This window comes from Heterodontus francisci, chromosome 10, assembly GCF_036365525.1.
Source record: "Heterodontus francisci isolate sHetFra1 chromosome 10, sHetFra1.hap1, whole genome shotgun sequence".
NCBI lineage: Eukaryota > Metazoa > Chordata > Chondrichthyes > Heterodontiformes > Heterodontidae > Heterodontus > Heterodontus francisci.
The window spans coordinates 100,408,123-100,462,334 of NC_090380.1; the positions used below are offsets into that span (position 1 = coordinate 100,408,123).

A 54,212-nucleotide genomic window follows, 5' to 3' on the forward strand; every position below is an offset into this window, starting at 1 on the left:
ACCGAACTAAAACAAAGGACATCTTTCTATATCTTCTCTTCAAGAAGTAGCAAGTATTTAAGCCAAGTGTTTTTTGGTCTTTTTTCCCCCCCTATAGAGCTCTAAAACGCAAATCCCTTTGTTTTTCAGGTTAACTGGTGCGCGCGTGCATGTATGTGTGTGTGAGAGGCGCTTAGGTAAAAAGGGAATGTTAGTGTTTCAATCTGCGTGTTTATGCTTTACTGCATTACTGGCTAAGACTTGTTTTAGAATAAACTGATAACTTTGCTGTTTAATAAAGAAACCAGGTTGGTGCATTTTATTCTGGGATAAAAATAGAGTCTATGATTGACCACATTGGTAAGTGGGAAAAAAATTAAATATATGTTGTGACCCGTAGAGAAGTGGAACTTGAACAAACAGTGCAATCTTCCCGCCTCAGTTGTAACAGAACTTGGATCACATGGACAAGGAAAAGAATCATCTATGATTTTCAATCTGATTTGTGAAAGTAAAAATTAGGGGAAAAACCTCTTAAAATTGGTTAGAAAAGCTGTTCCAAAATACTGTACTACAAAACTGGTTCCTGTTCATAAACAGTCTGCATATCATCTATATAAATAACTACATGGCTCACCAAAATTTAAATAAGACTGTCAATTTACACTGCAATTTTACAGGCATGAATTCTGAATACTACGAGCATTCTGGTGATTTTATCATCTCAGCAATTCTATCTGCACTAGGGAAGGCAGCAGGCTAAAACCATCACTAGTACTTCAACACTGCCCCCAGAAACACATAAAAAAAGGCTCACATGCCTCTACTTTCATTACCATTAGATCAGTTAGCGCCTAGTCCTGTGATATTAACCGTTACGTGAAAAATATCATAGGTTTTTTTGTGTATTTTCATCTCCCTTTATGGCTCAGTGGGTAAAGGCACTTCTTTCTGCAAAGTTAAAAAATACAAATCAGGAGTTCTCAGGTTTCATTCCCATTATATGCTTGAGGTAGACAACCTCACTCATGGCAGCACTGGGTTGCTACAGTTCACCTCTCTGCCTTAGCTCAAGCAGTGGAAAAATATGCCAGTGTTCTTGCTTCCAACTGCTATCCAGAGACTCTTATTTGTATGCTTGATATTGTCTGAAGACCAGGAAGGGCACAGCTGTGATACTTTCCAAGGAAAAATATTCTGACAATACTTACTGTCTTAGGCATACGTATAAAGAACTGTTACTGGCATTTGATAAGTCTTGGGAGAGGAAAGAATTTGTAAAAACTTACCACGTTAATACAAAGATTATATAGCTTTTTCTGCTGGTAAAACAGTTATTACATTCTGTACATCATGCTGAAAGTATTATAAATGGACATTTCAGTTGCTTTAAATGGACAGCAGCATGAAATTGAAACTGAAAGAAATAATATATGGAGGGGTTAACCATTTGAAACTAAATGATCAACATCTTTTCTTCGCTATAATTTGCATGGTGATGCAATGAGAATATTAGTTGAATCCAGAGATGAAGTCTTTCATCACCAAGCAGATGCTCATCTGAGAACATCCTGAGAACAGGTCAGGCTCTCTTCACACGACAAGCACACTGTCCCAGAATGACGCCAGTGAATTAAAGTTATCGAAAAATGCTGACATCTGTATCTTTACATAGCGTTTTTCAAAAAACACACTTATACACAAAGGAAAGACACATTCGTGGGTACAAAAGAAGTGTAATTGTTGGGTGCAAAGGAATTCATAAGGCTTTAAAAATGATAATTTTTCTTGGTATCGAACAGGGCAAAATTGATGATTACAGCTTTCACACATGGGCAGTAAAGTGTATTTTGGCTACAAAAGCTGCTCATAGATTCATTAACTGTGAACTGATCATCCAGCCCTCTACCCCCTAAAGGAGCACAATTACATTTCATTTTGGAAAGCAGTAATACAACGTGGACAACTTGCTATACACAGAAAATGGTAGTGCGATTCAAGAAGGGCCATAAAGCCTAACCATGTTGAAAGTTCCTAAAAAAACACCGAAAGCAATCAAATTCTCAGTTATGGTTGTTTAAAGAATGTAGCCATAGCACTGGGTGTGTCACTTTCAATTTGATTTAAAACAAATGGTGGTTGCATTCCCATACATTTTAGAAGGTCCACAGGACATTATTTTGAAAATGGGATAACGAGCCATTTGTCCCAGAATCATGAAGCAAATCGAAGTGATAATGAGGTGTTGCACTTTAGACAGAACAGTAGTTGTTCCTGGTTTGCATTGTTATTTTTCAAGATCCTTTATAGTTGGAGGCTAAACTGATATAAAAGGCACATGAAGGAACACATTCTAACTTTCACTGCCAGGCAGCAAACTCAGTCTTGCGGATTTGCTACCTGTTATGCAACCGGCTTGATTACCTTTTCTAATAGACTTTGATGCAATGGACAAACAGGCAAGAGGCACACCGAGTAGCCAATTCACAATGCCATGTTTGTTGCCCAACAGGGAAAGATAAAATCTACCTCCGCAAATTCAAATACTATCCACAGTGATACTGCCACCTTTAAAACTAGACAAGGGGCACTTATAATGCACAGGTAACTAAATATCTGTGATTCAAATTTACACACCTATCCTCCTTTAAGATAATCTGACAAAAAAAACACTTTTGCTAAGATTACCAGGTGAGCCATTACCCTTTTAAGGTATGAGGTATGAATATTGTAACTGTATTCCAAAAAAAGGAGTCCTTCTCTCAAATAAGCAGATTGACATTCACAACTGCTGCATGAGGTTCACTGGAGTACTACACACAAAATGCCATTGATCAGAGAGAACAGCTTGGCTACGGGCTTCAAGATGGAGACAACATTTGATTGCTAGACCTGGAATAAACACTATCCAGACCTGTGGACTGACATTTCAACACTTAAAAAGAGATCAAACCTTTCCAGAGGATGGTGCAGTTTAACCTATTCTCTTCTGTTTAAATACTGATGGAATACCCAAATACTTTATTCAAATAAATCATTGAGGGGAAAAAAAAGATGAAACAAGATTTTTTTTTTTTTAAAAACTTCATTGCATCATTTATCAGTAATTACTCTCTCCAACATTCACAGCAACTGATTTTCAGTGAAGGGAACATTGGTAAAAAAAAAATAAGAGGAAACAGAGGCAATTTGGCATAATTCAGGAGATGACACAAAACTTTGCAAAAACTGACAGTTCTTTTTCCGGGAACAAGCTTTGATTTAAGGCTTAAATGGGCAGCTCCAAGGAGGAAAGTTTCAGGTACTAAAGCAGAGTTTAACCATGCCATAAAATTGGGAGCACTGAGATCAGCTTCCAAAAACCTAATTTTTCGCCTACAAAGTCCACTGAATCCAAGCATAACAGCAGCTAATCATCTATGAACAGACGGGAAAGATTGATTGCGGTTCAATATTTGCAAAAAAGGAGTGAATGTTTGAAGGCTGCTCCACTGTTGAAATCCATGCTTTTTGAACTGAAGAACTTCTTGGGCAGTGCCATGTTTACTGAGGTTACCATAGGTGGTGCAATGTTCTTGGGTCAAGTTCTTACACTTGCTGTTGCTTTGCAAGGGCTTCTGCTTCCTAAAAAAAAAGGGAGGGGAAAACAGAAAAAGTGTGCAATTAAACATCACTACTGAATCACAGAAATCAAATGTAGTTTCCCCTGAAGCCAACTTATTGTGCAGCAAGTCCTTCAATGCATTTGAAGTGTATTCTCCCATTCCAACTGGGATTTAGATTGATTCTAACAGAGAGCAGTTCTCAATTTGTGAGCAAATTCCTTTGATTGTTCTGCACAGCAAGCAATAGTTGTACTTTTTAGACTTCAGATTTAAATTAGATCCAAGCATGCAACCTAGTTGTGATTTTTATAAATGACTTGGATGAGGAAGTTGAAGGCTGGGTTAGTAAGTTTGCCGATGACACAAAGGTTGCTGGAGTTGTGGATAGCGTGGAGGGCTGTTGTAGGTTGCAACGGGACATTGACAGGATGCAGAGCTGGGCTGAGAAGTGGTAGATGGAGTTCAACCTGGAAAAGTGTGAATTTTAGAAGGTCGAATTTGAATGCAGAATACAGGCTTAAAGACAAGATTCTTGGCAGTGTGGAGGAACAGAGGGATCTTGCGGTCCACGTCCATAGATCCCTCAAAGTTGCCACCCAAGTTGATAGGGTTGTTAAGAAGGCGTATGGGGTGTTGGCTTTCATTAACAGGGGGATTGAGTTTAAGAGCCGCGAGGTTATGCTGCAGCTCTATAAAGCCCTGGTTAGACCACACTTGGAATATTATGTTCAGTTCTGGTCGCCTCATTATAGGAAGGATGTGGAAGCTTTAGAGAGGGTGCAGAGGAGATTTACCAGGATGCTGCCTGGACTGGAGGGCATGTCTTCCGAAGAAAGGTTGAGGGAGCTAGGGCTTTTCTCATTGGAGCGAAGAAGGATGAGAGGTAACTTGATAGAGGTGTACAAGATGATGAGAGGCATAGATAGAGTGGATAGCCAGAGACTTTTTCCCAGGGCGGTAAGGGCCATCACCAGGGGGCATAATTTTAAGGTGATTGGAGGAAGGTTTCGGGGAGATGTCAGAGGTAGGTTCTTTACACAGAGAGTGGTGGGTGCATGGAATGCACTGCCAGCGGTGGTAGTAGAAGTAGATACAATACGGACATTTAAGCGACTCTTGGATAGGTACATGGATGATAGTAGAATGAAGGGTATGTAGGTAGTTTGATCTTAGAATAGGTTAAAGGGTCGGCACAACATCGTGGGACTAAGGGCATGTACTGTGCTGTACTGTTCTATGTTCTAGTAGACTTGGGTCTCAGCATGGTCGGAAGGGTAGAAAGCCAACATCCTCTGACCAGATATTGCAATCCAAGTGTCAGATCACAGTATTACAAGGCCACAGAATTTCTACAGTCTTAAAAGTACCAATTAATATAGAAACTACACTGGAAGTAAAAAGAACATTTCATGAGGTACTGCATTTCATGTAAGGAAAACTTAGAAGAAAGTGTTATATTATCCATTTTAATTTTTTTGAGATGACAGTGAGAGTTTAAATACTAACTTTTCACAGTAAAGGGTAACCGGAGAGCTTTGCTTATCGTGACATTCAATAATTATACCTAAAAGGCAGAATATTTTTGCCAGAAGTCAATAGTCATAGCTTCAAGAAATGATTAAAATATGGTCATTAGACAGACAAGGTGGCTGAAGAATGAAGTTATTCAGTACTAACTACCTAAAGCATACTCTACTGAAATCTTGGAAATAAAACTGAGAAAAGTACAAAACATTTTTCAAACTGATGCACAAAATTCAAATCAATAGAGAACAATAATATACAAGCGCAACACACTGTGCAAGGCCTAATTTAATGCTTTACACAATAAGAGTTCCTTCAAAAGATTAAAGTGATTATACAAGAAGAAAAATAGATAGATAGTCTGACAGCCACATGCAATTAACAATACTCTATTCCAGCAGCAGACCAGCCCTCGTGATATGATACAACTTAAAGTAAATAGCTTATCTGGAGTACCACCTTCAGATACAAACAGAACTCTTCAAATGCAGGACATGTGGGGAAATTAGTCAATAATATTTAACAGACAAGATATAATCAGATCACTGGTCATGTTATTGTCAACGAGAAACACCACCCACTGAAGCTAGTTACGTCTCAAGCCCAAAAAGCAGCAATGTCAACAGGCACATCAGTTGTTTTCCATGCTTAGTCTCAATGTCTGAACTAGGTGGTCAGATGAGCAGCTCTCGTTACCTTAAACCCTTGCAGATGAAATCATATAAAAGCAAAAACTTTTTTTTTTAAGATTCATCCACTTCATCCTCATCCTAATCAACAAGAAATAGAGAAAGAAAAATAAGCACAAGCAAATAGACCATAAAATTAGTGGAATGCAAAACAGAGAGCTGAGTCACAAACACCATCCATTCATATCATTTGCACCACTTAGATGTTTTGACAAAAGTTGTACAATTTTTTTAAACTAATAAGCATTTTAAACCACAAAGAAACGGAGGGATCTTTCTGAATGATAACTTTAGATGGGATTCAGTTACAAACAATTTTCGAAGCTACTGGAATTTCCATTTGTCATAAACTAATAATTCAACTTGCATTGTGGAATTTTTAAGTGAATAATCAAGTTACACAAAGGTTGAGCGCATTGGATTAGTTTGTTTAGGGACATTTACAACTGGTCAATGTTAAGTATGGGTGACAAAGAGACTGCTCATATATAAAAGTACCTCAGTCACTGGTTCTTCTTCATCCTCCTCCTAAATATATCAAATGAGTGGGTGTGGAGTGGGGCAGGGGGGTGGGCAGGAAGGGGGAGGATAGATAGACAGACAGATACACAAGAGAGAGAGAGAGAGAGAGAGAGAGAGAGAAAGAAAAGGGACATTAATGAAAAAGGAAAAAAAAAATGTAGAAAACATCCCACAACAAAACCATGGAAGAATTTAATACATGAAGAATGGTGAGAAGGTAATGGATGAAACTGTAGTAAAAGGAAATAATGCATGTGGTTAGAGTATTTGGAGGATAATGAGGATATTCCAAATATTCATTAGGAACAGACTGATACCTATAACACCCACTTTCACCTTTTTTTTTTAAAAAAAAGTGTTCAATCTTTCCACACTGAAAACAGGGAAGGGTGGAGTATGGACTATTGTTTAATAGTTAAAACTACTTTTTTCACAGACTGAATGGATTATTGGCTATGACTCATGATGTTGAAAAGCATTATGCAGGGACATTAAGAATTCAGTCATGCGATCAACTCGTTAAAACTATACACTGACATGAATGTTCAGCACCATTCATGACTCCTCAGATACTGAAGCAGCCCCTGTAGAAATGCAGCAAGACTTGGACAATATCCAGGCTTGGGCTGATAAGTGGCAAGTTATATTTATGCCACACAAGTGCCAGGCAATGACCATCTCCAACAAGAGAGAATCTAACCATCTCCCTTTGACATTCAATGGCATTACCATCGCTGAATCCCCCATGATCAACATGCTGGGGGTTATCATTGACCAGAAACTTAACTGGAGTAGCCATATAAATACCGTGGTTACAAGAGCAGGTCAGAGGCTAGGAATCCTGCGGCGAGTAACTCACCTCCCGACACCCCAAAGCCTGTCCACCATCTACAAGGCACAAGTGAGGAATGTGATGGAATACTCTCCACTTGAACAAACAGTGCAGCACAGGAACAGGCCATTCGGCCCTCCAAGCCTGCACCGATCTTGATGCCTGCCTAAACTAAAACCTTCTGCACTTCCGGGGTCCGTATCCCTCTATTCCCATCCTATTCATTTATTTGTCAAGATGCCTCTTAAACATTTCTATGGTACCTGCTTCCACCACCTCCCCCGGCAACAAGTTCCAGGCACTCACCACCCTCTGTGTCAAGAACTTGCCTCGCACATCCCCTCTAAACTTTGCCCCTCTCACCTTAAACCTATGTCCCCTAGTAACTGACTCTTCCAACCTGGGAAAAAGCTTCTGACTATCCACTCTGTCCATGCCGCTCATAACTTTGTAAACCTCTATCATGTCGCCCCTCCACCTCCGTCGTTCCAGTGAAAACAATCCGAGTCTATCCAACCTCTCCTCATAGCTAATGCCCTCCAGACCAGGCAACATCCTGGTAAACCTCTTCTGTACCCTCTCCAAAGCCTCCACGTCCTTCTGGCAGTGTGGCGACCAGAATTGCACACAATATTCTAAGTGTGGCCTAACTAAAGTTCTGTACAGCTGCAGCATGACTTGCCAATTTTTATACTCTATGCCCCGACCGATGAAGGCAAGCATGCCGTATGCCTTCTCGACTGCCTTATCCACCTGCGTTGCCACTTTCAGTGACCTGTGGACCTGTACGCCCAGATCTCTCTGCCTGTCAATACTCCTAAGGGTTCTGGCATTTACTGTATACTTCCCACCTGCATTAGACCTTCCAAAATGCATTACCACACATTTGTCCAGATTAAACTCCATCTGCCATTTCTCTGCCCAAGTCTCCAACCGATCTATATCCTGCTGTATCCTCTGACAATCCTCATCACTGTCTGCAACTCCACCAACCTTTGTGTCGTCCGCAAACTTACTAATCAGACCAGCTACATTTTCCTCCAATTCATTTATATATACGACAAACAGCAAAGGTCCCAGCACTGATCCCTGCGGAACACCACTAGTCACATTCCTCCATTCAGAAAAGCACTCTTCCACTGCTACCCTCTGTCTTCTGTGACTGAGCCAGTTCTGTATCCATCTTGCCAGCTCCCCTCTGATCCCGTGTGACTTCACCTTTTGTACCAGTCTGCCATGAGGGACCTTGTCAAAGGCTTTACTGAAGTCCATATAGATAACATCCACTGCCCTTCCTTCATCAATCATCTTTGTCACTTCCTCAAAAAACTCAATCAAATTAGTGAGACACGACCTCCCCTTCACAAAACCATGCTGCCTCTTGCTAATAAGTCCATTTGTTTCCAAATGGGAGTAAATCCTGTTCCAAAGAATCCTCTCTAATATTTCCCGACCACTGACATAAGGCTCACCAGCCTATAATTTCCTGGATTATCCCTGCTACCCTTTCTAAACAAAGGAACAACATTGGCTATTCTCCAGTTCTTTGGGACCTCACCTGTAGCCAATGAGAATACAAAGATTTCTGTCAAGGTCCCAGCAACTTCTTCCCTTGCCTCCCTCAGTATCCTGGGGTAGATCCCATCAGGCCCTGGGGACTAATCTACCTTAATGCTTTGCAAGACACCAAACACCTCCTCCTTTTTAATAATGAGATGACTGAGACTATCTACACTCCCTTCCCTAGGCTCATCATCCACCAAGTCCTTCTCTTTGGTGAATACTGATGCAAAGTACTCATTTAGTATCTCGCCCATTTCCTCTGGCTCCACACATAGATTCCCTTCTCTGTCCTTGAGCGGGCCAACCCTTTCCCTAATTACCCTCTTGCTCTTTATATATGTATAAAAAGCCTTGAGATTTTCCTTAATCCTGTTTGCCAATAACTTCTCATAACCCCTTTTAGCCTCCTGACTCCTTACTTAAGTTCCTTCCTACTGTCTTTATATTCCTCAAGGGATTCGTCTGTTCCGAGCCTTCCAGCCCTTACGAATGCTTCCTTTTTCTTTTTGACGAGGCTCACAATATCCCGCGTTATCCAAGGTTCCCGAAACTTGCCAAACTTATCCTTCTTCCTCACAAGAACATGCTGGTCCTGGATTCTAATCAACTGACGTTTGATAGACTCCCACATGTCAGATGTTGATTTACCCTCAAATAGCCGCCCCCAATCTAAATTCTTCAGTTCCTGCCTAATATTGTTATAATTAGCCTTCCCCCAAGAGGACTACTCTTATCCTCATCCACAAGTACCTTAAAACTTATGGAATTATGGTCACTGTTCCCGAAATGCTCCCCTGCTGAAACTTCGACCACCTGGCCGGGCTCATTCCCCAATACCAGGTCCAGTACGGCCCCATCCCTAGTTGGACTATCTACGTATTGTTTCAAGAAGCCCTCCTGGATGCTCTTTACAAATTCTGCCCCATCCAAGCCCCTACCACTAAGTGAGTCCCAGTCAATATAGGGGAAGTTAAAATCACCCACCACTACAACCCTGTTACCTTTACATCTTTCCAAAATCTGTCTACATATCTGCTCCTCTACCTCCCGCTGGCTGTTGGGAGGCCTGTAGAAAACCCCCAACATAGTGACTGCACCTTTCCTATTCCTGAGCTCCACCCATATTGCCTCGCTGCATGACCCCTCTGAGGTGTCCTCCCGCAGTACAGCTGTGATATTCTCCTTAACCAGTAATGCAACTCCCCACCCCTTTTACATCCCCCTCTATCCCGCCTGAAGCTTCTAAATCCTGGAACATTTAGCTGCCAATCCTGTCCTTCCCTCAACCAAGTCTCTGTAATAGCAACATCATAGTTCCAAGTACTAATCCAAGCTTTAAGTTCATCTGCCTTACCTGTTATACTTCTCGCATTGAAACAAATGCACTTCAGACCACCAGTCCCGCTGTGCTCCGCAACATCTCTCTGCCTGCTCTTCCTTTTAGTCTTACTGGCCTTATTTTACTAGTTCCCCCTCATTTATTTCACTTGCTGTCCTACTGCTCTGGTTCCCACCCCACTGCCACACTAGTTTAAACCCTCCCGAGTGACACTAGCAAACCTCGCAGCCAGGATATTTGTGCCCCTCCAGTTTAGATGCAACCCGTCCTTCTTGTACAGGTCTCATCTGTCCCTGAAGAGATCCCAATGGTCCAGATATCTGAAACCCTCCCTTCTACACCAGCTGTTCAGCCACGTGTTTAGCTGCACTATTTTCCTATTTCTAGCCTCACTGGCATGTGGCACTGGGAGTAATCCCGAGATTACAACCCTCGAGGTCCTGTCCTTTAACATTCTACCTAACTCCCTAAACTCCCCCTGCAGGATCTCATCACTCATCCTGCCTATGTCGTTGGTACCGATGTGTACCACAACCTCTGGTTGTTCACCCTCCCCTTTCAGAATGCCCCCTGTCCGTTCAGAGACATCCTTGACCCTGGCACCAGGGAGGCAACATACCATCCTGGAATCTTATTCACGTCCACAGAAGCGCCTATCTGTGCCCCTGACTATAGAGACCCCTATAACTATTGCTCTTCTGCGCTTTGTCCCTCCCTGAACAACAGTGCCAGCCATGGTGCCACTGCTCTGGCTGCTGCTATTTTCCCCTGATAGGCCATCCCCCCCAACAGTATCCAAAACGGTATACTTGTTAGAGAGGGGGATAGCCACAGGGGATTCCTGCACTGACTGCCTGCCCCTTTTAGTGGTCACCCAACTATCTGCCTGCACCTTGGGTGTAACCACGTCTCTAAAACTCCTGTCTATGACACTTTCTGCCACCTGCATGCTCCTAAGTGCATCCAGTTGCCGCTCCAACCAATCCATGCGGTCTGTGAGGAGCTGCAACTGGGTACACTTCCCGCAGATGTAGTCGTCCGGAATGCTGGAAGCATCACGGACCTCCCACATCTCACAGGTGAAGCACTTCACCCCTCTAACTGACATTTCTAGCACTATTTAATAAATACTTATTAAATCCTGACTAAATTGTTGTCATTAACGATATGGTCCCTAGCGCTAGATTCCTACTATAAATATTAAATGCTGACTAAATACAGTAATCTCCTCCCTCTGGTTTAGTTACTCTGCTTATTAATTAGTTAATTAGGGTTTTAATCAATTTTTTTATCAATGTTTTATTTTCAAATTCAGTACAAATTCCCTACCAGCCAATCAGGTTACAGCTTTCGTGTGACGTCACTTTTCAGGTTTTTTTTTAACCAGAGGTAGGTTTTTTATACTTACAGGTCTGGAACTCCACCCTCCGAGTCTTCTCCGTGAATGCTTGGATGGGTGCCGTGCCAACAACACTCAAGAAGCTCGCCACCATCAAGGACAAAGCAGCCTGCTTGATTGGCACCCCCTCCACCACTGACGCACATTGGCAGCAGTGTGTACCATCCATGAGATGCACTGCAGCAATGCACCAAGGCTACACCTTCCAAACCCACGACCTCTACTGCCTAGAAAGACAAGGGCAGCAGACACGTGGGACCATCACCATCTGCAAGTTCCCCTCCAAGCCACACACCATCCTGACCTGGAAATATATTGCCTTTCCTTCACTTTCATTGGGTCAAAATCCTAGAACTCCTTTCCTAACAGCACTGTGGGTGTACCTACCCCACATGGAATGCAGCAGTTCAAGAAGGCAGCTCACCACCACCTTCTCAAGGACAATTAGGGATGAATAATAAATGCTGGCCTGGCCAGCGACGCCCACAACCCATGAAACAAATAGAGAAAAAAAAAATGGGGAAAAAAGTTACATAATAATCAAAAGCAGGCAATCTCCAGCTTCCAGATCTGTAAACCCAATCATTTCTATCTTTAACTACATTTATACCATTTTTTGTGCGGTGGTGATGGTTGTCTGGGGTTGGGAGGAGACCAGGAAAGATGCGAGGGGAGGTTTCATTATTGCAATAGAAAAGTTCAAGGTATCTGTGCTCTAAAGGTTTTTAAATATCTTTTCCTCAGCTATTTTCTCCCTCTCTCAAATGGTGCAAACTGTTTGCTTAGGTATGGTTCCACATCAACTAGCATATTTTCCTTTGTGGCCACATGCAACTCTTGCCAAATGGGTGTTAACACATTATTCAACTTAGATAGAACTTCGAGCAGAGTCTGAATTGGCTCTTTGTTGATATGTACTTTCAGCAGGGTTTATTGGTTAGCAATCAGGAGAAGGAGCCTTATATGGTTTTTTCCCTTATCAGGATTGCTGAGCTCAACTCCACCACCACAATGGCCAACTACCTGAGATCAGCTATCACAACTCAGACTAGAAATCAATCCTGAATCCTTCCTAGTCTATATGGATTAGCAATTAAATGTAAAAGGTTGTGGAACTATCAGGGGATCTTAACTTAAATTTCTATTCCCATTCTCTATTGTAGGGTCCTGGGCTCCAGCTGAGGCAAGAGGAGTTGGTAATGGACATTTTCAAAGGATTTTCCTTTGTAATCAATGAGCGGGTACTTTACTCCTTGTTGACATATTCAATGACCACCTCAAATTGAAAATTTAGGTTGGCAAAAATGAAGGATTAGGAATAAACATCCTTCCTACTAAAATATAAATAGGTAAAACAAAAACAAGATGTACTGTTCCTCCTCTGCGCATCCTCACAGTGTTGAAGTGAAGACTCATTATATTGTCTACTCCAACTCATTCTTTCCCAGTGGCTTCAGCTTTTCCTCCTGATGCAACTTAAAATCCAATTTTGTCATCTGCTATCTACTCCCTGATTGACCTCATTTTCTCACCTTTTACCAACCTTAGCAACATCCTGCACCATGAGCCCTGGAGCTTCATATAGGTTTCTCATAAAACTCAACACAAAAATTAAAGCTAATTATCAAGTTAACAGTCTGTGCAAAAAGCATTTTCAAAAGTCTACATCAAAATGAATCTATGGAAGAATTTGACTATCAAACCACTAATTTGAAATACTCTTTCCCATCAAAAGTAAGCAAACGTAATTTTGTTTATATCCAAGACTTAGAACAACCATTTATACACTTAGTGCAAAGCCCTTAAATACACCAAATTGCTTGACAGCCTAGATGTTATCTGGCAACAGTCTATCCCAGTTTAAAAGATCAGTAACTGATTGTCATATTATGAATTCAATGAAATGGAAACACTACTAAAGAGAATGATTAATTAGTACACGATGACAAAAACTGATGAAACACTCAACACATTATCTACCTCAGTTACAGGCTGCTCTTCTTCATCCTAAACAAGGAAATTATAAAAACGAAAAGAGCTGGGTAATAATAAAAACAGTCTGAAATACATGGGTTAGTTATAATGAGTGCAAAAAGAGATGTAATTTGTCCAAATCTATTGAGAACACCTTCAAACAGTTTGTATCTGAAATGCACATTTAAAAAAAAAAGTCAGGATCAGCACATGCATGAAAACTAGAACTGTTACACAAAATAGTCTGTTAATTATTTTCTAAACCACCAATGGTTTTTAGACACTCCACTCAGAATTTATTGATCGAACCTCTGTAACTGGCTCCGCTTCTTTGTCCTAGTAAAATGATAAATAACACAAACAAAAACAAAAATATCATGGTGGGCAAGTGCAAAAGCACACAACTGCACAAGGACTGTCACCTGGTCTAACTCTCCCACCATGACTCAGCATCTACTCCATCTATCTACTTATTCTTTACCCTCTGTCAATGCCTTGAAGCATTTTCCATGTTAATGTTTATGTACATAAAGGAAAGGCCATTAAGGCCAAATTCAGGCGTCTTATTTTTTTGTTAAAGGCGCGCTACAAATACAAGTTGGTGTTGAAACAGAGTTCATGCAAATGCAGTTGGGAGTAGGGAGGGAGGAGGAGATAACAGTAATTTTAAAATGTAGAGCAGGGAAAGAAGTGGGAGGAGAATGCAATCTAGGTCAAGAAAAGTTTGGAGGGAAGATGCAAAAAAAAAAAAAATCCCCCTAACCCCATTCAATGAATAGTCTGCATTGGAAATATTTCTCCCTTATATTTTCCTTTTATCAAATGTAATATAGCATAAATATAAAGCATTTCGATAAATCCCTCTGAAAAAAATGCATACTATTGGCCCAACCTCTGTTTCTGGCTGCTCCTCTTCCTTTGCCTGGTAAAGTCATGAAAACAAATAGATGAGAGTGTGGAAGATAAGGGGACAGGCAAAGCTCTGCACACATGTAATTAAACCACTGCTTGAAGAACTAATTGCTCACTTCAGAGAGTCATGGTTATTTCCATTGAATGGAGAGAACTTAATTCCCATGACATTGTTCAAAGGTATTCTGGGATCTGGAACATGCTTATAGTATTTAACTACTAGCATGACCCATTCCTGTAAGGCTCCAGCTCAGGTATTCCCTGTGGGGAATTGGTCAAAGTCTTGGACCCACTGGAACTCACTCCCTGACTTTTCCCCCCTCCGCCCACCCCACCTGGTCACTTCTCTCTTCACCTTTAAGAGCTTTATTAATGCCCATCTTTTCAAAGAACTTTGTGGCCACTTTTCCCAACTCTCTCACCATAACCCAATGGCTGTTCCTTTTTACTTTTCTCTGTAAAGCACTTGAAAATGTTCTTCTATATAAATAGAACTTGTTTCACAAATGCTGCAGTACAAATAGTACGCACTAAGTACCTCTTTTTCTCCACATTCGCCTTCAGGACTAGTCTGTTTAGTGGAAGGAATAGAAAAAGGACAAAAGTAAGAAACTAAAATGGAAAACATTAATAAAATCTCAATAACAAGAGGTTCCAAAATGCGCCAGAAATTTAGAAGCATATTTGTTGAGTAGAAAGATGGAAGTTAGATGAACACTTTAAAGGTTAACATGTTAGGTAATGGATAATGTGTTACTCATGTGCCCAAAATGGTATTCATTCCACACCATCTGAAAAAGGTAAGAGTTAATACAAGCACTCTGTAAATAATGCAATATTGCAGACACTGCAAGTCTTTGATACTGAAAACCTATACACAACCTGCCACGATAAATGACCCAGTTTTACACTACATACTGTGATTGTGATTGGAAAGAATCATGGCTTGATCTTAGTCTTCCGTTAAACATTTTAATTTGCTTAAAGATTAACACTTAGTACTTTTGTTGGAGAGAGATCTTCCTTCATGTTCGCTCATCGACAGTGTGATGAAGCTGGTATTTTCTGGGGGTATTAAGGGAAGCAAAACAAGGACGAACAAATCACTATAACCAATAGTGTTTCAGCACGCTAAATCTGGGTCTGAAAGAGGAAAGCCGTAAAATAATTTACTTTTTACCTCTTCCTGTTATCTCAGGAGCAAGAAAGTAAAGCTGGCAAGCTATAACAATTACAATACTCTTAGAGGAATGGCCCCAAATTATCCAGGCATTTTGGGCAATATGGGTCAAACGGCACCAACTACAGATGGAAGAAATCAAAAAAACAGCAAATTTACCATTTCACTGCTTAATGGCCAGAGCTAGTACTCAACCATGGTATACACCCTGGCAAGTCTTTTCAGTGAGGAATCTACATAGGGAGCTTGGCAAGTTCAATACTTTTGCTAATAAACCAGGTGTCAAAAATATTATGCACCAGAAGTACAACTTAAATACTATTTTCTCCTGATTGGAGAAAGGACTATATTCTAAAATGCTACGTCTCCCAACCACCTCACCCAAATCCTATTTCAACTTTAAAATTAAAAAGCATCATAAATGTTCCTGCTCCCCACCTAATCCTATGTAAAGTGCCTAGTTTGATAACTGGCTAGATGTAATTTAAACAATTACTGGGCTGAACATTAGATGGTTACTATGTGCATCGAGGATTATTAGTTTGCCTGGTTAATTGAATTGCTTTAAAGAGTGAACATTGAGAATGAAATGGTTAAGCAACTCAAAATGAAAAAAAAAGGACTGTTTACAGGTTTGAGAGATTCGCCTGCAGCCTCTTCTGGTTCAATTGTTTGGTGAGCAGATTCCACATTCTTCTCAGCTTCATTCTCACCAATGTTTTCCTGCACACACCAGTATCAATATTAAAACGGAAAGCAAAGTGCATAAGATAAAATCTACCAGATTTTGGAAGATTGACAAAAACAGAAAAACTGCAGAAGCTGGAAATTTGAAACAGAACAGAAAACACTAAACACTGAGCATCGACTATGGGGAAAAACAGACATGCTGATGTTTCAGGTGCAGACCTTTCATCAGAATTGGAAGATATTACCAATGAACATCATTCAAAAAGAAACTAAATAAAAAAGGATGAAAAATAACACACACACACACAAATAGAATTGCATGTAAAGTGGTTGAGTGGGAAAACAGGAGATGGTCAAACAGAAGTGATATTAGCATAAGTAAATGTTATCTCTTCCTTTGATGTAAGGAGCAAGTAAATCTCATCCTATTACATCTATTATCTAATTTCTTTACCACAAAAAAGAAAAGTGATGTTGGATCAATTGTTAACTTTACATCTGAAATTGATAGATCTTTGTTCACCAAACGGTACTGTGTGTGTCTGTCTACCGTCAACTTCTCTGTTCTCTTCAGAGATGTGGAACACTCTAGTATTCCAGCATTTCTCAGGTTTTCTTTCTAGTAGTTATGAAGCAGTTTGACAAAAGCTTAAATACTAACAGTGTTGATATTCATGAGTGGTTATCAAAGTCATTTTATCAAAAGGTTTCATTATCATGAGTTTCAAGTTAAAAGTACGTGATTTAACACTATTATCTGAACTCCCAAATTAAGGTTATTGCCTTGAAGTTACTGCATTTGCCATGATTGCATACTTAACTTCTCTTTCAATTGACATAAAGCAGAAGTGACAGAAATGGTATAACCCAGCAGCAGAAGTCAAATATCTTCAATAAAGGTTATGGTCCATATTTGGCACTTTGCACCAAAGATTTGCAAATAAAGTTCTATTAGAAGGCTCTTTGATGGTGGTCATAAAGTATTTAAGAGTCACAAAACATCAGAGGTAATTCAGGCTCTGTAAAATACCACCTACACTAATGTTTTGTGGGTCACAAAACAAATGAGAATTTTATTAACAGTCCAGTGTAATACTTAAATGTTGATCTGAGTTAATACAGAACTAATTTGACAACCCTTTACTTCATCTACTATTGCACCCAAGGAGCTTTCTCTTTACAATAGTTAATGAAAGGACTTTAAAATATGTTGTTTGTCTATTAGACATCTGTTGTGGCTCAAGTCTCCTTACATCAAAAAGTCAAATTTAAATTTTTATTTTAAATTCATATTGAGCCAGGACTGTGCTTGTACAACTTAATCACTTCCACCCACACAAAATTATGGAGAGAAGTTAAAGAATTAAATAGTAAAAAAACACACACCACATGCCACGCCCACACAAAAAGCAACGCAAGCAAATACATAATTACATTTATATCTGTCGACTGTTCAAAATGATTATGCAACATTTCAATGTTTTCTTCAAGCTGATCTTCTGTAGCTATATGCAAGTTCTGCTCATTGCCCTAGCAAAGTGAAAAATTGAGATGAACAAAAACAGTTGTGCCATGCGAAGATGCTGCAGATAAGAAAAATAATCAAAACAGAAAAGAATATTGTTGAAAGAAACTATTCTTTTCTGTTAACCAAGGTAAAAATGATTAGCAGCATCCTGGCCTTTTCATCATTCCAGTTTTTACAAATGCTTATAATTAGGATAATTAAAATTAGGTTTTTCGCAATTTCCACTGATGAATCCACTTTTTTGTGACATGATGATTTGGTTAAAGCCAGTTCCCTTCCCAATTTGAAACACACATCCCTCCAATATCCTCGCACTTTCTGACCAAATATTAGGTCCAGAAATTACAACCTGGAAACAAGCCATTCGGCCCGACTTACTCATGTTGGTATTTATCCTCCATTTAAGAAATAGCCCTAATCCCATGTGCCTGCTCCGTTTCCAACTTCCTTCCCTTCCATCACTTATCTAACCCAAGTAATTCTCCTTCAGCTACCTATATTAAATGTTGACATAGTCTCTTCTCTTGTAGTGCATCCACAACCTCATAAACCACTGTGTAAAAAAGATTTTGCTTGCTCTCTGTCCTGAATCTTCTACATTAAATCTTGTAGCTCTTGCATGCATTCCCATTTTAGACTCCTTAATCACTGTAAACAATCCATTTCTATCTATTCTATCATACCTCAATTTTAAACACCTGCATTAAATCATCCTTCAATCACCTCGGTTCTAAGATAAAAAGTATTGATAGCTCAGAAGGAGGCCATTGGGCTCACTGTGCCTATGTCACCCCTTTGAAAGGGCTATCCAATTAGCGCCATTCCCCCATTCTTTCCCCACAGACCTTAAAGGCCGGCTACCCAACCCGGACCCGACGACGTGTGTCGGGTTCAGGTCAGGTCGCACTTCTGGGTCCGGCATTCGGGCCAGGTCGGACACACTCGATCACCACCTCCGCTAAGTGGCTCCAATGTGAATGTACTTTTTGGACTTGAAAGGTGGTTTCACCAGGATGTTGCCTGGGATGTAACATTTAAGCTATGAAGAGAGGTTGGATAGTTGGTTGGGTTGTTTTCACTGGAGCAGAGAAGACTGAGGGGTGACCTGATCGAGGTGTACAAGATTATGAGGGGCAGGGACAGGGTGGATAGGGAGCAGCTGTTCCCCTTAGTTGAAGGGTCAGTTACGAGGGGTCACAAGTTTAAGGTGAGGGGTGGGAGGTTTAAGGGGGACTTGAGGAAGAACTTTTTTACCCAGAGGGTGGCGACGGTCTGGAATGCCCTGCCTGGGAGGATGGTAGATGCAGGTTGCCTCACATCCTTTAAAAAGTACCTGGATGAGCATTTGGCACGTCATAACATTCAAGGCTATGGGCCAAGTGCTGGCAAATGGGATTAGGTAGACAGGTCAGGTGTTTTAATGCATCGGTGCAGGCTCGATGGGCCGAAGGGCCTCCTCTGCACTGTATTATTCTGTGATTCTGTTAGTTATTTTAAGCTTGTGCAGAAGTGAAAAATAGAATTTAGGTTAATCGATGGTCGGGTCGGGTGTCGGAAAAAATGAAAAGGACTTGGGCCGGGTTGGGTTTCAGACCCGAACCAGCCTTTAACAGACTTGCAAGTTTTCCCCTGTTGAGGTATACATCCAATTCCCTTCTGAAAGTTACTACTGAATTTGTTTCCAGTAACCTTTTAAGTAGTGCATTCCAGATCATCATAACCTACTGTGTTAAAAAAAATCCTATTTCCCCTCTACTACTTTTGCCAATTATCTTCAATTGGTATCCTTTAGTTATCAGCCCACTTGCTATTGGAAGCGATTTCTTCTTCATAATTTTGAACACCTCCATTAAATTTTCCCTTAAGCTTCTTTGCTCCAAGAATAATCCCAGCTTCTATAGTCTCTCCACATAACTGAAGTCCCTCATCGTTGGTAATATTCTGGTATATCTCTGCTGCACCCTTTGCAAATTCTTAATATCGTTCCTAAAAATTAAATTGGACATAATACTAGTTGAGGCTCAGTGATTTATAAAAGTTTAACATAACTTCCTTACTTTTGTTCCCATACTTTTTATAAAGCCAAAGATCAACAATCAGAGTCATTTATGGCCATTTGGCCCATCAAGTCCATGCCAGCTCTCCACAGAGCTATTCAGTCAGTCCCACTCCCCTGCTTGATCCCTGCAGCCCTCCAAGCCTATTTCCTAGAAGTGCACATCCAATTTCCTTTTGAAGTCATTGATTGTCTCCGCTTCCATCACCCTTGTGGGCAGCAAGTTCCAGGTCATTACCACCCGCTGTGTAAAAGAGCTCTTTCTTACATTCCTCCTGCATCACTTGCCCAAATCCTATAATCTGTGTCCCCTAATTCTTGTACCATTAGTTAATGGGAACAGTTTTGCTTTGTCTAACTTATCTAAGCCTGTCATAATCTTCTACATTTCTATTAAATCTCCCCTCAATCTCCTTTGCTCGGAGAACAATTCCAGCTTTTCCAACCTAACGTTGTAACTAAAATCCTCCATCCCTGGAATCATTCTGGTAAATCTCCTCTACACCCTCTCAAGGACCCTCACATCCTTCCTAAAGTGTGGTAACCAGAATTGGATAAAATACTCCAGTTGCGGCCTAGCCAGAGCTTTATAAAAGGTTCAGCATAACTTCCCTGCTTTAGTGCTTGATACCTCTGTTTATGAAGTCCTTTTGCTTTATTAACCACGCTCTCAATATGTCCTGCCACCTTCAAAGATTGATGCACATGCACTCCCAGGTCCCTCTGCTAATGGCACAGTTCTAAAGAGTGCAGGAAGTTTACATTGCCTCTCCCCATCCCTTCTGCCAGTATTCACCCCTGGGGAACACCACAGTCTACCATCCTCCAGTCTGAAAAACAACTATTTACTACAAATCTAAAATAAAAGTAAAATACTGTAGATGCTGGAAATCTGAAATAAAGAGAGTGCTGGAAATACTCAACAGCTCTGGCAGCATCTGTGGAGAGAGAAGCAGAGTTAATGTTTCAGGTCAGTGACCTTTCATCAGAACTGGCAAAGGTTGGAAATTAATTAGGTTTTAAAGCAAGTAAAGGTTTGGGGGGGGGGGGGGGGGGGGAAAGAGAACAAAAGGGAAGGTGTGAGATAGGCAAGAGAGATTAAACTAAGATGTCATGGGACAAAAGGCAAAGAGAGTGTTAATGGTTGTGATTAAAGACAAAGCATTAGTCCAGAGAGTGTGTTAATGGCAGAATAATGAGCAGCTCTGTCCAAAAGCACATGAAAAGCAGGCACATGGTTAAAACAAAATTAAAATAAAACTGAAGTTGTTATGCTCTGAAATTGTTGAACTCAAATGTTCAATCCGCAAGGTTGTAGAGTTCCTAATCGAAAGATGAGGTGATGCTCCTAGAGCTTGCAGAGGCTGAGAGCCAACTCTCCGACACTTCTTCCTACCTCCCCCTGGACCATGAACCCAACACGAACATCAAGCCACTGTCTCCAGGACTGTCACTTACATCATCTCCTTTGGAGATCTTTCCTCTACAGCTTCCAACCTCATAGCCCCACAAGCCCAGACAGCCCGCTTCAACCTCCTACCCAAAATCCACAAATAGGACTGTTCCTGTAGACCCATTGTTTCAGCCTGTTTCTGCCCCACTGAACTTATTTCTTCCCATCGGTTCTCCCCTAGTCCAGTCTTTTCCCAGCTACATCCGTGACTCTTCTGCCGCCCAACATCATTTCGACAATTTCCAGTTTCCTGGTCATCACCGCCTCCTCTTCACTATGGGCGTCCAATCTCTACACCTCCATCCCACACCAGATGGTTTAAGGGCTCTCTACTTCTTCCTTGAACAGAGGCCCAACCAGTCCCCATCCACCACCACCCTCCTCCACCTGTAAGAACATGTTCAGCCATTGAACAACTTCTCCTTCAACTTCACACACTTCCTTCAAATAAAAGGTGTTGCTATGGGTACCCACATGGGTCCTAGTTACGCCAGTCTTTTTGTGGGGTATGTCGAACATTCCTTGTTCCAGTCCTACTCAGGCCCCCGCCCCCAACTCTTTTCCTGGTACATTGATGATTGTATTGGTGCCACTTCCTGCTCTCGCCCCAAACTGGAAAACTTCATCAACTTTGCTGCCAATTTCCACCCTTCTCTCAACTTTAAGTGGCTTATCTCCGACACTTCACTTCCTCAACTTCTGTCTCCATCTCTGGGGATAGGCTGTCCACTGTTATTCATTATAAGTCCACAGACTCCTACGGCTATCTTGACGACACTTCCTCACACCGTTTCCTGCAAGGACTTCATCCCATTCTCTCCGTTTCTCTGTCACTGACGCATCTGTTCTGATGATGCAACCTTCCACAACAGCGTTTCTGACATGTCTTCCTTTTTCCTCAACCGAGGATTCCCCCCACTGTGGTTGACAGGGCCTTGAACAGTGTCTGACCCATTTCCCACACTTCTGCCCTTGCCCCTTCCCCTCCCTCCCAGAACTGCACAGGGTTCCCCTCGTCCTTATTTTCCACCTCACCAGCCTATACATTAAAAGGATCATCCTCCATCATTTCCACCACCTCCAGTGTGATGCCGCTACCAAACACGCCTTCCCTTCCCCTCGCCTGTCAACATTCCTAAGATATCGCTCCCTCCACAGCACCCTGGTTCACTCCTCCATTACCCCAACACCTCGCCCCCTTCCCACACAATCGCAGGTGTACTACCTGCCCTTTTACCTCCTCTCCCCTCACCATTGAAGGCCCCAAACGCTCCTTCCAGATGAAGCAGCGATTTAGATGTACTTCCTTCAATTTAGTTTACGGTATTCGCTGCTCACAATGCCTCTACATTGGGGGAGATCAAACTTAGATTTGGTGACCACTTTGTGCAACCTCTCTGCTCAGTCTGCGGTTGCTTGCAATTTCAACACCCCGCCCCTGCTGTCATGCCAACATTTCTGTCATTGGCCTGCTGCAGTGTTCCAGCAAACATCAACGCAAACATGATTGGCCTTATTTTATTTTTTACTTTTTATTTTAAAATTATTTTATTACCATGTGCCTTTATTCATGTTGTGCTTTTGGACAGGGACATTATTCTGCCATTAACACTGATCTAATGCTTTATCTTTCACCACAAGCATTAACACTATTTGCCTTTATCCCATGATATCTTTGTTATTTAAATCGCTCCTGCCCTCTGCATTATACACCTTGCCTTTTGTTCTCTTCCCCACCACTTCCTCCCCCCGCCCCTTCACTTGCCAAAAATCTAATACTTTTCTAACCTTTGCCAGTTTTGATGAAAAGTCACTGACCTGAAACGTTAACTCGGCTTCTCTCTCCACAAGTGCTGTCTGACCTGCTAAGCATTTCCAGCACTTTGTTTTTATTCCATTTACTACTACTCGCTGTTTTGTCCTTAAGCCAATTTTCATCCAATTAGACACCAATCCTAAACCATGAGCCTCAATTTTGTTAACCAGCTTTTTATGTGGTACCTTATGAAATGCTTTTCTTAAAATTCTTTTTTTCTTTTGGGCCTCCTTATCTCGAGAGACAATGGATACGCGCCTGGAGGTGGTCAGTGGTTTGTGAAGCAGCGCCTGGAGTGGCTATAAAGGCCAATTCTGGAGTAACAGGCTCTTCCACAGGTGCTGCAGAGAAATTTGTTTGTTGGGGCTGTTGCACAGTTGGCTCTCCCCTTGCGCCTCTGTCTTTTTTCCTGCCAACTACTAAGTCTCTTCGACTCTTCTTAAAATACACAAAGGAAATCCACCACATTCTTTTCATCAACCTTCTCTGTTACTTCAAAAAATTCAATTAGATTAGTCAAGCATGATCTGCCTTTTACAAACCAGTGAGGCTATCCTTAACTAACTCGGACCTCTCCAAGTGTGTGCTAATTTTTTTCCCGAATAATTGTTTCTAAAACCTTAACCACCACTGATGTTAAACTAACCGGCCTGTAGTTGCTAGGACTGTCCTTACACCTTTTCTTGAATAAGGGAGTCACATTTGCCACTCTCCAATCCTCTGGCACCTCCCCCGTATCCAGGGAAGATTGGCAAACTCTTCTACTATCTCCAACCCAACTTCTTTTAGCAACCTGGGATGCAAGCCATCCAAACCAGCTGACTTATCTACCTGAAGCACAGCCAGCCTTTTTAGTATAAAATAAAAACAAGAAATGCTGGAAATACACAGCAGGTCTGGCAGCATCTGTGGAAAGAGAAGCAGAGTTAACTCTGCTTCTCTTTCCACAGATGCTGCCAGACCTGCTGAATATTTCCAGCATTTCTTGTTTTTATTTCAGATTTCCAGCATCCGCAGTATTTTGCTTTTATTTCAGCCTTTTTAGTTCTTCTCCCTCAATTTTTACCCTACCCATTGCCTCTTTTCTCTCTGCTTCTACTGATATTTTGTCAGATTCCACTTCCTTGTGAACACTGATCGTATTCAATTAAGTATATTAGCTTTGCCCTACCCTCTTCGTCCCTAAAATGTCCCACTCCACCTCTTACTACCTGCTTACTATTTACATGAAGGGCAAAGATTTTTGGCTTCCCTTTTATGTTAACTGCCATTCTATTCTCATTCTCTCTTTGCCAGTCTAATTTTCCTCTTCACCTCCCCCCTCAACTTATTGTATGTGGCCTGGTTCTCACTTGAAGAATTTAGCTGACATGCATCATAAACCGTCTTTTTTTATTTCATCATAATCTCCATTTCCCTCGTCATCCAAGGAGCCCTTTTATTGGTTTCCTTACGTTTTGCCCTCGGTAGAATGTACCTAGCCTGTAGCTGAAGTATTTCTTCCTTAAAGATAACCCATTGTTCCACTGCAGCTCTTCCTGTCAGTTTTTGGTTCTATTCTACTCTGGCTAGATCCCTCTGATTGCAGTGAAATTAGCCCTCTTCCAATCTAGATGTTCTCCTTTGTTTTGTTCCTTGCTTTTCTGCATTTCCTATACCATATGATACAATAGTCACTCTTACCCAAGTGCTCCTTGACAGACACTTGGCCCAACTCATTTTCCCAGCACCAGACCTAGCAATGCCTCTTTTCTAGTTGGGCTAACATACTGATCAAGGAAATGCTCCTGAACACATTTCAGAAATTCTGATGAAAGGTCACAAACATTAACTCTGCTTCTCTCTCCACATATGTGCCTGACCTGCTGCGTATTTCCAGCACTTTGTTTTTATTTCAGAAATTCATCCCTCTCCTTACCCTTTACTCTAGAATTATCCCAATCCATATTTGGGTAATCCAAGTGCCCAAATATCGCCACCCTATAGTTCTTGCACATCTGTGACTTCCCTGCAGATTTGCTTCTCTATCTGTCTCACATCAGTTAAGTGATGGAAGGTGTTGTCGACAGTGCTATTAAGCAGCACTCGCTCAGCAATAACTTGCTCAGTGATGCTCAGTTTGGGTTCTGCCAGGGCCACTCAGCTCCCGACCTCATTACAGCCTTGGTCCAAACATGGACAAAAGAGCTCTCGACATCAACGCAGCATTTGACCGAGTGTGGCATTAAGGAGCCCTTGCAAAACTGAGTCAATGGGAATCAGGGGGAAAACTCTCCACTGGTTGGAGTCATACCTAGCACAAAGGAAGATGGTTGTGGTTGCTGCAGGTCAATCATTTCAGTCCCAAGAAATCACTGTAGGAATTCCTCAGGGTAGTGCCCTTGGCCCAACCATCTTCAGCTGCTTCATCAATGACCTTCCCTCCATAAAGGTCAGAAGTGGAAACGTTGGCTGATGATTGCACAACGTTCAGTACCGTTCGTGAGTCTTCAGATATTGAAGCAGCCAGTGTCCAAATACAGCAAGACCTGGACAACATCCAGACTTGGGCTGATGTGTGGCGCGAATGTTATTTGCCACTTAAGTGTCAGACAATAACTATCTCAAACAAGAGAGAATCTAACCATCTACCCTTGGACATTCAATGGCATTACCATTGCTGAAACCCCCACAAACATCCTGGGGGTTACCATTGACCAGGAACGGAATTGGACCAGCCACATAAATGCTGTGGCTACAACAGCAGGTCAGAGGCTTGGAATTCTGCAGCAAGTAACTCACCTCTCGTCTCTCCAATGCCGGTGCACCATCTACAAGGCACAAGTCAGAAGTGTGATGGAATACTCTCCACTGCCTAGATGGGTGCAGCTCCAACAACACTCAAGAAGCTCGACACCATATAGGACAAAGAAGTCTGCTTGATTGGCACCCCATCCACCAACGACGCACAGTGGCAGCAGTGCGTACCATATACAAGATGCACTGCAGCAACCCACCAAGTCTCCTTCGAAGCATCTTCCAAACTTGCAACCTCTACCATTTAGAAGGACAAAGGCAGCAGATGCACGGGAACGCCATCACCTGCAAGTTTCCCTGCAAGCCACACACCATCCTGACTTGGAACTATATCGCCGTTCCTTCACTGTTGCTGGGTCAAAATCCTGGATCTCCCTTCCTAACACTGTGGCTGTACCTACACCCCAAGCACTGCAGCAGGTCAAGAAGGCAGCTCACCATCACCTTCTCAAGGGCAATTAGTGATGGGCAGTAAATGCTGGCCTAGTCAGCAAAGATCACATCCCGTGAACGAGTCCTGTTGAGGTGCAACCCGTCCTTTATGAATAGGTGCCTTCTGCCCAGAACTGGTCCCAATGCCCCAAGAATCTGAAGCCTTCCCTCCTGCACCATGCTTCAAGTCACACATTCATCCTATCGTTCTATTTCTACTCGCGCTAGCACGTGGCACTGGGAGTAATCCAGAGATTGCTCTAACTTCCTGCCAAGCTCCTGAAAACAGTGATCAACTGTTTATCACTGCTGCTGAAAGCTAACATGCAAGTACAGCAAGCAATTAAGAAGGCAAATGGTATGTTGGCCTTCATTACTCCTCTAGTCAAATCCTCTTGTAAAGGTGTTTTACCGCAATTATATAGTGCCTTGGTGAGACCGTACCTGGAGTATTGTGCGCAGTTTTGGTCTCCTTACCAAAGGAAAGATATACTTGCCATTGAGGGAGTGCAATGAAGATTCACCAAACTAATTCCTGGGATGAAGGGATTGTCCTATGAGGAAAGATTAAATAGACTGGGCCTTTATTCTCTGGAGTTTAGATGAATGAGAAGTGATCTCATTCAAACAAAGAAAATTCATACAGGGCTCGACAGGGTTGACGCAGGAAGGATGTTTCCCCTGGCTGGGGAGTCCAGAACCAGGGGACACAGTCTCAGAATAAGGGGCAGGCCATTTAGGACTGAAAAGAGGAGGAATTTTTTCACTGAGGGTGGTGAATTTTTGAAAGTCTCTTCCCCAGAGGGCAGTGGAGGCTCAGTCGTTAAGTATGTTCAAGACTGAGATCGATAGATTTCTACATAATTAAAATCATCAAGGGATATGGGGATAGTGCAGGAAAATAGTATTGAAGTAGATCAGCCATGATCTCATTGAATGGCGGAACGGGATTGAAGAGCTGAATGGTCTACTCATGCCCTTATTTCTTATGTTCTCATCAAAGACCTCATACTTTTTGTAAAGCAGCTTTTTCAACTTGCCGTGCCACCTTCAAAAGATGTGTACATGAACCTCCAGATCTCTGTTCCTACGCCCTCCTTTAAATTTGTACTACTTAGTTTGTAGCGCCTCTCCTCATTCTTCCAACCAAATGCATCATTTCCCACTTCTCTGCATTAAATTTCATCTGCCTTGTGCCTGTCCATTTCACCAGTCCATCTTATGTCCTCCTGAAGTTGGTTACGGTCCTCCTCACTATTTGCTATATTTGGATTAAACAAAGCCACTTTCTTGTGGCCGGCGGTGGGGGTGCGGGGCAGCATCTGACAGAAAAATGTTAACACTTGTTTAGTACTATTCCAATTGCATTGGCATTCTACTCAACAGCCCTGAACTAGTAGACCTCACCAGACCTGATCAGTTTCAATGTAACAGGAGTCATTCCAAAATGCATTAGATTCTTTTGTGCCTTTTTTCAAAGCCAGCTTTCCAATATGGATAACAGCATGGCTATAAACATGATCAAGGTGAGAAAGTCATTACTTGTGAAAACTGGAAACTCTCGGGCTGCAACACTGCTTTGTTGGATTAGTTCACAGTTCACAAATACATCACAAAGCCTCAATTTTGCTCCATCAACCTGTCCCATATAGTTACCAGTTGTACAACATACCCTGAACAGATTCTGTTCTATTAATAAGTGTCAACCAAGAAGCAATTATGCAGCTCCTGAACAGAGCTCTAACTAGACATTCATCTGCAGTGCATGCTTCAAATGCAAAGAAACCACATTGAACAAGTGTTAGTTCAAATGAGGAAGTGGAGCAAGACAGAAAACAAAAAAAGAAATTAATTCAAGGTTTAATTACAAAGTCGGCTTTATCGCTTTCTGGAACTTCACCGTTCTGGATGATTGCAGCCTGATGTGCTTCCTGTATCAGAATAAAAGCAAACAAAGGAAACCCAGAATTGTATATAAATTAATTGGCAAGCCAAGAGGAAAACATCAGTGAATTCCCACCCCAGATCCAATGTACTAAAAATGATAGAAATAATGTTTACTAAGTTTACATCACTTGCCCAGTGAGAGTGTTGGTCCTCATCTGTTAAGAATTTAAGCATCCATTGTCAAAAACCAAATGTTGAAGTTGCCCAAGTTTTAAACTAGTGTGCTTTTAGCCCAATGGAGAACCACTTATCTTAACTAATTGTCACACTCACGTAAGGAACAGTTATGAACTAAAGTGAACAGGAACATTTATGAACTGTTCTTCTGTACTGCAAATAGACAGTGACTGTTGGAGAATAAATCCATCACCACATCTGCACTAGTCCTGGGGAAGGCACATTAAAATGCTCAATAGTGCATTTAATGCTAAGTGGCTCCTATCTTCAAGAATTGGGTTGACAAAGGCCTTCGCAGACAGGGAAACTCCAGATTCAAAGCCAACATAATAGGTGGGGCATAACACCACCTTATCAAGATATTCATTCAAACCCCATTGTGTAACAATGGCCACCCGCTCAAAAGCATTGTATGAACACAGTAGGGGAGAGCATCTATGGTCACTTGACTGAAACCAAGCATGAGGAGATTTCCTTTTCCTTAAAAAAAAGTTTGCTGGGAGACAGTGACTGAAAAGCCAGCCAGGAAGCTGAGAGATCCATTCCAGCCAAGAGGAGGACCCTGCCTGTAATATCTTTATACCACAGAGGCAGAGACTGCAAGGTGACCTTGAAATTTCTCAGGTGGGAAGTTTTCAACAGGATTCTCACCACTGAATCTTAACCAGAGGCGTCTGCGATACTTCAGTGAACCAAAAAAAAAGGAACACCAGGCCTGGACGACTTAAAAAAAAATTATTCCTGAAAAACCAAGATGATTTCAAAGCAAAATAAAAACGTAGTGCTGGAAATACACAGCATGTCAGGCAGCATCTGTGAAGAGAGAAGCAGAGTTAACATTTTAAGTCTGTGACCTTTCATCAGAACTGGCAAATGTTAGAAATGTATTAGATTTTAAGTAAAGGGGGGAGGGGGGTAGGTGGGGAAGAGAACAAAAAGTGTGAGATCGGGCAGAGGGCTTAAAACCTTTGCAGTTCTGATGAAAAGCAACAGATCTGAAATGTTAACTCTGCTTCTCTCTCCACCGATGCAGCCTGACCTCCTGAGTATTTCTAGCATTTTCTGTTTTTATTTCAGATGCCAGCATCTGCAGTATTTTGCTTTTATTTTAAGGTTTCAAAGTTAAATGTTTACAACAATTGGACTTAAACGCATGCTATCCTCTAATCTCTACCTCCTTTTGCATGATTGCATGTGTGAGTGGGTCAAGTTGCAAATATTTTTCGGGTATTATTTAATAAATAATTTATCTTTCTCTTAAACCTACGAGAAAACCTGTCGTTTGTTTATTTGACCACTAAAACTCTCGGACGAAAACATATATTTTTTTAAAAACACTGTCTAGGGTCAGTTGAGAGGTGAAAAGTGGAAGTCATCTACACCATCTCCCCGTAACAATGTATAGATTTCGTACAACAGTACATTGTGCCTGAAATTTAATTATAATGAGCAAGGCAAACATGAAAACAAAAGAAAAATTGTAGAAGCCATTTATGTATCATATAAATACTGCAAACATGGCATTCTGACATACACTGTGATCAATATGCAAAGCTTGCAACATGTCATCCAACAACATTTTGACCTGAATTAATTTCTAAAAATTTCTCTGAAGTTGTTACACGCAAAAAAATTGATTAAAATAGCATACGAGGGAAATCTGCGTTATTTGGAGATAGTACACTGCTCACAGCTGGAACTTCAGCTCAAATGCAGTTCAGACAAATATGAGATAAAAGTGTCGTCTTTCTCCTGGTACCAAGTGAACTCTATCAGGCGATTCTCAAATTAACTCATGGTTGTGGGCCCCACAATGTATAAACTGGCAATCTCACTTAGGCAGGTCGTATAAATGACTAGTATTCTAAATAAGAATTATACTGGTGCAGAAGAGGGTTCTCTGAGGCAGGAGTTAAGGTAGAGATTTAAAAAAAGCTTATTTCTGCATCCACCTATCCTGTACCCAACTGGAAGTAACTGATGCTGGTACGAAGTTCCCAAAATAAAATAGTGTTGCTTCTCCTAGCCCTCACACCTCACAATGCACACAAAAAGCAATCCTGGACAGAGAAGGTAATTCAATTGGCGTCCCTACAATTGGATTCAATATTCACCCATCCCTCCATCACTGGCACACTTTGGCTGCAACATATACAATCTAGAAGATGCAATGCAGCAACTAGCCAAGCCTACCTTTATCATGGGAAGGATATTAGTAGCAGTGTTCTGAGAACACTGTCACCTCCAAGCTCCCTTCCAGGTAACCACACCAATCTAATCTGGACACAAGTTGTGCCATTCACCATAGCTGCATCAAATTCCTAGAGTTTTCTGCATAAAAATTATGGGAGGAATTGTGTATCATGCACTAATTCAAGTAAAAGGCCCAGCACCTCCAAGGCAACTGAGTATCACCAATAAACATAGCCTTACCAGCATTTTCCACATCTGGAGAGCACAGTAAAAAGCCAGCCCTGAACTCAGATTGAGACTGCTAGTTAGTACCCAGTTATGCAAAACAAAATGCTGCAGACTTGAACACACTAAGTACTTAGCAGAATGCTCAAACTGAATTTACAATAGGACTCTTGGAGCTTGCAGAGACTAAAATTTCAACCCAATCTTTTTAGATCTAAACTCAAGTCTCAGAGGTGCAAGGAGATGTACTAACCCACTATTCTCCCCAATCCCTTCAAGACAGATTGATTTAATATTTAAGTGGAATTTTATTTTTTTTATTAAAAAGGCAATTTATAAATTCATATCTGGATAAAATAATTTTATGATGTTGACATCAGATAAACATTGCAGTTTAAAAAAAATCTTAAACTGTACACAAGTGAAATGCAAGGGTATACCTTTGAACCAGGAGGAGGTGCCAGACCGAGAAATGCATACACTCCATTATCTTCCTTGGCATTGAAGAAAGCATCAAAGTCCTACAGTGTCAAGAAGATTAATGCCATAAAAATCTGGAAGGCCTTTGCATTGCACCAACAAGGAAGCTTTTAAAATAACACTGGAAATGCCAATACAAGGTCATTACAATAAGATCTGATATGCAAGTCCCAGGAGTAGTTATAATTAGAAAACCAGAAAATCATCCTGCTCTTCATTTGTTTGATTTTTATATAATGTTCTGTTCATATTTTTAACATCTAGTTTGATGGACCCAAATGAAAACTTTATCTCCTGTAATAACATCAAACAATATAAAATCTCCATAAACATTAAAGTATGCCTAGATTTAGAGGTTTCAGAGCTAACCTTCTGGAATGCTACCGGAGGAGGCAGGAAGCATGCTCAAAATGGCTTGGTTCCATTACACAAGGATTTTTTTCTCTTAAATTGCGTGGTCAAAAAGGTAGAACTTTTGTTTTATTGGTAATCAAGGAGGCTTCAACACAAAAGGCTCAACGTGCACTAAGTAGCCTTGTATCAATTGGATGAATTTGCCCAGCAGAGTGTAGCAGTAATTTAGTATCAGAGACATGCTCTGCACAAAATGAGAGGGCATGCTGTAGTGATAAAGTCATACTGCTATTACTTTTCCAATACAAGTATAACCAGAACCAACACCACCACTCTCATTTAGGGTTAAGGAGTTAACAATAATCAGAGGATGTGATATGGCATATAACAGACATGGACACATCCCAGCATATGACTAGGGCAAAAGCACTAGAAAGGTATTACAAGCTATCCTCTCAATTATCGAGGAAGCTATGAAGCATGAGAAGCCTCAGAGGCAGAAATCCAACAGTGGCTTATTTGATGTCACCAATTTGCCCCTTATGAGTGAGATATTCTACAAAATGAAAAAATATGTGATTCAGTAAAGATACAAGCAGGATAATTTAGTAACTCATGCTCAAGAGATCATTGTTAACAGAAATGCAATCACATACAAGAGATGGGGGTGGAAGAATATAAATTCTAAAGAATTTGAACAGAGGCAGTAAAGAAAATATCAGTTTAAAAAAAAATCTTACCCCGCAATACAGTTCATCATTAAAGATCTGCGGAGGGAGAGGAATGCCATTCTGTGGGCGCTTTTCTCCAGGAACATTTTCCCGCATCCACTTTCTGTTGTCTTCATTTGCTGCTATATCCATTTCTTTAAAGTCAATTTTATTGGCTTCTAGGAAACCCAGTACATCTTGTTGTTTCTTCTTGATCTGTGAATAAGATCACTGTTGAGTTGTGCACCATGGAAATAAACCAAATGAGGTAGCAAATAAAGCAAAGGAGGAACAGGTCACACAGTCCTATTGGCATTTCACTTATTAATCCCTCCAAGTACTTACAACAGAAACACAAGAGTGCAATGAGCGGTTTATTACTAGGCAGGCACTCCTTCCACCAGCACAATTAAGAGTTGTTGGTTAAATGCATAGTACATATAGATGGTAAATGAGGCAATATCAGTTAAAGGGGAGTAGATGCATGCTGCAAGTTACTAAAACCACCAGCTCAACTGAGGCAATGATTGTTATCATGTAAACATAGGCCATTAGCAGTAACAGGACTGTAATGCAACCCAAAATCTGTTATCAAATACTGGATTTTATTTACAGCAAGCCCCCGACACTGACAAGCAGGTTTGGTGAGGGGATTGCGTTGGAGCGGGGGGTGGGGAGTCGCTGCAGGGTCCCTGCCTGGTAGCCAGCCTGATTAACAGGCTTGGCTTCCAGTCAGGCAGAGAGTACTCCGAGGCAAACCGCAAGAAGCCTGCTGCGGCTGTTAGTGGGAGTGACGCAAAGGATGAAAATAAGCAGATTAATAGTGAGGCTACCAGCATCAATATTTAAATGGCCAATATGCCTCCTGGGAATAGGCTGGCTGCTGCCCAATCCCACCTCAGTCAAACCTAGAAGTGAGTAGGTCGGATCGGGTTTCAGACTTTAAAAAGTTTTACATCTCACCTGTTCTCAATCCAACTCTTGTGGGGGTTACAATTCTCTCCAAAAAAATGTGTCCAAATGGTGATTTTATTTCTTGAATGCCTACTACCATCTACAATAGCCCACATAAATCTCCAAACTCTGGAGCAAACTTTAAATTAACACATTTCAAAATAATTTCTACCCCCACTATTGAATTTCAAAATTATGCTGATCAAAACTAGGTATCTCACACTCCACAACATAAGTCCCTTGACAAAATCTGACCTAAATAAAATGCTCGTGATAGCTAGATCAGGTGGTGAGAATTATCAATGACTTCCAATTTTTGGAATGAAGATTAAGGAAGACACTACCAGAAATTTAGTGTGATGGCAAGTTGGGTAGTAAAGAGAGGATGAAAATTAAATTTTAAAAGAAAGCACACACAAAAGAGAGCAAGCGAGAAAGAGTGAGAAAATGTACAATATGAACATAAAATATAAAACAGGTAAGAAATATCAAGTCCATAACAGACAGCATTGAGTATGAAAATTTCAAAATTGTTCATATAAACACAAATGGCCACTACTAAATTATACAATAGGACTTGAAGAAAATTTTACAAGTTCCATTCAGAAAGTATGGAAAAAGAACCAGGGAAGGGAAAAAATAAGTTATCCTAGTCAGATGAATAATAAATAAGTCAGCAAAGTCAGAACAACAATTTTAGCCTCAGTTGTACATTCTGGGAAAGGGACCATCATGGGCACAAACAGAAAACCTTTAATGATTACCTCTTGCTTTTTGAAAACTGTAAACTTTCAGTTTTAATAGTTATTTAAGACACCTGCTCAAAGCTTTAGCTAAAAAAAACTTCCAGCCTTGAGTGGATTCGACATCATGTAACTCTATTTGTAGGGCCATTGTTTTATATAGGATTACATAGAATATACGGCACAGAAACAGGCCAATCGGCCCAACCAGTCCGTGCCAGCCTTTATGCTCCACTCAAGCCTCCCCCCATTTTTCCTGTTCTGAATTTATTGTAACCCTCTATTCCCTTCTCCCTCATATGGTTGTCTAGCTTCCCTTAAATGAATCCATATTATTCACTTCAACCACTCCCTGTGGTAGAGTGTTCCACATTCTCACCACTCTTTGGGTAAAGTAGTATTTTCTGAATTCCCTATTGGGTTTCTTGGTGACTATCTTGTATTGATGGCCTCTAGTTATGCTCTTCCCAACAAGAGGAAACAATCTCTGTATCCACTCTATTAAAACCTTTCATAATTTTAAAGACCTCTATTATATCACCCCTCAGCATTTCCCCCACACCCCCACACCCAAGGGAAGAGACACCCAGCCTGTTCATCCTTTGTTGATATGTAAACCCATGCAGTCCTGGTATCATCCTTGTAAATCATCTCTGAACCCTCTCCAGTGCCTCTATATCCTTTTTATAATATGGTGAGCAGAACTCCACTCAGTACTCTCAAGTGTGTGGTCTAACCAAGGTTTGATACAGGTGAGCATTACTTCCCCATTTTTAATTTCTATTCCTCTAGAAAAAAGCCAAGTACTTGGTTTGCTTTTTTAAAAAAAAAAGGTCTTGCTAACATGTGGCGCAACTTTGAGCGATTGGTGTACTTGTATTCCGAGATTCCTTTGTTCCTCTACTGCACCTAGACTTGCACCTTTGGGGTAATAAGTGACCTCCCTATTCTTCCTACTAAAATGTGCTACCTCACATTTATCTGTGTTGAACTTCATTTGCCCATTCTGTGAGCTTATTAATGTCCTCCTGTAATTTGATACAGTCCTCCCCAGTATTGATATCCCAACCAATTTCAGGTCATCAACAAATTTAGAAATCGTGTTTTTGATTCCAAAGTACAAATCGTTAATGTAAATTGTGAACAGCAGTGGTCCCAGCTTTGATCTTTGTGGAACACAACTTCCCACTTTTTGCCATTCTGAATAACTACCCTTTACCCCACTCTCCGCTTTCTGTCTTGAAGCCAACTAGCAATCCATTCTATCACTTGCTCCTGACTCCGCATTCTCTGACTTTATTCATTAGTATATTTATGGGTACCTTTTGAAAAATCCAGATAAATTACATCTACTGCATTACCATTGTTTACTCTCTTACCTCCTCAAACAATTCAATAAGGTTGGTCAAACAAGATTTCCCTTTTGAACTTCATGCTGACCATTCATTACATTTTTCTTTTCTAGATGTTCTTCTATTCTCTACTTTAGTAGGGATTCCATTATTTTCAATGTTAAGCTAACTGGTCTATAATTACCTGGGCATATTTTGCCCCCCTTCTTAAATATAGGAATTGCGTTAGCTATCTGCCAATCCTCTGGCACTGCACCTTTTTCTAACAAATTAAATTTATGCAGTAATGCCACTGCTATCTCTTCCCTAGAATCCTTTAAAATGCATGGATGCAATCCATCTGGACCAGGGGCTTTGATCTTTTGAGTTTGACTAGTTTATTTGATACATATACTTTTTCAAAAAAATTTAAATGCACTTATCTCATTACTCATCTCATCAACCAATATCATGTCCACCTGTTCTATCTCCCTGGTAAATACCAAAACCAAAATAATGATTTAATATTTGTCATCTCTCCATCGTTAACTGTGGTATTACCTCGTCTATCCCTGAATAGCCCTAGTCCAATCCCAGCCTTTTTTTTTTTAAAAACTGATGTGCATGTAAAATATATTTTGTTTTATGTTCTGGTAATTTTTTTTTATAGCTCCTCTTTGCCTAACTTTTTTTTGACTTCCCTCCTAATCTCTATGTATCCTCTCTCATCATGCATTCCTCTGCTTTCTATGTACGTAATGTTGCCTCTTTCCTAACCCCCAATATTCCCTTATTTCTTTATTCATCCAAGGAGTCTCACTAGTGTTTAGTTTGTTCTTTCCTTTGGGGAAAATATTTTTCCTGCACTCTGTTGAACATAGTTTTAAATGTTTCCGTTCGACATTGCTGTTTGCCAATTTTGTTGCCCATTTTATTTTCCCAAGTTCTATTCTCAGCCCCGGTGACTGAACAAGCCAAATTCAGTTTCTACTACAAGGGATTCTAGTTTTACTAGCATTTTGGGATCAAGATCTGAGATTTATAGCTAAGCCCATTTGTTTATATTGACTAAGTGAGATTCCTTTTTGAAAAAAAATAGAATTTTTGCCACTGGTTTGTGAACCTATTGCTTAATTTTCATTTCATTCTCCATAGAAAATGCTATCAGCTGTTTTGGTCACTTGTGGCACCAATATTATTATGAAGTCTTAATGTGTAAGGTCTACAATTCTCTATAGTGCTGGCGTGACCCAGCTGATTAGGTTCAGGTATTAACTGATAATTTAGATAAAACTGAGCATGTGCAATACTGTTGCAGTTGCCAATATGTGAACAAGATACTGAGGGCCAGTTACCTGTTTTGGTCGACATGGGGCAATTAAAGATCCCATGGCACTATCCAAAGAGAAGCAGAGCGCGTTCACCATTTCCAAGTCAGTATTCCCCTTTTAACCAACAAAAACAGATCATCTGGTCGTTCATCTCAGTGCTGTTTGCACAATCTTGCAGTATGCAAAACAGTTGCTGCATTTGCCATGACTACAATCACTACATTTAAAATTATTTTATTACATGATCAACTTGATGGAGGTTACCGACAGATGTAATAAGGCACTGTAAAATTCAACTTTTCCTTTTTTATTGCTAAGAGTCTCTGATAATTCCACTGTAATAAATTTACTTACAATACTCACTAGCACTCGTTTTAGGATTGAACCTCAAGAGACTGTAGTCTACTGAATTGCAGTTTCTGTAATACCACTGATAACTATTCTTTGCTACACAACCAATATCATAATTAACCAATTGACAACTTCATCCTGATGTTCCCAACATGGTATTGGCATTTTAGGTTTATTACTCAAGGTATTTCATCCCACCCATTCTCAAAATAGTCAAAGATCTGACTGTTGTTTTTATACAATGTGGGTGAATACACAAACTCAAGTGCTCAAAGAACAGAACAACAAACTGCACTAAACTGGGAGGGTAGAGCAATTTAACTTGGCACTTTATTACACTGGTAATATGGATTTACTAGATTTAATAAGGCCATGCGAAAAAATATCTAATTACTTGCTCTTGGACTTGCTGATGGTAATTTGCTCTATATTTGCTATCCAGTAGATCTCAATAAACCTTTCACTATTTACATATTATTCCCATTATTTTATTTCCAGGAAAATTCAGTTTGTATATTGCAACTATGAAAAAAAGTCAAGCTGCAAATAGAAGCCTATGTTATTTTAATTTGCTGCACAATTCAGAAAAGCATTTAGCAACATACCAGCCGTATCTGTGACATAAGAATGCAAGTCAGCTCCTCTCCCTGTCAAGATGGAACACATCCACAGCAGAGGAATCTGTTATGGACCATCACGTGACATTCTCCCCTGCAGCACTTACTGAAATATAAGCTACTGTATGAGAAATGGCATTCCAATCCACTGGCCTGTACTTCAAATGAAGTACTTATGTGCAGCATATATAGGATATTATATCAGCAAAGAATTACTGAAATAATTTCGCAAGCATCAAAGCATCTACATTGTTAGCCCCGTTTGCACTGTCAACCACATTACAGGTTACCATTGAGGTATTGTGATTATGCTAACAAAGATACACACAGATTTGAGAATTTTATTTTACTGAAGTAATGTTCTTGCACAAAATGCACCAGCTTTAACAAATGAGCTTCTTGCATTATGAAATACAATAACAAGGGTAATGGTTGATTAGTTGTCCAATCTTCTAAATTTAAAAAGTCAATTGATCCTACAATGGTATTAAAAATACTTCTGCAGTTTTAAATCATGAAATATTAGTGACCATAAACTAAATACAGTAGTCTCTATGTAGCATTGATAGTTATATTCCTGGTCACTCTAAGTTGGAGTGGATTGAAAACACAACACTCTACCTTTCCCAGTTGCACAAAGGAAGCAGATACTACTTTTATCTGAACAAACCCCATTCTAGTGGTGTCAGCTTCTCACAGGCAGGTCTTAAAGCCACTGCAACGCAAGAAGGCAAACTTGATGGGGCTTGGTAAAGTCAAAGATAAAGCAGACAGTTAAAAAGTAGCTATTTTCATTCATGTTACAGGCAGGTGCACAAGGCCCATTCATTGGGAGCCACCGCTACTAGCACAGATCTTACCACAATATAAAAGGCACAATATTGTGAGGGATAGCCATTGTTGCTTTAGGCTCAAAGAAAAAGCACAAAAGCTTTTCAACACCAAGTCAGATGGGGTAACTGTTTATGCCAATCATTAATATTTCAAAACTTAGATATAGGCTTATGCTACAAATTAGCATGTAGAAAAAGTCATCAACACTGAATTGCTGAAACTTTTTTTGGACCAGGAATATAACTATCAATGCTGCATAGAGACTACTGTATTTAGTTTATGGTCACTAATATTTCAAGTATTAAAACATGCGGAAGTATTTAATACCATTTTAGGATCAACTGACGGTTTTAAATTTAGAAAACTGGACAACTAGTTACTCGTAATTCACAAGAAATATTCTCCATCAAAACACTGTGAAACTATCAGTTTAGTTCAGTGGTAGTCTTTCACCTCTTAAACCAGAAGATTGTGACTTCAAGCCCACATCAGTATTTGAGCACATAATCTAAGTTGATACTTCCGCACTGTACTGAGGAAGTGCTGCAGCGTCAGAGGTGGCGTCTTTCAGATGACATATTACTCAAAAGATCCTGCCCATCCTATTCAAATGGAAATGCCACTATGTAAAGAACAGCAGGGCACTCTTAATGATATGAATTGTTGGTTTCCTAAAGAAACTGGTACTACACTTTGTTAAAAAAAAAGGCAAAATATCTGTTCTAGTGTCAGAAAAGGTCTAGAAAAGGTATTTCCTGAACTTTGCATCGAGGTATTTTACAAATTATAAATGGGATGTTTCCAGTGCGAGTTAGAGACAACATTCTAATACATGAAGGTACTTGAACGAGATAGTAAAGCAAGTCATTAAGTACCAAAGCAGGAGGGAACAGCATCTTTGGGGATTATGAATCTACCAAAGGGCCACACAGACAAAGAACTTTAAGCAAGGAAGTTCACACTGACAGGAAGCCTCAAGATCAGGAAGTGGCTGTAGCAAGATAGAAAACAGAACATAACCTTGCACAATACAAATCAATATATTACTTGCAAATCTGTCTGCTTTTTTTCTTGCTTAAACTTATGCTGTGACACAAAAAGAATGGATAAAGGATACTGCAAGATTTCCATTTAAGAACCACAAAACACCGAAACAGGTCTCTTCCGTATTATAAAATCACCACGTCCTTCATCTGGGGCACTGGTTTCAAACTCCATGTTTAAAGCACAACCAAAGGTCGAACAGACTTACAATCTCTGCCAGAAAAAAATTCAGAGAACTTTTCAAAGTTACAACACAATGCGTGTTTTTACCTTGCTACCACAGGGAGTGGTTGAAGCAAATAGTATAGATGCATTTAAGGGGAGGTTCGGCAAACATAAGGGAGAAGGGAACAGAGGGTTATGCTGATCGAGTTCGATGAGGAAAGATAGGAGGAGGCTTGAGTGGCGTATAAACGCTGGCATAGACTGGCTGGGCCAAATGGCCTGTCTCTGTGCCACATATCCTATATAATTTTACTTTACAGCAAGACAACTACAAAATACTCCAATAATGAACAGTAAAGCTGCAAGAGTAGATTGGAAGACTGGATGTGAAAAGGTTCCATACCTTAAAAGCCTCAGTCTGTACAAAGCACTACAAATACAGCCACGCCCGACACTGCCAATACTAGTCTGAAGGGATGCTTCAGAGTTGTATGGGAAAGGTAGGAGAAGGAGCATTTTGTCCCATAGTTAAACCAATATTAATTTGTTTTTTGTTAAATTCTCACTAAAAGTAGTAGAAGACCATGAATTTCAGTAGTGACCAGTTGAATGTTGAAATGTAATACCATCAACAAGATTTCCACATGACAAAATACACAAAATAAAAACTATTCACGTCTTCTAGAAAACACATTCTTATAGCCTCTGTTTTTGCAGGGTCACAGTTATAACATTGACACGCATAGGCACAAACATAATTTTTGAATCTGATGGAGATCCCACTACTAAGTAAAGGGATAAAATTCTAGAATAAAGCAGATAAAGTTCTTCCAGCTTGAAAACCTTTTCTCACAGCTGTTACCAGACATGTTAAACTGAATCTTCCAGCTTCAACCTAACTATGGTGTCATCCCCATAATTTTCCTTCAGTCTCATCCCAACTGTACAAAACACATTTTTGAAAGTGTAACAAATTAGAAAGCTGGTTAAAAAGTTACAAACCAATCTAGTCCCAAGAAAAATAGAAGCAGCCTGACCCAGCCCATGTAGCACAGGCTTTCAAGAAAGACATCCCAAAATGTTTCACACTCAATAAAATTGACTGAAGTGTCATCACTATTAGAGCATGGGTCGCACTTCCAGGTCCAGCATTCAGGCTTGGGTCGGGCCGGGCCAGGCCGGACACACTCTCACCACCTCTGGTAAGTGGCTCCAATGTTATAGAGTCATAGAGCACTGAAACAGCCCTTTGGCCCACCGAGTCTGTGCCGACCATCAACCACCCTTTTAGACTAATCCTACATTAATCCCATATTCCCTACCACATCCCCACCTTCCCACAACACTAGGGGCAATTTACCTATCAACCTGCTAGTCTTTGGCTGTGGGAGGAAACCAGAGCACCCGGCCAAAACCCACACGGCCACAGGGAGAACTTGCAAACTCCGCACAGGCCGTACCCAGAATCGAACCTGGGTTGCTGGAGTTGTGAGGCTGCGGTACTGACCACTGTGCCACTGTGTTAATATACTTTTGGGACTAGAAAGGTTGTTTAGTTAGTTTTTTAAGCTTGTGCAGTTAAGTAATAAAGTGCAAAACAGAAGGTACGTTAACTGATGGTTGGGTTGGGTCAGGCCCGGGAAAAAAAATGAAAGGACACAGGCCGGGTCGGGCTTGGGGTCGGATGTGGTTCCATCGGGCTCGGGTCAGGTTTCATTTGCAGACCCGAGCCGGCCTTTAATCACTATTATGTAGACAAATCTGCACAAACAATAAACGAGTTGAATGACCGGTTAAATCTATTTTTCAAGGTGTTGATTGAGGGGAATATTGAACAAGACACCAAGAAACCACTCCCTGTTCTTCAAATAATGTCATATGATGGTTCACATCCATCTATACCAGAAGATGGAGCCTCAGTTTAAGAGCTCATCCAAAAGACAGCACATCCAACAATGCAGCACTCCCTTAGCACTGCACCAAAATATTAATCTAGATTATGTGCTTAATTAATGTGTCAGCCAAGGCTCAGTTGGCAGCATTCTCGCCACTACATCAGAAGATTGTGCGTTCAAGTCCCACACCAAACACATAAAAAGTCCAGACTCAATCCAGTGTAGTACTCAGGGTTGAAACGTTAAACCAAGGCCCCACCTGCTCTCTCAGATGGACGCAAAAGACCCATGGCATGATTTTGAAGAGGGGGAAGAGTTATTCCCCTGCATCCTGGCCAATATTCGTTCTTCAATCAACATCAGTAAACCAGACTATAGTGAGATATGGGAGCTGGCTGTATGCAAATTAAACTGCCACATTTCGTACATTACAACAGTGACTACACTGCTGTAAAGCACTTTGTAGCAACCCAAGGTCATTAAAGGCCCTATATAAATGCAAGTCTTTTTCCTTTGTTAAGGAGTGAAGATTGAATCCAGTCTAATTTGAGAACTAGAATGCTACCAACTGAATAAAACTAGCATTTTTGAACTTGGTTCCCTGGGCATTAGGAATCTGCAAGTGGATTTACAAAGTCATCAGATTTCTGCATTGTTCGATATTTGCTAGCTTACTACCATGTGACTTTTATTGCTAAATGCAAATATAAAGCAGTGAGAGATCTGTCTGCCCTGATAGTATTGTTTGCATTTGGATAGCTGGCATTCTCTTTTGCTAGTTAATGGTAAAATGTGTCCTGGAGTGCGTTAACATTTACATGCTGTTCCCAGGAGTACGCTAATACTGGAGTGATGTAGTCATGTGGAGATCAGATGTCAAAATGGCAACCCAGCTAATTGTATGGAGGGAGGAGCTCAGTAAAATCTATTTAAAGAACAACTCTGGGAGACTTTTCATGACTGTTGTTGCAGAAGGAAGCTTTCTGGTGGAATCATGAAATGTTACACAAGCTCACAAGCTCATTTGGGCCCGTGTCAGTGTCTTCTTCCACAAGATTGCTATTTCAAAATCCCAGTCTCCTGCTTGCTCCAGACACCCTTTTATATTTTTCCTCTTTACGCAACTGCTCAATTCCTTTTTAACATGTGTACCTATGATGCTGCTGTTAGATTAAGGACACCTATTCCTCCAGATGTAGACATCGTCATATGGATTTGCAATCTGTTTCCATAGTAGACAGTGAGGATCATCAGGTCCACAAAGACCAGCATCCAACAGTCTGCAGTGGTTCAGCAGATAGTAGAAGTGAACGGAGCATTGTCAAAGATAACTCCTCTTGCTCATAAGCAGGGAGCTCCTTCGTGACACTTCAGCCTACAACAGTAGATTAAGATAGAATCAAAGCTGAAGCCGGATCCCGATTGCATAAACAGTCTGCTCCCACCAGCACCAATACCAACACAGCAATGGTAAGGCAACATCCACCTTCAGACCTGACCTCAGAAATGCAGAGCAATTATCACAAAGCCAGGAAAATGCTAGTGCTCTTTGCCAGCTGCTGCAATGGTTCGACCTAGTATTCCGGCATGCTGGAGTGCACATAGTGAAGCTGAAGTATTTGACTAAGACAATTACATAGAATTCACAACACAAACACATTATTCTGCCCAACAAATCCATGCCATTGTTTATCAGGCAGAGTCAACATGGTTTTCACAGAATCGTTACAGCACAGAAGGTGGTCATTCGGCCCATCGTGCCTGCACTGATTCTCCAAAGGAGCAATTTGTCTTGTGCCACTCCCCCACCTTCTCCCTGCAGCCCTGCACATTCTTCCTTTTCAGATAACATCCAATTCCCTCTTGAATGCCTCGACTGAACATGCCTCCACCTCACTCTCAGGATGAGCCTCCTCCCACATTACTTCTAACCCTATCTGTGTATCCTTCTAGTACTTTCCCCTCATATTTGTCTAGCTGCCCCTTAAGGACCTCTATGCCATTCACCTCAAACACTCCATGTGGTATCAAATTCCACATTATAAATCATTCTCTGGGTAAGGAAGTTATTTGCAATTGGGAAGTTTTTGTATCTCATGTTTGTGAATGTAATTTGCACTATTCAAATGTTTTTTTTTAAGAGGAGTTGGTCAAACTGTGCATATCTTTTTGTTTCTTAAATGACATGTTGTGACAAAAACTCTACACAAAAAGCTTTTCTTCCTGGTCGAGGATGAACTTCACCCTGTGCATCCTCAGCATTACCCGCTTCCATGAAGATGGAGGACAACGAATGTCTGAAGTTGCTCGAGTCAATGTTCAGACAAAAGGGTTGCAAAGTCCTCAAGGAAAGATGAGCTACTGTTCCTGAAGTGTGCCTTGAGCTTGGTGGGATTACTGTGGGAAGTCAAAATACCGAAAGGTTGTCAAGAAATGAGAGGTAAAGTGGGGTTTCAGGTTTAGGCTTATTGTCAGAACATAGTTGGCATGCCTTTTCCTTTCTTGGGTGCCGAAAGACCAGTTATAAACTTGCAGTAACAGCACTCATACCTAATGTGGTAACTATATTTGCAATAAAATAAGAAAATCCCACTTAATTATAGCAATTTGCAAGAAGATCTGAGGTAATAATCTCTGACCAGATTGGTGACAAGTATAACACGTCAAGACGTTCTTCTGTCCGAATCAAAACATTGTGGCAACAATAGCAATGTGGAATGGAGAAGAAAAATGCCATCATTCATGCTGCTATTGTTAACTGCTTTACTTAGTGTTTCTTCTAGTTACAAAAGATCTGCAAAGCAGTTGATCTGCTATTTAGAAGGAATGTTTTTACTTATATTTTTCCCCTCAACTATTAACCACTAATAGTCTCTACCTCTTTTCGTAAATCAGTTCAATATATCATGTACACTAGTGTAAAAGTCGACCAGTAACTTTAGGCCAAAAAAATATTGAATTTTTCCTTTATCTCGTAAAAGTCGACCTTAACTTTCCAGAACGCAGACAAAACATTCTAATCATGTAAGCGGCTGCAATTAGATGATAAAGTTGCATAATGGGTCAGTGAACATCACCAAAATGGATACATTGCTTCCCGCACATCCATCCAACTCTGCTGTGTCTCCATGGTGACTATTATTTTGTTAATAAAAGTTCAAAAATATGACAGGTAAAAGTCAAACCCCCAGATTTCAGCCTCAAATGGTCTCAAAATTCAACGATTACATGCGTATATATGGTAATTAGCAACCTTAATACTTCTGTGTAATCAGTGAGCACTGATGACACCATTTATCACGGAATGGTTGAGGATATGAAGAGAAACTCTTCTGTAGTATGGAGTCAGAGAAAGTGAATTAGTATCAGGAGTATAAACTTTGCAGTATTTCAGCACTCTTACAAAGTCAGACTTAGAAACTAATGTCAAGCCATATTGTTCAGCTGTTAATCAGTATAAACAAAGCTATTCAGAAACAAAGTCAAAGCTATTGGGTTTAAAGTATAAAAATGGAATGGTTCCAGGCAATTAAACTAGCGTTGTAGCAACTGCCAAGAAAAGCTCAAGAAACGTCTTCCTGTTTCTCCAACCAAATTGGATGCAAGTTTAATAAGTCTCTCAACATCACTAGCTCCAACATATTAATTAGAGCAACAAGTTCTGAGAGATGGGGTTGATAAAAAAAAAACTGTTGATATAATTTTCCCTTACTTCCTTGCTATTCATTGAAACAGCCATGGCCTTTTGCACCCAAAAGCTCCCACTATTTATTTTACCAATTTTTTGTGCCCATCTCTAGAGATTGACTTTAGTACATCAACCTGCTGCTTTCACTTTGGCTGTTGGTTGTCAGCCTACTCAAGACATGTTAGACTCTACAGTGTCGCACTGGACTGGCAATATGAATATAATTGGCTGCACGCTAATATAAATAACCTCCACTCTGCAGGAAGGCACAAGAACTGTAAACAATGATAAAAACAAACGATCTTGTAGTTTGATTATAGCATAAAATGCATTCAATTTTTTCACAAACAAATTTATATAGCACCTCATCACATCTCAGAAGCATCTCAAAATGTCTCATGATTGACAAACTATTCTGAAGATCAGTAACCATTATCTAGGCAAAGTGGGCAATGACCTTGTTCAATGAGATAAATGACTAGTTCATTTTTTTGATGGTATTGCATAGAAACATCATGATCATCTTCACCGTGCCACTGAATCTAATTAAATCGGAACAAATTTGACCATAGTTACCCCAAAGGGTGCCACCTCCAGAATTGCCACTGGTGTGTTAGCCAAGATTATGTGCTCAAGTTCTGCAGCTTGACCCCACAAACTTCCAACTCAAAAGGAAGAGTGCCACCAATAAGGCAAGGTGATACAATTGAGATCTGAGAAATGGCCACTCAGTCCATCTTGTTTACAATCTTCAATCTATACATACCAAATCTCCCCCTTTGTCATCTCATGTAAAATAGAAGTAATAGTTCTTTAAGAGAAAACATACATGGGGCACTGAGGTTACATTAGCAGTACTTCACTGCATAATGACAAATATATCCAGGAACTTTAATGTATAGCCACTAACAGTGTTATGTTTTAAATTGCTGTTTGATTCTCTACAGCTACGAAAATACAGACAGAACTATCTGATTGTAGAAATGGGTTACCATTAAATAGCAAATGACTTTTTTGGGGGCGAGAGGGTGCTCCCTTCTATTTTAACTCACTAGACACAGGAAAAATGTCTGTCTGGCAGCTTGCCCAGGTAGCTAACGAGGCCAAACGGCTGATTCTTTAGGCTTGTCTTAAGCCCAGCCCAGGCAATAAATGCAGTGTTGCAGACAGCACTTCATTTTCTTTATTTGGAAACTAACAACCTTCTAATATTTTTCAACTGAGTCAGCCTCAAGTGCTTTGTGACAAGATACATGTAAATCAAACTATGCTGAGACAGTAATAACTTGAACAGAAGGAGCAAAGACTGTGGCAGGATTTGTAAACCAGGAAAAGTAACCTGAACTCAATAGATTAGGGAATAGTGAATTAATGAAGCTTGGCCATGTGAGCCGCATGGAAGATGGCAGGATCCCCAAAGACACATTGTACAGCGAGCTCGCCACTGGTATCAGACCCACCGGCCGTCCATGTCTCCGCTATAAAGACGTCTGCAAACGCGACATGAAATCGTGTGACATTGATCACAAGTCGTGGGAGTCAGTTGCCAGCATTCGCCAGAGCTGGCGGGCAGCCATAAAGACAGGGCTAAATTGTGGCGAGTCGAAGAGACTTAGTAGTTGGCAGGAAAAAAGACAGAGGCGCAAGGGGAGAGCCAACTGTGCAACAGCCCCGACAAACAAATTTCTCTGCAGCACCTGTGGAAGAGCCTGTCACTCCAGAATTGGCCTTTATAGCCAATCCAGGCACTGCTTCACAAACCACTGACCACCTCCAGGCGCGTATCCATTGTCTCTCGAGATAAGGAGGCCCAAAAGAAGAAGAAGAAAGAAGAAAGAAAGCATGAACAGCAGTAATGAGAGAGAGCATTTGAACTCAGGTTGTAGAGTTTTGGATTAACTGAAGTTTGTAAAGAAAGCCGGTTGGAGGCTGATTAGAAGGACAGTCAAGAAGTCAATCTTCAATTGATGAAGGCATAGATTGGGCTTTCTATGGTAGAGGGGGAGGAATGTAAACAAGCAATTTTGCCAAGGTAGAAAAATGCTACTTTAGAAAAAGCGATATGGAGTGCAAAAGTCAGCTCATGAAGAAACTGCATCACTGTGCAAACACTAATATTTGCATCTCCACCCTCTCCTTTTCTCTGGTACTGCCACTCCTTTTGCAAAACCACCACCACCAAGTTTTCACCAACATAGTTTAGAATGGACATGGCCTATTTGATCTCATCACCCCAAAATACCATTTTCTCAGAACTGCTTAACATCTACCGGAACAGACAGAACCTTGATATTACAGCATTCCCCACCCTGCACCCACCCCCCCAAAAAGACAATGGGCCAGAATTTGCTGCCAAATTAATGCATACACAAGTATTGTGTAAATCATCCCGCAACTTGGAGAGAAAGAGATACACCTTGAATTGCGAACGGCCACAAGCTGCTGGATGATTGGCACCGTTCCACCATTAGCCTTGCAAAAAAAAACGGCAGCTCGCCCTCCCCAGAAGTTTCAGGAATTTGCTGCACTTGCATATTAATTGCCAATTGAATTCTCTGCAGAAAGTCAGGACTGGTGCTCAACAGCACAAGATTTATGTTCCTGCAATGCCACCAACCACTCCAACCCAGAAAGGGAACAAATGAAACTGTGGAGACTCATTCCTGCAGGTAGTAAATTGTTGTTTAGAGATTTTTTCAAGTGTTAAATTATCATTTTTTCCTTACTTTTCCATTTTTGCTCTCAATGCGAGTATTCTCTTCCTCAATATTTCTTTTTCTGTATCTGATTTGTGCTGTAAATTCACCTCATTTACTTCTCAATCATTCTTTGGTTTCTTTCATAATCCTTAAAATCCTTTTAGTTAAGGAGATAAACTGTTGGTCCGCTTGATCACCAAGGTTCCGGGTGCTCCATTTATCAGCTCACACTTCCAGCATATTTTAAGCTGAAGGGTGAGTGGAAATGTCTAAGGGCATGCCAGAAGATCTCCCAATCCAGCAAATTCTGGGCCAATAGTTCCAACAATGCAGCATTTCCTCAGTGCTGTACTGGAACAGATAAAATATGGGTTCATATGCTGTGCCTGGAGTCTGAACAACCCTGAATGCTACCAACCTGCTATAGGTATACAGACCACTCATTTTTCTCCATTGCAGGTTCACCTTCATGAAACCACACTATCCTAATTTGATTCCTTTGTTTCCTAGTGAAATCAATTCAGCCTGAATGATTTTGTCTCTGACACATGAACAATCACCCGTTCAAAAAGGAGGACTCCACCTTCCATCCCCTATTTATCATCTGTACATAACCACTTGGTAACATTATCTGTAAACATAGGATCAGGTTTCATGGGTATGCTAATGGCACCCACCCAACGTCCTTGCCTTCACCATTGACTTTAAGGCTGAATTAATTTATCTGACTGTCTAACATCAAGGCCCGAATGAGGCTCAATTTCCTGCAGCTCAAGTGTTGGCAAAAGTGAAGTCGTCCCTTTTAGTTTCTGTCAGCATCCATGACCCTCTGGCACCTCTTCTATAAAATTTCTCAACTGCTCACTCAGGCTGGATCAGATGGTCTACAACGTTACAATGTCCCCATCCGGTTTAAACCTGAGCCAACTTTTATAACCCTCCAACAACATTTTTCTACCTCAGCATTATCTCCCATTTACATTCCTTACTCTGCCATTGAAACTCTAATCTGTGCCTTCATCGCTGAAAGGGTAACTTCTTGAATATCGTAACTGGCCTCATTTTATCTAAACTTTACAAAGTTCAATTGATTCAAAAACCTGCAACCAATGACTTCAAGTTGCATGCCCCTGTTTAAAAATCTCAACCACAGCACTGAATCTTATATTCAAGCATCCTTTGACTCTGGGTCACTGCATTCAAGATTTTTAGTCAATAAAGTCCCAATTCAATTCCACCTCTCGCTAACCAATACTAACAGATAAAGGTATCCATTTGCCAGACTTGCACAGCTAAAGCCGATCCTGCTTTCACTCAATACACGTGTGCATTTTCCAACAGAGGCTACTGAACAGGAATCAGGCGTAGGTACTCTGGCTGATTAAATTACTGCTCCCTGGCTCAGGGTGCTAAGGTTATATTTTAGCACAACAAACTCCTGCCCCTGTAGTGAATCAAGCCTGGGACTTTCTGGTCTATATGACATAGGGCTCGGTAGGACATGTGATGCTTTTAACCAATAACTCATTGAGGGAAACAAATTTTTTATGAACTGGTTATAATTGAAATTTGAAATAAATCCACTTTTGTCTGTTGTCTCTGGGTACCATGTCAAAACTCCACAATGAACCAAATGGACGATAGTTTGAATAAAAAGCTACTAACCGACAACCAACCACAAAAAACAAACAGCCTTTATTGTTTAGTTATCTTTCAGTTGCCCTCCAAAAATGTTCTTAAGAAAAAAATCATTCTTGGGATATGGGTGCCACTAGCAAGAGTTACATTTATTGCCCAACATTAGCTAGCTATGAGCCACCTTCTTTAACCATGACTACCCGTTTTTATTCAGGTTATCTTTACCCAAGAGAAAATATGGAGTCTCAAGACTGAAAAATAAAACGTAAGAAAGCCAGAGGATGTACTTTTAAACACGTAAGCAGATCCCATCATTCTGTAGCAGTCAAGCCTCTTCAACTGCAGTTTGTAAAATAGATACAGATGAGGGAGGCCATCACGTGAAAACTAAAGTTGAAATGCCTCACATTTGTAAATCGATTTCCCAGTACACAAGCCAGAGGTTACGCAAACTTCAGGTGTCAATATTTATTCCTCAATCAGCATCACAATGACCAGATAATCTGTATTTTATCACATTAATGTTTGTGGGAGCTTGCTATGCACAAATTTGCTGTATGTTTTATCGTTACAATAGTGACGGAACTTCAAAAAGTACTTCATTGGCTGTAAACCACTTTGGGACATCCTGTGGTTGTGATATATATAAATGGATTTCTTTATGTCTTCGAGTTAATAATTTCTCCTGAATGCTCAAACTGTAGCAGGACAGAGTGAGGACTATCGTTTGGCTTGCCCTTCCATATCTTTGTGACCTCTGGAGTACACTATTCCAATGCTCTCCTGGATGGCCTCCCACCTTGCACCATTTGTAAACTTGAGCTCATGCATTACAACAGTGATGACACTTCAAAATTAGTTAATTGGCTGTAAAGCTCTTTGAGCTTCCTGGGGTCATGAAAGGCTCTGTATACATGCAAGACATCCTTGCTTTCATCCAAAGCTCTGCTGGTTGTATCCTACCTTGCACCAAATCCCATTCATCCAGTACATTCTGACCAGACCTGCTCCAACTCTGACAATGCCTCTATTTTAAAATTCACATCCTCATTTTCATCATGTTCTGTGGCCTCACCGCTCTCCATCTCTGTACCCTGTTGCAGACCTACAACTCAGATCTCTGCACACTGGGGCAGAGAGAGGCAAGCCAAGGGGAGAGAACAAAACTTTTTGTTGAATATGAAAACTTGATTTCATCTTCCCATCAACAGATCTAGAAAACAAAATGAAGCTTCCAATGCTCCCACTCTCCCCCTCAGTACCCAGATGAGGTTGGGTGTCTTCTGGTCAACTGCATAGTTATAACTTTAAAAATACAAATCCCATTTGCCAATTTAGAAGGACCTTTTCTGCAAATGAACCCATGAAGCAAAATCAAAAGAAGTTTCATCATGTGCCCTTTACTTAAGGAGTCTGTTCTTTATTCAATTAACAAGGCTTAACAAAAAGATGAAGATAAAATGTCAACTTGAAACATTCTAACTATCTTCCTCCTCCTCTTCTGAAACCATTGACTCCTTGATGGGATACAGCTTAATAATACTGGTCACTTGTGTGGCAGGACTCCAGAAAGTGAACAAAAGTTGCCAGACCAAGTTACCCAAAATGGCATCACTACCAAGCCTCATTCTGACCTCATCTAGCTTTCAGACACACATTTTCAGAGTGAATTACCAGATAGTTATCAGGTACAGAAAGCCAGCCTGAGCGGGGCCAACACCCCGCACCATCATCCTGACTGTGATCAATTAACTCAGCACAGACTGGAGGAGCATCATACATCACAGTTCAGAGCACATTTATACAAATACACCAACAAAGTTCACTGCATAGGATTCAGGACCAGAAGCCCTGGAGTGCTGAAGGCCTTTGTAACACTCGCACAGTCACTTTGCTGAGGTCAACTAATTCTGCAGAGATCGGTGACTGAACTCAATATCTGCCAGTTCTGTACAGCTTCACGGTCTTAATCATCGCGGAAGCCCAACATGTGTATTCTACTGCATATTAAATACAGCTCACACTACAACAGACTATGCTAAAGTGAGAGAAATACGTTCTGAATGCGAACATATAACCATCATTTAATGCAAAATTGTACTCATTTTTACAAATATTTAGAAAAGTAAAACATGCAAGTGTACATTGTGTGTGGGGAAGCGTGTGTTTGACTGATTGCTGCTCTGGAGCTGGTATGTGTTATCAGCTGTGCTGGATATAAAAAGAAACGTCGCTCAGCAGTGAATGGAGGAGAGAGAGAAAACTTAAAACAACCTCACTTACCGCGGTGGAACCGGACTGGGTTGCAATAAAGACCTTGATCACCATGGCTTCCCTCAACGATAACCCCCTCCCGAAAAAAAACACACAAAAATAGTTGCAGTGAATGTAAGCTTGTCACCTCCCACCTATACACAGCAGCCAGCCCAGCCCAGCGCAGCGCACCAGAAAGCAGCAAGCACACTTGCGCGAAGGTCCGACTCCCAGACCGAAAGCCCGCCCCTTCGGGCCGTCTTCATTGGCTGAGGGCCTTCCGTGAAGGCGCACCCATGGAGAACAGGCTCATGAGTGGCCAATCCACCCATCAATCATCCAGCCACACGGCTTTGCGTCGCGGCCTCCCTATATGGCAAGTGAACGGGAAGAACCAATGAGATTGTAGGGCAGCAACTGTAGCGGTGCAGTCAGCACAAGTTCACTTAAGTTAAACTTTCTGTTCTTGGTCTTTGTCCCACAATAGTAAACGCTGAAGTATAGGGTGCTGAAAGATGCATTTACCTTATCCATAAAAAAAATAACAGCAATTTCATTTCCGCTGTGTAAATGGGGTTCATGTGGAAATGGGCAGACTGACAAGGCAACAACCGCCAATATCTAAATATCTAAACCATAACAGAAAAAAATGGACATTTACAGCAGGTGAGCTAGTTGACCAGTAAGCTAGCCAAGGTGTGAGTTAGCTTAGGGTGAGGTGGAATGGGAATATACCACACAGGAATGTAGATTAACAACATTTTTTGAAATTGAGAGTGTAAAGGTGCAGAATAAGTGGAAGACTAGTTCAAATTTGAGAGCGGTGTGGATGACTAAAGAAGTAACAAACAAACCAAAATTGAAGAGGGCATGTGAGCCCTCTTTTACATCTATATAGTGCCTTTAACATAGTAAAAATGTCCCAAGAGGTTTCTCAGGACAATTATCAGACAAAATCTGGCAACAAGCCACATAAAGAGATATTGGCTTGGTCAAAGAGGTAGGCTTTAAAGGAGCATCTTACAGGAGGAGAGGTGGGGAAGCAGAGAGGTTTGGAAAGAGAATGTCACAGCTTAGGGCCTAGGCAGCTAAAAGCACAGCTGTTAATGGTGGAATGATGAAAATCAAGAGGCCAGATTTGGAAGAGGGCAGAGATCTCAGGGGCTTGCATAGCTGGAGGAGATTGCAGTTATAGGGAGGGGCGAGTATGGAAGTATTCAAACTCAAGGATGAGAATTTTGTCAGGCATTGCCAATGTAGGTCAGTGAGTTCAAGTGTGGTGAGTGAAGGAGACTTAATGCAAGTTAAGATACAGGTTGCAGAGTTTTGGATGAGTTGAAGTTTACAGAAGGTGCAAGGTGGGAGACTGGCCAGAAGAGCATTGGAATAGTCAGGTCCAGAGGTAACAAAGGCATGGATGTGGGCTTCAGCAGCAGATAAGATGAAGCAGGGGCAGAAATGCCAATGTTAATTTAATTGGAGGAAATTTCTGCTCATCCAGGCCTCAGACAAACACGAGACAAATCAGAGGCAGTGGAGTTGTCGAGAGAGGTGGTGGTGAAATAAAGCTGGGTGTTGTTAGTGCACATGTTGAACCTGACGTGCTTTTAGATGATGTCACTGTGGGGCACTAGTTGGAGGATAAATGGGTGGGGCCAAGGATAGCTACTTGGGGGATTCTAGAGATAATGGTACTGGAGCAGGAAATCATTGATGACATTCACTGTCTACAATTGGATAGATAGGAATGGAACCAGGTGAGGGTTGCCCCATGCAGTTGGGCTACAGAGGAGAGATGTCTGAGGAGGAAAGTGGGATAGTTCACCATGGTCACAGTCACATCGGATATCATTGTGACTTTGATGAGGGCTGTTTCAGATAGTGTGTTCATGTGCTGAAATGTTTGTGTCGAAGAGCGGAGATAGAAAGGCTTGCATTTTATGTAGTGCCTTTCACGACCACCAGATGTCTGAAAGAGCTTTACAACCAATGAAGTACTTTTGGTTGTGTCGTCACTGTTTTAAAGTAGGAAATGCAGCAGCCAGTTTGCACACAGCAAGCGCCAGCAAACAGCAGTGTGATAATGACCAGATAATCTGTTTTTGTGATGGATAACTATTGGCCAGGACACTAGGTATAACTCAGCTCCCCTGCTCTTCTTTGAAAGAGTGCCATGGGAGCGTTTACGTCCACCTGAGAGGGCAGATGGGGTCTTGATATAACATCTCATCCAAAAGACGGCACCTACAACAGTGCAGCACTCCCTCAGTACTGCACTGGAGCATCAGCATAGA

The 54,212-nt window shown here is 40.9% G+C and overlaps 1 protein-coding gene and 1 long non-coding RNA gene across 3 annotated transcripts; both read right to left on the minus strand.

The window, feature by feature from the left end:
* Positions 1-1,699: 1,699 nt before the first annotated feature.
* On the minus strand, positions 1,700-52,147 carry LOC137374680 (adapter SH3BGRL-like). Of its 2 annotated transcripts, XM_068041164.1 has the most exons (5): positions 51,949-52,147; positions 32,406-32,591; positions 31,272-31,352; positions 28,158-28,220; positions 1,700-3,603 (listed from the first exon to the last, which is right to left on the minus strand). In XM_068041164.1, the coding sequence occupies exons 1-5, from the start codon at positions 51,991-51,993 to the stop codon at positions 3,568-3,570; spliced, it is 411 nt and encodes a 136-aa protein (XP_067897265.1). In that variant the 5' UTR covers positions 51,994-52,147; the 3' UTR covers positions 1,700-3,567. The 2 variants fall into 2 exon arrangements, with proteins under 2 accessions (XP_067897265.1, XP_067897266.1); XM_068041165.1 differs by lacking the exon at positions 28,158-28,220 and having other exon boundaries at positions 51,949-52,140.
* LOC137374682 (uncharacterized) lies at positions 13,432-16,235 on the minus strand. The gene is made up of 4 exons (XR_010975882.1): positions 16,149-16,235; positions 14,877-14,909; positions 14,319-14,348; positions 13,432-13,459 (listed from the first exon to the last, which is right to left on the minus strand). It is a non-coding gene; the product is annotated as an uncharacterized lncRNA (long non-coding RNA).
* Positions 52,148-54,212: the final 2,065 nt, after the last annotated feature.

Bases quoted from the DNA above. Each gene is read 5' to 3' on its own strand.
- LOC137374680 (XM_068041164.1), bottom strand. From the start codon at position 51,993: ATGGTGATCAAGGTCTTTATTGCAACCCAGTCCGGTTCCACCGCG. The intron at 32,592-51,948 runs GTAAGTGAGGTT...TCTTATTCACAG, and splicing joins CCCAGTCCGGTTCCACCGCG to ATCAAGAAGAAACAACAAGA. The intron at 3,604-28,157 runs GTAATTAAACCT...CTTTTTTTTTAG, and splicing joins AAAGCGATAAAGCCGACTTT to GAAGCAGAAGCCCTTGCAAA.